Below are 72089 nucleotides of genomic sequence, written 5' to 3'. Positions count from 1 at the left end.
ATATTTTGTTAACTTTAAATATCCATTTATTTATAGGAAAAATCAAAGTTTTAATTATTTGTTTTTTGAGATTTCAGCAAAAGGGCATTACTAATCTTTGTTTATAAACAAAAACTTGCACATTTTTTTAAAAAATTGGCTTTCGCGTACTTTTTTGGATATTTTTTTGATTGAGAGTAAATTAAAAATTACTCTCTATCATAAAGTTACTGGATATTTCTTACAGGAAAGTACGCATAAAGACATATTATTGCGAGCGATAGTCAATTTCTTTACGTACAGCTTACGTACTTATGATTTTTAAAATTTAAAACTTCTAAAATGGAGCTTTTTCACATCTTTTGCTTTTAAAAACTAAGTTAACAAAGTGATCGGGGAAAACTAAAAATATATTCGTACTATATGGACTATAAAAAACGGAATTGGTATATGAGAACCCCTGCATTTTTTTGGTGTATCACTGTGAAATTATTTACACAAAACCAAAATTAACATTTTCTCGGTATTTTTTGTGTCCAGCTTTTTTTGTTTTGTCCAGCTTTTTAAAACCCGATGTCCAGCTTTTTGCGAATCGGAATCTGGTAACCCTAGTATTGATACACAAGGTATAAATAGGAAATCGGTCATAAATCGATTTAATATATATATATATATATATATATATCTATATATATATAGATATATATATATATATCCAACTAATTTTTGGACAATGTATAGAAAACATTACTCTGAAAGTATAGTCCAAATTTCAAGCCGATACAATATATACCAAGATATATTAATTATAAGGTAGTGTTATCAGAACAGCTGATCGTTTTTTGCTATTATGTTCATTTTTCGCCGTGGTGTATAATTAATGTCAAACTTTGTTTACATTTTGTAAATGTCAAACTTTGTTTTCATTTTGTTAATGTCAAGCTGGTTTCATTTTGTATATTAAATTTTGTGATTAAAGTGAAATTGTGTGATTAGGGTATATTTTTGTGTTTTTAATCTTTAAAAGTTAAAACATCAAAATAAATTATAAACAGATTCAAATTTATAAACATTTTTTGTTTAATTTAAATTCGCTTTGATTTATTTGTCAGCTGTTTTTGAAATTTTTCCCTTACAGCCAATTCGCCTTCAAGTGCAGGCACAATGTCAAACTACATATAAAAAAAATATAACCAATTCGCTTGGTATTCTGAATTCGCCGATGACACTACCTTATAAAATTAATATACCTTGATATATACAAAGTAAATTAATAAAGTAGCGACACGAGTTGTTGTACAACAAACGTCTACAAAAACCACAGGCAATTTGTTTTTGTTCGAAATACTCACTTGTCAAAATTTGTTCACAAAAGTGAACCAATAATTAATGGAAAATATGGCATTATTGTTGTACTTTCCAAAAATATGTTGTTATTTATATTAAAAGTCACAGAGTTTTCTTTATTTTTTAAAAATTAGAACATTTTTAAAAATATTATACACTTAAAATACACTTTTTCACATTAAATACAACAAATTACTCACAAAATTTGTACAAAAGCAAGCGTTAATATGAAAACAAATATGGCAACATAAACATTTTTGACAAGTAAGTTCACAAATAGCAAGTTTAAAAAAAATAATCAGTTGTTCAAATGAGTCTACTTTATAAATTTACTTTGAATATATAGATCTCTAGATAAAGCACTTCAAAAATGAAAAACATACCCGGGTATGTGCGTATTGACATAACGGTTAAGCAATTTATAGATAAAAATACAAAACAGGTGTTATATGGCGACTAGTTTCAAATATGGACCAATCCTCATACAATTTGGTGTGATTTATATTCATGTAAAACTTATTTATGAATTTTTATCATAATACTAGTGCTTATAAGTGAGTTGTGGACGTTTAAGTATTTTTCTGAAATTAAACTTTGTATAGAACTAGAGTCAGTTGCTATGAAAATGGTTTAGGCTTATATACATTTTATATCTGCTGAAAAGCGATACCTTTTGCATGGCATAATAATGAAGCGATTTTAAAAATTAACAGCCTTGGTCTTTGGTGAAAAATGTAAAAGTTATAAGGGTTTTATTTTTTCAGTCGTGGTTCACCTTTTTATGGAATTGCATACATATACAAAGTTTTCGTGCGAATTCCTTAAAATTTCAGGCATTCGTCGAAGTTAGATCCAAGTATCTTGGAAGTGATGTCATTCCGGAAATAACATTCCTGACTAACACTGATTGGAAGATTCTTAGGAATTACGTTCAGGAAACTGAGTTTATGAACACTGAAAAATAATTCATTTAGTTCCCTTTTTTTCATGATAAGGAGCGCACAACAGGCCCGATAGTGGCCTAGGTGTATTTCCTCGGATTTGATGTAATATACATCCTCTTATCAACCTACCTACCTAGAATATCATAAATTCAGAAATTTGGTAACTACATACATACTTCCTAAATAAAAACAAGTAGGAAAGTATAGTCGGACATGGCGGACTATATGTTACCCTACACCATGGGTATATTTTAAAATTATTTGTTTTTCATAAAAGATTTGTTGAATTTTACATTAATTCCGATGTATTTAAGCAATTTATTGATGAAAAACTAAATTTCAAAATAGTGGTGTAGGGTATAATAAATATAACGTTCAATCCTTCGAATATCAATTTAGATCATAAATGGACCTTTTCTTTGGAAAATTCAGAACAATTTAATTTACCTTTACCGTTATCACTCAGATTCGTAGAAAGCTTGAAATGCAAATCCTTCTAGATATCATTTAAAAAATGAATTTCTAGCGAGGAATGGTTTATTACTTTCTTGCAAAAAACTACGCAGACAACAAAATACTTTCCATTTAAGAGAATCGATTTAAAACAATTATATTTTTCAAAATTACAAACGGAATGACAAACTTATATATACCCTTCTCACGAAGGTGAAGGGTATAAAAATATGATAATTTGTATGAAAAGCCGCAGAAATGGTATGTATTATTTTTGTAGATTCAAATCGATTCTATTTTAAAAATGAATTTCATCAAATAGCTGATTGTAATGTATTGATATTAATATTGGCATCAAATTGATTTTTAGTGGAGGTCCTTTTAGGATTTCTTGTGTTAATTATGGTCCAAATTTTCGGCCTAAATAGAATGAGTCTACAATAGACAAAGAGTGTGTATACTTTTTGGGTCTACGACGAAATGAAAAAATAATAAATTTGTATGTACTATATATGGCATCATACCACTTTAAAAAATAAAAGGTTCAAAATGTACAAGATTAGCTGTGCTGAATTTTGTTCTGCATAAGTCAAAAATAAACTAAGTTCGTAATTTTCAATTATGGCTCAAAAAATAATTGAAAAAAAAATTTAGTAACAAATCCCGGGATTCATTTTGAAAAATCCCGGTATTCGGGTTATCCTAATCCCGAAAAAATCCCGGTATTTATTTTGCAAATCCCTCACACAAACGGGATTTCGGGATGGGCATCCCTAACATGTAGTGACACCAAAATTCTAAAAAAGGACTTAAATTTACATATTTTCAAACTTAAAATAACGCTTTGACATGGATTTATAAGCAAGGTCAAATTATGTATCAATTTAAGCAATTTTAAATAGGCTTTTGGCTAAATACATATCACTGAATTATATGAAAAAGTGCGACCTGTACATTACGCATAAGTTTTACAGCCAGCCGCACAGACGGTCCGACATGGCTTAATCGACTTTTAAAAACTTGATATGCATTTAGCACTTTTTTCAATGAATTTGCACTTTTTTGTCTGGAATTTTGCACTTTTTTCCGAAGGAGTTTTGGCAACACTGGTATATAGGCGAAACTGAAGGGGTTGTCAAACGAAATTTGTTATTCTCTTCACACAAACGAGATCTGAGAGAATGAAACACACTTGAGGGAACTAAACGCACTCACAAAACTTCAAATTTGAAAAAAGAAAAGTTGTAAATTTTCGTATTGAAAATTAAGAATGTATTTCACATATTTTCCATTCGTGCAGAAAAATAATAACAAAAAGTCGTGTTTATAATATGTTTAAAGATGAAATATCTTTTAAAAAAATTAATTAACTAATATTTTCATTCACCAGTAGATAAAATCCCAGTAATAACACATAAAAATTAAACGTATCAAAAATAAATTTATTATTTAGTACCTATTGAACAACTGTGTTTATTTTTGTGCTTCTACTAATACATTCTCACCAGTTATGTCTTTGACAGGGGACTTAGGTCTTTGACAATCCCTTTCACCTATACGCTACTATATGACATATAGTTTCATGATTGTAAAGAAAATTGTTTAATTTTGTGGAAATTTAGCAGACAGAAAATATATTTAAATTCCAATCCAATTAATTCCACTTTTTAAATAAAAACTTTTAGAATTTCATGATTTCTGAAAGAAAGAGCTTCTCAACTAATATCACTGTTTCGAACAACTGATATTTATTGTAACTTCCCAGCAAAAACTTACATTTGAAAGTAAGAGGTTAAATTGCTAAAATTTACTTATACAATATAACTTTAAGTCATTATTTTAACACGGGGATGACTTACCACGCTCGCTTACAAATTAGGTATGCACTTACTATGATCGCCTACAAATAGGGAGTTAAGTAAGTAGTTTTGTTTCTGAGAAAAAAATTATCTACGAGAATATGTCCTTTGCATCTATTTTAGTTTTCACAAAAAAGTATTTTTTCGTTTGATCAAAAACAATATGTCAAGGCTGAAAAGTAAGTTATTACATAATAAATTATTTTTAAGTTATTACTAGACTCACTCTAAGTAATGCAGACAGTATGTAGACATAAATAAGTTTTATATAAGCCAAAATCTCTCTACCAAATTTTGTGGGAATCGGTCCATAATTGACTCTACCCCCTATATAAGGTGCCCTTCAGAAAACAACCCAGCGGTAAATTAAACAAAGTACTTAGATAATATTCGATGACATCAGTATGACGTTCTAAGCGAGCAATCTAAGTACTTAGGGTGCAATGTATGCGTAATCCAACATATCATGCACTTTAATTATAACATAGATTACGATTTAAGCTACCTTTTTCATGTTGTTTTTATACCCACCATCAAAAAAGATGGGGGGTATATTGATTTTGTCATTCCGTTTGTAACACATCGAAATATTGGTCATAGACCCACAAAAGTATATATATTATGGGTCCTCATTAAATTCTAGGACGATCTAGCCATGTCTGTCCGTCCGTCTGTTGAAAGCACGATAGAGTCCGAGTGGAAAGAGCTAGAGGGTTGAAATTTCACATAAATATTTTTTATAGGTAAGGTTTGTTTGGTATTGAAAATGGGCAATATCGGTCCACGTTTTCGGAACGCCCCCATACAAGTGGCCCCTCAAAAAGCAGCTTTAACAGCCATATCTTGCTTAAAAATACAAATATAGCGAAGAAATTCGACATAAGTTCCTTATGATCCAAAATCACTATGGTCCATAATTGACCCTACCCCCCATATAAGGTCCCCTTCAGAAAATGACTTTAACGCTCATTACTGGCTTAAAAATACTAGTATATAGATGAAATTCAACATAAATAAGTTTCATACGAGTCAAAATCTATCTAAAAAAATTTATGAGGATCGGTCCATGATTGACCCTACCTCCCATATAAGGTCCCCTTCAGAAAATTACTGCAACGCTCATTAATGGTTTAAAAATACGAGTGTAGCGATGAAATTCGATACAAATAAATTTAATACGAACCAAATTCTGTCTACCAAATTTTATGAGGATCGACCCAGAAAATTACTTTAACGCTTATAAATGGCCTAAATATACGAGTATATAGATGAAATTCGACATAGTAAGTTTCATTCGAGTCAAACGAGGTGTGATGGTGGGTATATAAGATTCGGCATAGCCGCATATAACACTCTTACTTGTTTGTTTTTATTTCTTAAAAAAACAGAACTAAAGTACCGTTTTATTTTTCTTTTGTATAGTACACTAGCTATACCCAGTGTGCTTTGCTAACCAAAAATCAATGTGTAAAAAAAACACTTAACGATTTTGAAGATTCTAAATGTAATAGTTTTCCAGATATACATTTTCTACATTTTGGGGATGTCACGCAAATATTTGCAAGCTCGCCAATTTTTCCAAACGTTAATTTAGATTTTAATGTATCCTATGAAAAAATTAAATAATATAATAGTTTCCCACATGTACGAAATTTTGTATTTAATTCATATGGGAGATTGAAAATCCGCCCATTTTCCTCTAAATGTTCATATATTTTTTATTTAATTCATATGGGAGGTTCCAATTTGCAAGTCCGCCAATATATTACCCAAATGTTCACATTGACTTCAAAGGATCTTTGCTCTAATAGTTCCCCAGACATACGATTTTTTCTACTTATTTCATATGGGAGGTTCTAACCCCCCTAATGATAGTCAGACCATTTTCCCAAAAATTTAAAAAAAAATGTTAAAGGTCTATTAGTTTCTCAGACAAACGACAACGCCAATTTATTTACATGGATGTTAAAGTTGTTCTTGCAAAATTTGAGGACTTTAGCTCTAATAGTTTCTCAAATATACGAATTTTTCTATTTACTTTATATGGGGGTTTCCGATTCCCCCTGATAAAAGTCCGCCCTTTTTCCCCAAAATGTTCAGATGAATATTAAAATTCTTCTTGCAAAATGTTAAGAAGTTAGCTCTATTAGTATCCCAGATAAACGAATTTTTGTATATTTTATTCATATGGGAGGAGGAACGGCCCCTCCCATTGGTAGTCCGCCATTTTATTACACAAAATGTTTACATGGATGGTAAAGTTCTTCGTGCAAAATTTGAAGGTTCTAACTCTAATTGTTTTCCAGATAAGCGAATTTTTGGGTGCCACGCCCCCTACTGCTAGTATGCCTCCTTTCTCCTTAAATAATCATATTGATCCTAAAGTGGGTCCTACAAAATTTGGACTCTATCTGTTATATTTTCTCAGATATACTGATTTAAGATTTTCTTCATATGGAAGGTACCACGCCCTTCCCATTTCGCCCATTTTATCCAAAAATATTTTTAAGGATGTCAAAGCTGTCCATACAAAATTTGAGGACTCCAACTCTTGCAGTTTCTGAGATATGCGACTTTTAATACTTATTTTAAATGTGGGCATGGCACGTCGCCCACTTGGAATTTTGAAGTAAAAAGTAGCCTATAGTTTCTTCCAAGACATACAGGAAGACACTGAAAATTTCAGAAAAATCCGTCCAGCCGCACAGTAGGAAATGGTAGAATAGAAGCTGATCATAATTACTTTTTATAAAATGCTAAATTTTGACATATTTTTTTTTCAAAGTAAAGCTAAGACATTGTGTAATATAATATAAAAATATTGGAGAAATCCAACTGGCATAACTATCCTAAAATATTGATCAAATGTGAAGGATTTCAAATACAATATTTTTGTGCTTTAAAATAGCCACTTCTAAGGTCGTTATTTTCGATGATATAGCATTTGCCGGAAAATATTTTTATTAATATTAGATAGAGTATTTTGTTTAGATATTTATTAAGTCATAATCTTTAAATAAGATTATGAACTGCTCTCAATATTTGGATATTTTGTATTTAATGTTCTATTTATGAAGTATTAAGTTTTTGGTGCGTTTTAAGCTCCCCTTGCCTCCGTGTTAAAATTAACATAAGATGAAAGCTTAATGTATTGTGTATTAAATTTAATAAATTTAATTTGCGGCGGTCTGCGGCTGCAGTCAGGGGAAATAAAAACCAGCGTTTAAATATGCAGCACTAGCACCACCTCTCTTGTATATGACTATAAAATAAATATGAAAGTTTATCATTTTTGTATCACTTTGCTACTAAAAATTGCAGTCATATATATTCGTATTAATATAAAAATTGCAACTCGTGTTTGCAATTTCTAGTAGCAGGCTGACATAATTGCAGGTCAACACAAATATATTTTTGTGTTTTAGCAGCGCACACTCAAATTTGTTAAACTAATATGGCGAGTATTGATGTTATTTTTGTTTGCGTTTAGTTTTTCCTAGCAGCAATGTAACTTTTTAGTTTTGCTACTGCCAGTTGTAGTTTTATTTATTATTTTTTGGCAATATTGATGCTGCAATTTGTAAATAAACATATGTAGGTATATACAGTGTCTCTCATAATTATTCGAATTTGGGTAAACTATAAAAAGAAACCAAATTTAATAATATATTTTGTGTGCAAAATAAATAAATAAATTTGTTATATTGTCTAGATAGTCCTTATGTTTGATATCACGATTTTTAAAACTTGAAAAATTAGCATTGACTTAAATTAATTGTGCTTTTTTAAAAAAAGTCCATGAAATTGCCTCACAAAAGTATACGAATTTTTCCTGTATTTCATATTTGATCATATTATACGCAACACAAATTTTAGAATCAAATGGTTTTTATGCGTAATATTGTTTTAAGGGGTTACTATCCACGGAAAGGATATATTTTTGGCCCATTTGGTCCACAATTTTGAGGAATTTGTACCCTGTTTTCATGTAATATCATTAAAATGGCGATTTTTGGCCATAATTGTAAATTTTTCTCCTTTTTTCCAGAGATAAAATAAAAATTTGATATTGAAACTTAAAAGACCCCTTGGGGTATCTAAAAATAATATTTTTTGTTACAAGAATCTGTATTTAAACGTTCCAAGATAAATTATTCGGATCATTTTTCTGTCGCTAATTCAATATATTGGAACTTAAGTCCATTTTTATAATAATAGGATCAACTATTTTCCGGGAAAGTTTTCTGGTATATATTCTTTTAGATATCAGCTTTTATACATTTTAAGTTTTCAATGTGTTGTGGAAGTGTACAACTCCAAAACATGCCTTGAAGAAGCACCATTCCAAATAGTAAAATCATTATTTTTTTATATACTAATGGCCTCCATGCTGCATGGCACGATATCATTATGATCACATCAAAAATGTTGATATGTGTTTAAATATTATTTACTATGATCAAATTAAAACCAAAATTTAGGACTTACAGTGTTATTGTAACGGGCAACATAAGCGTGAAAGTTACGAGTAGTAAAAACTGAAATCTACTATATAGGATGACGTTTTGTTAAGGCATGTTTTGGGGTTGTATACCGCTATAATATATTGAAAATTTAAAATACATTAGTGCCAATATGTACATGAATATACACTAGACAACTTTGTCGGAAAATATCGTCCCTAGAGGTACGAAAAGGGACTTATGATCCAGATAATTCAATTAGAAACTGAAAAACGATACCAAAAATACATCTTGGAACTTTTAAGTTATAAGATCCTTATAACAAAAAATATTATTTTTAGATACCCTATGGGTTCTATTAAATTTTGGTTTTATCTCTGGAAAAAGGGTGAAAACATTACAAATATAGCCAAAAATCGCCATTTTAATGATATTACATGAAATGAGGGTACAAATACCCCAAAATTGTGGACCAAATGGGTCAAAAATATATCCATGCGGTTGATAGTTAAAACAATATTAAGCATAAAACCATGCGATTCTAAAATTTGTGTATCGTATAATATGATCAAATATGAAATACAGGAAAAATTCGCATACTTTTGTGAAGTAGATTCATGGACTTTTTAAAAAAAACACAACTAATTTAAGTAAATGTAAAGTTTTCAAGTTTTAAGGGGCGTGATATCAAAACTAAGGACTATCTATACAATATAACAAATTTATTTATTTATTTTGCACACAAAATATATTATTAAATTTGGTTTCTTTTCATAGTTTACCTAAATTCGAATACTTATGAGAGACACTGTATATGTAAGTACACTGACAGTTTTATGACATTTCATGAGCTTATATTCAGTATTTCACTTCACATTTGTACGCATGTTTGTATGTATGTATGTATGTACATATGTATGTATGTCGATATTAATATGTATATTTATTATCATCCATATATCGATGATATTCGACCTATAATATCCTGTACTGATTGACATATTAATTATTAAAATATAGTTTAAATATTATAAAATTGTTATAAGTATAAGCATATTATCTTACAACTACATTGCTCAAAAATTTTTATTCATTAGAACAAAATAATAAAAACATCTAAAGAACGCTTTTAAATTGAGTTGTGTTTTATGGGGTAGCCATATTTTCAATAACATATACATATTTATTTAATTCATATAGAGGTTCCAAGCCCCCTAATAAAAGTCTGCTCATTTTTTCCCAATGTTCATAATGAAGTTAAAGTTTTTCGTCAAAATTAGAAGATTCTGACTCTAATAGTTTCCGAGAAAAACGATTTCTGTATTTAATTCATATGGGAGGTGCCACTATGTATATTTTACAAACTATTTTTTATGTTGCGAAAAATAATTATCCTTAATTAGAGATTGTGGTAACACTGGTATAACTGTTTATTTATAAAATAAAATATAAAAAAAAAACAATAAATAAATTTGCAGCTAGCAGTTGCAAAACAAAATTTAATTGCTGCTAGGAAAAACTCAGCGCAAATAAAAATATCATCAATACTAGCCATATTAGTTTAACAGATGTGAGTGTGCGCTGCTATAGCACAAAAATATATTTTTTTCTTGTACAAAAACAAGAGATTAATACTGTTCATTCCTGCTGCTAGAGATTGCAGTGTAACGTCGCAATTTTTCTAGTTAAACATAAAAACAGAACGGCAATATTTAGTAGCAATGTTTTTTAAATCTGAAAAAGTTTAAATATTTTTAGTATGACTAGTGATAAAAATGTGTATTTTGCGGCAAATGCTGACTAATATATTAGTAAAAGTAAACACTGATAAAAACCCTTTAGAAGTCACAATTTTATTTTTAAAATTGAATATATATTGTATTTTATATATCGATATCTATGGTATTTTAGTCCCATTTAATAAAGCCAATTGAAGAGAATGTTTGTATAATATGCAAATGTGCAATTTCGGTCCACGTTTTCTCATAGCCCTCAAGCAAGTGCCTCCCCGGAAAACAGTTTTAACAGCCATAACTGGTTTAAAAATACCAGTTTAGCTTTGAAATTTCATATAAACAAGTTTTATATGAAGCAAAATCTCTCTACCAAATTTTACGAGGATCACACCATAATTGATCCTACCAGCATAAAAGTCCCCTTTGAAAAATGACTTTTACACTCATTATTGACTTTAAAATAGGAGTACAGCGACGAAATTCGACTTAAACAAGTCTTGTACAAGTTAAAATTTCTCTACAAATTTATGAAGGCCGGTCTATAATTGACCATACCCCCCATATAAGGCCTCCTTCAAAAAATGTGTAATTAGCGTTAAATTAAGGCTTTAAATTACGAGTATAGCGATGAAACTCGACATAAACAAGATTTGTATGAACCGAAATCGTTCTACAAAATTTTACGAGGATCACCACATAACTGGCCCTACCACCCATATAAGGTCTCCTACAAAAAAAAATGACTTTAAAGCTCATTATTATAATTACTTACATATGGTCAGATAAGTAAGTACTTTATTTTGAGTTTTTCACACACACACAGAAATCTTTTCCGTGAAAACGATTATTGGACACGCAATAAAATAAGTAAGCAGTGCTGTTGTGAGTAAGATAGCGAATTAAACAACAAGAAGCCCGGCCCTTATTCTGTGTGAACAATTTTTTTTGTTTAAAACAAAACAACTTTTTAACTCCTTATTTATAAGTACTTATATAAGTAGTGATTTGTAAGAGAGCGTGGTAAGTACTTGCCTCCAATGTCATGACCGTGTTAAAATAATGATAAAATGCTATTGAATAAGTAGTGAAAAGCTTTTAAGTCATTACTTTTCAATATAAGTTTTTGCTGGGTAATGGTAGGTTTTTATTTATTCACAATTCATTTATATGTATAAATTGTTTTTAGTTAAAACTTATTTCTATATAAGTGGTTAATAATATCAATTGTTCATTAATGCATTACATTCGAAAATAAATATTACCACAAAACTTTTGTTCAAACTGTTGCAATCAGTGTTTACTTTTACTAATATATTAGTCAGCATTTGCCGCAAAATACACATTTTTATCACTAGTCATACTAAAAATATTTAAACTTTTTCAGATTTAAAAAACATTGCTACTAAATATTGCCGTTCTGTTTTTATGTTTAACTAGAAAAATTGCGACGTTACACTGCAATCTCTAGCAGCAGGAATGAACAGTATTAATCTCTTGTTTTTGTACAAGAAAAAAATATATTTTTGTGCTATAGCAGCGCACACTCACATCTGTTAAACTAATATGGCTAGTATTGATGATATTTTTATTTGCGCCGAGTTTTTCCTAGCAGCAATTAAATTTTGTTTTGCAACTGCTAGCTGCAAATTTATTTATTGTTTTTTTTTATATTTTATTTTATAAATAAACAGTTATACCAGTGTTACCACAATCTCTAATTAAGGATAATTATTTTTCGCAACATAAAAAATAGTTTGTAAAATATACATAGTGGCACCTCCCATATGAATTAAATACAGAAATCGTTTTTCTCGGAAACTATTAGAGTCAGAATCTTCTAATTTTGACGAAAAACTTTAACTTCATTATGAACATTGGGAAAAAATGAGCAGACTTTTATTAGGGGGCTTGGAACCTCTATATGAATTAAATAAATATGTATATGTTATTGAAAATATGGCTACCCCATAAAACACAACTCAAATTAAAAGCGTTCTTTAGATGTTTTTACTATTTTGTTCTAATGAATAAACATTTTTGAGCAATGTAGTTGTAAGATAATATGCTTATACTTATAACAATTTTATAACCAAATGATAGTTTTAAATATTTTTTGTTGTAGAAATTAATAAATTTATAATCACCTTGTATAAAACAGGGTAAACACACATAATTAAAATATTTTTCGTTGAATTCTAATGAGCTTACTTTACAAATTATTCAAATCACACTGTTAAAATGTGGAAGATTATTATATAATTTTTTTTTTGAAGAAATGTAGTTAATATTATTGTGTAATACATTAAGGAAAAAAACAAACAAATATCAAGGTAGTATTTTCTCTATTATATCATACAGAAACTATGAGAATAATTAAACTATATTTTAATAATTAATATGTCAATCAGTACAGGATATTATAGGTCGAATATCATCGATATATGGATGATAATAAATATACATATTAATATCGACATACATACATATGTACATACATACATACATACATACATGCGTACAAATGTGAAGTGAAATACTGAATTTAAGCTCATGAAATGTCATAAAACTGTCAGTGTACTTACATATATATACCTACATATGTTTATTTACAAATTGCAGCATCAATATTGCCAAAAAATAATAAATAAAACTACAACTGGCAGTAGCAAAACTAAAAAGTTACATTGCTGCTAGGAAAAACTAAACGCAAACAAAAATAACATCAATACTCGCCATATTAGTTTAACAAATTTGAGTGTGCGCTGCTAAAGCACAAAAATATATTTGTGTTGGCCTGCAATTATGTCTGCCTGCTACTAGAAATTGCAAACACGAGTTGCAATTTTTATATTAATACGAATATATATGACTGCAATTTTTAGTAGCAAAGTGATACAAAAATGATAAACTTTCATATTTATTTTATAGTCATATACAAGAGAGGTGGTGCTAGTGCTGCATATTTAAACGCTGGTTGCAATAAAAATATTCAATTTCAAACATATATTACCAAGCAACAATTGAATTTTCGAAACTCACATTAATATATATGATCAGAAATGTTGTCGAAATTGTTAGTGTAAAATTTTATGCATTTATCTCTAACAGATAAAAAGTTACAGATTTATGATCAGAAAACGACAAAAATGTCCCACTGTGAGCCGTTTAGCTGTCTATAAAGTCCAAACAAACAAACACACATTCATTTTTATATATATAGATGAAAAGAAGAAATTTTTTTGTTTCAGTATAAAGTTGATCTTTTGTAACAAAGAATAAACAAGAAGTGAAACGCTGTCATTTTTTTACAACAATAACATTACGCTCTTCTCACAGACGAGTGCTGTGTAAATCCAACACATATGTAAAAATTTTATTCTCTCTCCAAACTTCAAAACTATTTCGCGAAAATTTGAGGATAATAGCACTTTGAAATATTTTTTATCACTTAACATTATATTTTATAATTTTTTTGCACAATTTAAACACATTTAATAGCCCGAAAATAATATATTTTTTACAAACGAAAAAAAAATATTTTTTGTTTTTTGACATTGAATTTTTGTTGTTTGTAATTAAAACTAAAAAAAACAATGTTGTAAATTTTCGTATGGTAAACGAAAAAGATATTTCAAATAAATAATTTATTTTTTCAATATTATAGATTAAAAAACAAATAGACGTGTTTATAAAATGTTTATAGATAAAATATGTGCAAAATATCTTAAGAAACCTTTCAAAGTATAAATTGAAATGTAATAATTTTTTTTCAATATTTTTCAATACTATTTTTTGCAACTATGTTGACTTGAGAATTCTACTAATACATTCTTAGAGTTAGGTACCGGATGACAGTAGACTTAGGTACTTTTGACCACAAAGTATACAGAGGTGTCACTTTTGACATTTAAAAAAGTCTAAAATCAGCTTTTGTTTGATTTTGAAATTGTTTGGTGAGAAGAGGTATATAAAATACAGCTAAAAAAAATTATTGAATTCGTTTTGTGCGAAAGAGAGGGAAATAGTTTTTTGCTCGTGACGCCTCTGTATACCCTGTGCTTTTGACATCAGTTTCATTTCTTATTTATTCTTTGTTTTGTAAGTTAAGTTGTGTTTTGTTAAAAAAGTTATTTTATTGTTAAAATTTAAAATAATTATGGTGATCTAAATGTAGGCTTGCCAGACGTACTGTTTTCAGCAGTACGCATACTTCTTTTTAGTAATTGTACTTTTAACTGCATAATCCCTAAAGAAGTACGCAAATGTACTTCTTTTTAGTATTAGTACTTCTTTTTTGAATTTTACCATAATTTTATAGATGTAATCCTGACCATAGACAAATAGTCTATAGAATTGCTATTTAAGGACTTCAAAGATAGTTTGAAAGTGGATTTACTAAGCTCAAAAAGGCAAATTCGACTATAAGATGTTTCGATGCATTTGTCATGCATAAAATAGTGCGTTTATTCAAAGTGCTTTATAGTTATTAAATTTTGATTAAGATATCACTGAAATGAAAGTTTTATTGAGACTGCAAATGTGAAGGACATGTTAAAAAATATATAAATTACTACCACACTAATATTTAAAAATGATTTGTAATTGGATTAATTTTATTATCATAAATTAGTTTTATGTAAGTTTTTTTGTGAAAAATCATAGCAACCAATGTCAATATAGCGTTTTTAGAACAATTTGATTATTTTTTTTTTTAATAATCAATTATACTTTTTTTATTCAATTGTACTGCTTTTTTAATTACGATGTTCGTTTTTTGTTGATTTCAAATCTGCCAAGTCTATCTAAATGGCATAAACGGATTTAAAAATTGGGGTAAATTTACTTCATATATTCTAGTTTTAATACTGACAATTTCCTCTTGATTGTTTAGAGGATCTGTAAAGGAAGATGGCCGAAAGTTTCAAAAGAAAATTAAGATTAATTTCATTTATCTTCGTTAAAATTGTTTAACTATAATACATGTTTATTATTTGATGATCATTTTTAAATAAACTTGCATAATTTTAAAATAAATATAAAAAAAATATATTTTTTTTTCTATAACAAAATCGGAAGACATGGTACTTTGACTTACAAATGCAAATAGGATTGTAATCTACATACATTACATTCTTATTTGCAAGCGTTTATAGGCGTCTCCTTAACTTCGCTTAGAACTCCACACATTATGTAAGTGAAATTTTAATTTGTCTTGATATTGATATTGTCGCTTACATTCTAAGCGAGAGCACATCGATGAGGCAGCCTAGAACACTTTTATGTTAAATCTAAATGGAAGAATAAGTGAAAGCATCAACACTGACTGCCACGAAATATCACTTAGATAAGCGAGTACATAATGTGTATTTTTACCGCTGGGAACTTCAACGTTCATTGCTGGCTTAAAAATACGAGTACAGCGATAAAATTAAACATAAATAAGTTTTATATAAGCCAAAATCTCTCTAACAAATTTTATCAGGATCGGTCCATAATTGACCCTGCCCCCATATAAGATCCCCTTCAGATAATGACTTTTACGCTCATTACTGACTTAAAAATACGAGTACAGCGATGAAATTCGACATAATTAAGTTTTATAAGCATCAAAATTTCTCTGCCAAATTTTACGTGGGCGGTCCATAATTGAAACTAAGGTGCCTATTAAAAAATGATTTAAACACTCATTGCTGTCTTAAAAATACGAGTGTATGCGGAGAAATTCGACATAAACATCTTTTATAGAAACGTAATCATCTTGTCGAATTTAATGCGTAATGGGTCGGTAACTCACCCTACCTCCTATTAGGGTCCCCTTAAAAATATGAGTACAGCGATGAAATTTGACAAAAAAATAGGTTTCATACCAGCTAAAATGTCTCTACCATTTTTTTTGGAGAATTGCTCCATAATTAATCCTACCCCCACATAAGGTCCCATTCAAATGATTTTAACGCTCATTACTGGCTTAAAATATGACTGGGTCAGTTACTCACCCAACCCCCCATTTAAGGTCCCCTACAGAAAACTACTCTTATTACTGGTTTAAAAATACGACTATAATAATGAAACTCTACATAAATATGTTTTATATAAGCCAATATCTCTCCACCAAATTTGTAAGGATCGGTCCATAATTGATCCTACCCCCATATAAGGTTCCCTTGAGAAATTTACTTTAGCGCTAATTACTGGCTTAAAAAAACAAAAAATTTTGACATAAACAAGTTTTGTATTAATGAAAATCCCATTTCTAAATTTTATGAGGATCGGTCCACAATTGAACCTACCCCTCATATATAAAGCCAACATGAGAAAATTACGAGTACTTCATCGCACAGTGGTATAGGAAAAAAAAAGAGGGAAATAATTCGGTAACTTCTAAACGGTTAATCCGATTTTAATGAAATTTGGTGTGCACAAAGAGGAGGTGTTGTCGAGTTTAGGTTTTGAATTTGGACCTTATAGGCCAACCAGGGGCCCGGCGGGGCGTCATCAAATTAGGACACCTCGGCTATGTAAAATTTTTAAAACGATCCTATTTCTTCATTTGAGTTCCGATTTAAAAAAAATTTCGTATATAGAATCTCCTCATCGAGCACTATAAAAAATGTTGTCATAGCAGTAAATTATCTCTTATAGTTTAGGAGATATTCGCATTTGAAAATTAAAATTTTAAAATTTTTACCGTCCTTACTTTAGTTTTTTTTGATAATAGCAGGTCCAAATATTCCCGATTTTCGCCATTTTGTTTTATTCGCTTAACAACAAGTTTATATATCAAGCAGTGAAAGAATTATGTAAAAATCATGACTGAGTCCAAAGTTATAGGCATTTTAATTTAAAAAATTAAAAAAAGGCGATTTTTTGTCATTTTTTTGGGAAAAAAGTATCTTTTTCTTTTTAAGTTATCTAAAAAGTTTCTAAGAAGATGTATATAGAATTTATACTTTTTGGAAAGCTGACTTTACATAAAGTACGATAAATGAAACAAAACCTAAAAATTTTTGATACCGAGGGGACCAGGTCCATCCAAAAAAACCCTATTTTTTATGGAAAATTAAATTTTGAGCAAAAATTCTCAAATCGCATAGTCGATATCAAATTATAGTGACCTGTTTTATATGACCCAATATGTTCTTAATCATTTTGTAACGGGTTTCGATAACCCCGCCCCTGGTATGGATATAATAGGCAAAAAACTAAAAAATCCCATTTTTGGGATTTTTTAAAACTTTTTTGGGAATTCCGGGATTTCTAATAAGAAAATTCGAAATTTTGATTTAATTTTGGATTTTAAGTAAAAAAATCTACCTAACTGTAAAATTTCATCAAAAAATATTCATAAATAAAATTTTTATTGCAATTAGAAAAATTTGTATCTTCGCAAAAACTGAATAAAAAACATTTTTTAATTTTTTTTAAAAAAAGTATTCCGCGAATTTTTTAATTTTCAAAAATTATATACAGTTTTGAAAAATAGACAAAATTACCTTTCCATTGATATATAACATGCCTACCTAATGTTTTTTAAGTGACAAATTAATTAGGGAAAACTCAACATCTTTTAGAAAATTTGCCTAGCACTATTATTTTCATCCATAAGGTTAACTCTTAAATTTGTTACATATATGGATGAAAATAATAGTGCTAGGTAAAATTTCTAAAAGATGTTGAGTTTTCCCTAATTAATTTGTCACTTAAAAAACATTAGGTAGGCATGTTATATATCAATGGAAAGGTAATTTTGTCTATTTTTCAAAACTGTATATAATTTTTGAAAATTAAAAAATTCGCGGAATACTTTTTTTTAAAAAAAATTAAAAAATGTTTTTTATTCAGTTTTTGCGAAGATACAAATTTTTCAAATTGCAATAAAAATTTTATTTATGAATATTTTTTGATGAAATTTTACAGTTAGGTAGATTTTTTTACTCAAAATCCAAAATTAAATAAAAATTTCGAATTTTCTTATTAGAAATCCCGGAATTCCCAAAAAAGTTTTAAAAAATCCCAAAAATGGGATTTTTTGGTTTTTTGCCTATTATATCCATACCAGGGGCGGGGTTATCGAAACCCGTTACAAAATGATTAAGAACTTATTGGGTCATATAAAACAGGTCACTATAATTTGATATCGACTATGCGATTTGAGAATTTTTGCTCAAAATTTAATTTTCCATAAAAAATAGGGTTTTTTTGGATGGACCTGGTGCCCTCGGTATCAAAAATTTTTAGGTTTTGTTTCATTTATCGTATTTTATGTAAAGTCAGCTTTCCAAAAAGTATAAATTCTATATACATCTTCTTAGAAACTTTTTAGATAACTTAAAAAGAAAAAGATACTTTTTTCCCAAAAAAATGACAAAAAATCGCCTTTTTTTAATTTTTTAAATTTAAATGCCTATAACTTTGGACTCAGTCATGATTTTTACATAATTCTTTCACTGCTTGGTATATAAACTTGTTGTTAAGCAAATAAAAAAAAAATGGCGAAAATCGGAAATATTTGGACCTGCTATTATCAAAAAAACTAAAGTAAGGACGGTAAAAATTTTAAAATTTTAATATTCAAATGCGAATATCTCCTAAACTATAAGAGATAATTTACTGCTACGACGACATTTTTTATAGTGCTCGATGAGGAGATTCTATATACGAAATTTTTTTTAAATCGGAACTCAAATGAAGAAATAGGATCGTTTTAAAAATTTAACATAGCCGAGGTGTCCTAATTTGAGGACCCCCCGCCGGGCCCCTGGTTGGCCTATAAGGTCCAAATTCAAAACCTAAACTCGACAACACCTCCTCTTTGTGCATACCAAATTTCATTAAAATCGGATTAACCGTTTAGAAGTTACCGAATTATTTCCCTCTTTTTTTTTTTCCTATACCACTGTGCATTGTTAGCATAAGAAATCAAAATAAAATATTTAAAAAAACTAAAATAGAAAAGTTGGCCAGAAAATTTTTTTCAATCAATTAGAAAACTAATTGAATCAATTAAAAATTTAATCAAATTTGTAAACTTAAGTTTTAAACAACGAGATAATTAAGACAAATAAAAAATTGCTTAAATTAAAATGAAAGAAAGAGAAAAACATGTTAATTGAAAATAAACTACTGATAATTTTTTCTGTGCATAATTTTATGGGTATCGATTCAGATAATTACTTTTACGCTACTGAATTAAGAATACGAGAACAGGAATGGAATTCGAAACGAATAAGTGTTATACGACACGAAATCTTTCTTTCTTTTTTTACGACAAACAGTCCATAATTGACCCTACGGGGGGTCCCCCTACCGGGGACCCCCCGCCGGGCCCCTGGTTGGCCTATAAGGTCCAAATTCAAAACCTAAACTCGACAACACCTCCTCTTTGTGCATACCAAATTTCATTAAAATCGGATTAACCGTTTAGAAGTTACCGAATTATTTCCCTCTTTTTTTTTTTCCTATACCACTGTGCATTGTTAGCATAAGAAATCAAAATAAAATATTTAAAAAAACTAAAATAGAAAAGTTGGCCAGAAAATTTTTTTCAATCAATTAGAAAACTAATTGAATCAATTAAAAATTTAATCAAATTTGTAAACTTAAGTTTTAAACAACGAGATAATTAAGACAAATAAAAAATTGCTTAAATTAAAATGAAAGAAAGAGAAAAACATGTTAATTGAAAATAAACTACTGATAATTTTTTCTGTGCATAATTTTATGGGTATCGATTCAGATAATTACTTTTACGCTACTGAATTAAGAATACGAGAACAGGAATGGAATTCGAAACGAATAAGTGTTATACGACACGAAATCTTTCTTTCTTTTTTTACGACAAACAGTCCATAATTGACCCTACCTCCCATTTATGTTCATAGTATTCATAGTATTTTTAAAAATTAATTCTTTGTTAATTCGAAGATCACGTACATACATAATTGACTTAAGCCTGATCTTCCTGATGCTTACCGAGGAGCATTCTTTTTACGGCATACGATTTGATGGTGAGTATACAAGATTCGGCATAGCCGAATATAACACTCTTAGGGCCAATCTTTAGGTGAAAAATTAGCGATTAAATTAAAATTCATCCTTGAAAGATGTGTACTCAATTAGTTAATTTTATTTGCAAGTTTAAGGACCAAACGGAGGTGGTTTAAACTTAAGCACGAAATGAAAAAGTGTAAACAGCTACTCACTACACCATTGATTAGCTATTGTATTGAGGTTTTCACATACAAATTTAATTTTGTTTTCTCTTTTGTAAAACACAATTCTTAACACGCAATTTAATAAAATGTGCAAACAAAACGACAAAGCCAAAAGTAAAGTACTCCTATATCAGATTAAAAGAAAGTCGTTACAAGAGTACTTCCAAATTGTTTTTAGTTGTTTTTTTTAATAATAAAAAGAGCCTGTGAGAAAATGAACCAAAGACTTCAGTTTGTTCTGCAAATTTTCTACTCACTGCAACATCCCAGCAAAATCTTTACATACCCGGTAAGCCAGAAAGTAATATTGGAAACAAGTAGAAACTACTTATTTTTGGGGGGAATAACTACTTATTTTTGTTCGACGTTGACCAAGAAATAAGTAGTTACCTAAAACAACTAAATATGTGGTTACCAATTTACTTACAGAAACTCTGCGAATATTGGGTTATTTAGTTTGTTACAAATTGTAAACCAATAACTATTTATAAATCTACATACTAAAAATGAAGAAATAATAATACTCATATTCTGATCGTAATTACAAAAATAAAAATAAATTTTCCTGGGATTTGAACCAAGGCGTTCAGTTATTATCCGTGTTTCTTACTCCAGCTGTTTACTCAATGCTCCATTAACTACTTGTTTTATTGTAACATTGTGAACAGTTATACAAAAAATATAAATCAATGTCATTTCGCAAAAAAATAATTGGAATCAACCAGGGCTCGAACCACCGACCTCTTGTTTGTTAAATAGACGCACTAGACAGTTGGGCTATAACATTTCCAAATTACTTTGCTCTATATCCGTAAGTACATATTCAGGTAAATAAAATAATATGCTTTTGATAATGACTACTCATTACCACTCATTACCAAGTAATATATGAAATAACTACTTTTCTTTACCAAAAATTTTAGTTATTTCGCTGGGAATGAATGAAGAATATAAGATTTATCATATCAGGAAAGAATAACAAAATAAGATTAATTCATTAAATTTTCTATTTTCACAAATAAAATACGAATATGTATGTACTTATGTACATTAGAGGTGGTTAAAAATATCGATTTTGTTTGGATGGGTCTTATTTTATTTATTAGTACCAAAAAAAATTAGCCCAATCAGATAACGGGAACCCGTGCCGGAAATCGATTGGAAAGTGTAAAATTCGGTAAATGCCATTAAAATTATATTTTCTAAAAATGTCTACTAAATCTTATCTTCTAAAGACATAATAATACCTCTTTGGATAATTTTCTCTAGAAGATAAGGTTTGGTCTAAATGTTAAGAAAGAAAAAATCAAAAAAGTCTTATTTTTAACAAAATTTTATACGTTACAATCAATTTCCGGCACGGGTTTCTGTTATTCGATTGGACTAAAATTTTACACCAGTTAGTTTTAGACACTAATGAACAATATTAAAACCATTCAAGCAAAATCCATTTTGGACACCTCAATAACGGAAAGAAATATTTAACAAATTCATTAAATAATGCTAAAAGTTGGTTGTTTGATCGCACGTACATTATAAAAACAAACCAATTATATTTAGGGAACTGTAAAAGCTGAATATAAATATTTAAAACCTAAATATATTAAATCTTTACCATTAACGTACATATTAAAAAATAGCGGTTCAACACTATATATATCTGGAATCAGCAATTTATATCTGGGAAACTATAAATTTTGTTAATTGTTAATTGAAAATAAACTACTGATAATTTTTTCTGTGCATAATTTTATGGGTATCGATTCAGATAATTACTTTTACGCTACTGAATTAAGAATACGAGAACAGGAATGGAATTCGAAACGAATAAGTGTTATACGACACGAAATCTTTCTTTCTTTTTTTACGACAAACAGTCCATAATTGACCCTACGGGGGGTCCCCCTACCGGGGACCCCCCGCCGGGCCCCTGGTTGGCCTATAAGGTCCAAATTCAAAACCTAAACTCGACAACACCTCCTCTTTGTGCATACCAAATTTCATTAAAATCGGATTAACCGTTTAGAAGTTACCGAATTATTTCCCTCTTTTTTTTTTCCTATACCACTGTGCATTGTTAGCATAAGAAATCAAAATAAAATATTTAAAAAAACTAAAATAGAAAAGTTGGCCAGAAAATTTTTTTCAATCAATTAGAAAACTAATTGAATCAATTAAAAATTTAATCAAATTTGTAAACTTAAGTTTTAAACAACGAGATAATTAAGACAAATAAAAAATTGCTTAAATTAAAATGAAAGAAAGAGAAAAACATGTTAATTGAAAATAAACTACTGATAATTTTTTCTGTGCATAATTTTATGGGTATCGATTCAGATAATTACTTTTACGCTACTGAATTAAGAATACGAGAACAGGAATGGAATTCGAAACGAATAAGTGTTATACGACACGAAATCTTTCTTTCTTTTTTTACGACAAACAGTCCATAATTGACCCTACCTCCCATTTATGTTCATAGTATTCATAGTATTTTTAAAAATTAATTCTTTGTTAATTCGAAGATCACGTACATACATAATTGACTTAAGCCTGATCTTCCTGATGCTTACCGAGGAGCATTCTTTTTACGGCATACGATTTGATGGTGAGTATACAAGATTCGGCATAGCCGAATATAACACTCTTAGGGCCAATCTTTAGGTGAAAAATTAGCGATTAAATTAAAATTCATCCTTGAAAGATGTGTACTCAATTAGTTAATTTTATTTGCAAGTTTAAGGACCAAACGGAGGTGGTTTAAACTTAAGCACGAAATGAAAAAGTGTAAACAGCTACTCACTACACCATTGATTAGCTATTGTATTGAGGTTTTCACATACAAATTTAATTTTGTTTTCTCTTTTGTAAAACACAATTCTTAACACGCAATTTAATAAAATGTGCAAACAAAACGACAAAGCCAAAAGTAAAGTACTCCTATATCAGATTAAAAGAAAGTCGTTACAAGAGTACTTCCAAATTGTTTTTAGTTGTTTTTTTTAATAATAAAAAGAGCCTGTGAGAAAATGAACCAAAGACTTCAGTTTGTTCTGCAAATTTTCTACTCACTGCAACATCCCAGCAAAATCTTTACATACCCGGTAAGCCAGAAAGTAATATTGGAAACAAGTAGAAACTACTTATTTTTGGGGGGAATAACTACTTATTTTTGTTCGACGTTGACCAAGAAATAAGTAGTTACCTAAAACAACTAAATATGTGGTTACCAATTTACTTACAGAAACTCTGCGAATATTGGGTTATTTAGTTTGTTACAAATTGTAAACCAATAACTATTTATAAATCTACATACTAAAAATGAAGAAATAATAATACTCATATTCTGATCGTAATTACAAAAATAAAAATAAATTTTCCTGGGATTTGAACCAAGGCGTTCAGTTATTATCCGTGTTTCTTACTCCAGCTGTTTACTCAATGCTCCATTAACTACTTGTTTTATTGTAACATTGTGAACAGTTATACAAAAAATATAAATCAATGTCATTTCGCAAAAAAATAATTGGAATCAACCAGGGCTCGAACCACCGACCTCTTGTTTGTTAAATAGACGCACTAGACAGTTGGGCTATAACATTTCCAAATTACTTTGCTCTATATCCGTAAGTACATATTCAGGTAAATAAAATAATATGCTTTTGATAATGACTACTCATTACCACTCATTACCAAGTAATATATGAAATAACTACTTTTCTTTACCAAAAATTTTAGTTATTTCGCTGGGAATGAATGAAGAATATAAGATTTATCATATCAGGAAAGAATAACAAAATAAGATTAATTCATTAAATTTTCTATTTTCACAAATAAAATACGAATATGTATGTACTTATGTACATTAGAGGTGGTTAAAAATATCGATTTTGTTTGGATGGGTCTTATTTTATTTATTAGTACCAAAAAAAATTAGCCCAATCAGATAACGGGAACCCGTGCCGGAAATCGATTGGAAAGTGTAAAATTCGGTAAATGCCATTAAAATTATATTTTCTAAAAATGTCTACTAAATCTTATCTTCTAAAGACATAATAATACCTCTTTGGATAATTTTCTCTAGAAGATAAGGTTTGGTCTAAATGTTAAGAAAGAAAAAATCAAAAAAGTCTTATTTTTAACAAAATTTTATACGTTACAATCAATTTCCGGCACGGGTTTCTGTTATTCGATTGGACTAAAATTTTACACCAGTTAGTTTTAGACACTAATGAACAATATTAAAACCATTCAAGCAAAATCCATTTTGGACACCTCAATAACGGAAAGAAATATTTAACAAATTCATTAAATAATGCTAAAAGTTGGTTGTTTGATCGCACGTACATTATAAAAACAAACCAATTATATTTAGGGAACTGTAAAAGCTGAATATAAATATTTAAAACCTAAATATATTAAATCTTTACCATTAACGTACATATTAAAAAATAGCGGTTCAACACTATATATATCTGGAATCAGCAATTTATATCTGGGAAACTATAAATTTTAGGCTCAAATGTATTTAAAGTATGTAGTTTAATTACTAAAATAAGTGGTTATAACACGTATTACATGCAAGTACTTATTTGACCCTTGTAGGTAACTATATATATAAGTACATATTTAGATCATTACAAGCAACTTATTATTATTGTATTTTGTAACCTAGGAAATAACTACTACCCATTACCGAAATTCAAGAAAATTTAGCTGGGATTGATCAGCTATTTTATTGCGGTTTTCACATACAAATTTAATTTTATTTTTTCTTTTGTAAAACACAATCCTTAACACGCAATTTAATAAAATGTGCAAACAAAACGACAAAGCCTAAAATAATGTACTTTTATATCAGATTAATAGAAAGTCATTACAAGAGTACTTCTAAATAATGGAGAAGTAGTATAAGTATAAGAATTGTAGATTTTAAGGTGGAAGTAATAGTCGTACAGGTGGAAGAACAGTAATAGTCTTAAAAAACATTAAAAGAAAGATCAAAATGACGCGTGGTGTGTAACTTGCTTGTAAAGTGCGAAAAATGTGACGTCTCAACGCGTGTTGTGTACATCCACTTTTAAGCTGGGAGCATTGTTTACTTTTACTACTATATTAGTCAGCATTTGCCGCAAAATACACATTTTTATCACTCGTCATACTAAAAATATTTAAACTTTTTCAGATTTAAATAACATTGCTACTAAATATTGCCGTTCTGTTTTTATGTTTAACTAGAAAAATTGCGACGTTACACTGCAATCTCTAGCAGCACGAATGAACAGTATTAATCTCTTGTTTGTTGTACAAGAAAAAAAAATATATTTTTGTGCTATAGCAGCGTACACTCAAATCTGTTAAACTAATATGGCTAATATTGATGATATTTTTATTTGCGCTGAGTTTTTCCTAGCAGCAATTTAATTTTGTTTTGCAACTGCTAGCTGCAAATTTATTTATTGTTTTTTGAAAATATTGATGTTACAATTTGAAAATATTTTAATATGATATATATGCATACATGTTATTGGGGTAAAATGTAGAGATATATATTAGTAAAATATGTCATTATTGTCATAAAATGTTAAAGTTTTATAATAGTTTTAAAAAATTTTTGTTGTGCTTCAAAGAAAAAATTCTAAAATAATAAAACGTTTTATGGAGTGTTTATTGTTTTGTCATAACTAAACAGTATAATTTTAAGTCGAAAGGGAAAAACTCTTCAGCGAGCCGGCGATAATATTTAGAATTGCCGCCTGAATATTCGCAATATTTACATAAGCATGCTATATATTTGTGTATAGTTCTATAATTTAAAGATTAATTACATTTTATTAGTATATTTATGAAAGTTATTAAATTTTATAAAGTTAAATAAAAAAACTATACATTAAAAAATATCGAGGGACTATATTCAATAGTCTCTATCTAAAATAACACAAGTTTTCAGGAGAGCAAAAAAAACTGTTTATTTCACTAGTTTGTAAAATATACATAGTGGCACCTCCCATATGAATTAAATACAGAAATCGTTTTTCTCGGAAACTATTAGAGTCAGAATCTTCTAATTTTGACGAAAAACTTTCATTCAACTTCATTATGAACATTGGGAAAAAATGGGCAGACTTTTATTAGGGGGCTTGGAACCTCCATATGAATTAAATAAATATGTATATGTTATTGAAAATATGGCTACCCCATACACACAACTCAAATTAAAAGCGTTCTTTAGATGTTTTTATTATTTTGTTCTAATGAATAAACATTTTTGAGCAAAGATAATATGCTGATTTTTAGCAAAGATAATATGCTTATACTTATAAAAATTTTATAACCAAATGATAGTGTAGAAATTAATAAATTTATAATCACCTTGTATAAAACAGGGTGAACACACATAATTAAAGTATTTTTTGTTGGATTCTAATGAGCTTACTTTACAAATTATTCAAATCACACTGTTAAAATGTGGAAGATTATTATATAATTTTTTTTTGAAGAAATGTAGTTAATATTATTTTGTGATACATTAAGGAAAAAAAAACAAAAAAATATCAAGGTAGTATTTTCTGTATTATATCATACAGAAACTATGAGAATATTTAAACTATATTTTAATAATTAATATGTCAATCAGTACAGGATATCATAGGTCGAATATCGTCGATATATTTATTGTTTGTGATAATAAATATACATATTAATATCGACATACATACATATGTACATACATACATACATACATACATACATGCATACATACATACATACATACATACATACATACATACATACATACATACATACATACATACATACATACATACATACATACATACATACATACATTACATACATACATACATACATGCATACATACATACATACATACATCATACATACATACATACATACATACATACATACATACATACATACATACATACATACATACATACATACATACATACCATACATACATACATACATACATACATACATACATACATACATACATACATACATACATACATACATACATACATACATACATACATACATACATACATACATACATACATACATACATACATACATACATACATACATACATACATACAAACATACATGCGTACAAATGTGAAGTGTAATACTGAATTTAAGATCATGAAATGTCATAAAACTGTCAGTGTATGTACTTACATACATACCTACATATGTTTATTTACAAATTGCAGCATCAATATTGCCAAAAAAAATAATAAATAAAACTACAACTGGCAGTAGCAAAACCAAAATAAAGTTACATTGTTGCTAGGAAAAACTAAACGCAAACAAAAATAACATCAATACTCGCCATATTAGTTTAACAAATTTGAGTGTGCGCTGCTAAAGCACAAAAATATATTTGTGTTGGCCTACAATTATGTCTGCCTGCTATTAGAAATTGCAAACACGAGTTGCAATTTTTATAATAATACGAATATATATGACAGCTATTTTTAGTAGCAAAGTGATACAAAAATGATAAAGTTTCGTATTTATTTTATAGTCATATACAAGAGAGGTGGTGCTAGTGCTGCATATTTAAGCACTGGCTGGGAGTCTTTGAATCCTACGCATCAAGTTATATGCAACGCTTCTTAAGCGTCAACTTTTTGCTTTATTTATAAAGAACTTCGCGTTTTTTAAGTTTTTTATTTATATTATATACATAAAAATGAATGTGTGTTTGAATGTATGTATGTTTGCTTGGGCTTTATAGAAGGCTAAACGGCTGAACCGATTTTCTTGAAATTTTCAGTGTCTTCCTATCTGTCTGGAAGGAACTACAGGCTATTTTTTATTTCGAAATTTCAAGTGGGAGGGGTGCCGCGCCCACATACAAACTTAGTATTAAAAGTCGCATATCTCAGAAAGTACAACAGTTAGAGTCTTCAAATTTTGTATGGACATTTTTGACATCCATAAGATTGTTTTCGGATAAAATGGGCGGAATGGCTATAGTGGGCGTGGTACCTTCCATATGAAGAAAATATAAAATAAGTATATCTGAGAAAATACAACAGATAGTGTCCTCAAATTTTGTCTGAACCATTTTAGTGTCAATATGATTATTTAAGGAAAAAGGAGGCGGACTAGAAGTAGGGGGCGTGGCACCACCCATTGAACTAAATACAAAAACTCGCTTATCTGGGAAACTATTAGCGTTAAAATCTCAAAATTTTGCACGAAGAACTTTAACATTCATGTAAACATTTTGGGTAATCAATTGGCGGACTACCAAGGGGGGGGGGGGCGTTTCTCCTCCCATATGAATAAAATATACAAAAATTCGTTTATCTGGGAAACTAATAGAGCTAGCTTCTTAAAATTTTGCACGAAGAACATTAATATTTATCGGAACATTTTGGGGAAAAAGGGCGGACTTTTATTAGGGGGACCTTGGAACCCCAACCCCCACCCCCCATTATGAATTAAGTAGAAAATTTCGTATATTTGAGAAACTATTAGAGCTAAAATCCTCAAATTTTACAATAACAAGTTTGACATCCATGTGAATATTTGAGTAATAAATTGGAGTTGTCGTTTTTCTGGGAAACTAATAGACTTCAAATCTTCAAATTTTGCACGAAGAAATTAAACATTTATTTCAACATTTTGGGGAAAATGGGCGGACTTTCATTAGGGGTGGTTTGGGTAATAAATTGACGGATTAGCAAATTGGAACCTCCCATATGAATTAAATACAAAAATTCGTATATCTGAGAAACTATTAGAGCTAGAGAATTAAAATTTTACATGAAAAACTGTGACATTCATGCGAACATTTAGAGAAAAATTGTCGGGCTTTCAATGGGACCTTGGCATCTCCCATATGAATTAAATACAAAATTTCGTATATCTATATATACGAAACCTATATACATATATAGGTTTCATTAAAATCTTAATTAACATTTGGATAAATTGGCGAACTTGCAATAATTTGCGTGGCATCCCCAATATGTATAAAAATGTATATCTAAAAACTATTATAGTTAGAAAAAATCGTAATGTGTTGTTTTATTTACATTGTTTTTAGGGTAGCAAAGCACACTGGGTTTAGCTAGTATTATATATTTTCACAATTTAACTTATTTTAGTTTATTAAAATTGATAAATACACATTAAAATAGAACATAAATTGTCAAAATCAGCTGACATGTTCGTTCGCTTACAAAAGTAGGAAGTAGATCTAGCAGAATGCGAAGAACGCGTGGTGTGGACCTCCGGCTTTAATGCTGATTAGATGGAACTGTAACATGTTATTTTTTTGTTTCTTATGCCATCTGTTATATTTATAATTTTTGGTTTACAACTAATATTAAAAAATATTTTTTAAATTAAATCTTGACAGAAAATGCCAAACTTTTTTTTAATATTTTCTTAATAGTTTATTAATATTTATTTGCTTATTGCAAATTTATAAAATAAATAATATAACATACATTTTTTAATTAAGAACTAATTTGTATTTATATAAAAGCTCAGTGTATTTAAAAACTGCAATAAATCAAAAAAAAAAAAAAAAAATAGTGAATATGTCTTCTAAATAAACCTGATTTTTATTTTCTAGAAGTTGTTTAGTTTCTTCGTCTAATTCAATATAGGTACGATTTTTTCCGAATATTGGACATGTATGGATCTTCATTAGTGTTAAATCAATATTGTTTCTCGTACTGTCGACTTTAGCGGTTATAATTTCAAGGCATAAGTATTTTTATACGTTTTTTTTTAAGGAGCAGCTGCCATACCCCTTTGCTAGTCCATATACATATCAACTAGGATGATCGATTATTCGACATTTACCAAAAACTGGTATTCGAATAGTTGACATTTGAAAAGACGAGTTGTCATTTTTGGAATGTATTTTAGTGCCTGGGACCAACATTTGTCAAACTTTTTCTGTACACACAAAAAAATATATTGTGACATTTGATTATTTTGCTATTGGGATAAATAAAAACTAGTTGAAGAAAATGAAAATCTTTTGTCGCAAGAAAATTTCCAACAATATTTTTTTTACCGCAACGACATGAAAGTATTTGAAGTTTTTAATAGCAAAATTATTTGTTGCAAATAGAATGACTTTTGTAGTTAAAGGTTTTCCTCTGATATAACGGCACATTGAAAATTGCTGTTGACGTAAATGATTTGCATAAAATAAAAATGTTTGTTGCCACAAAATATTTATTTTATGAATCAAATAATATTACTGTTGTCGTAAAAAAATTGTGCATTTGTCAATGACATGATTGGTAGAGTTGTGCCTCTCTCAACTAAAACGCTCGTTTTATACACTCCACCACCATCAGTGGTGATAGAGGTTATTTATAAGTTTGTCATTCCGTGGGTAACACCAAGAAATATTCATCTGAGACCCAACAAAGTATATATATTCCGGATCCTTATCAAATTCTGAGTCGATTTAGCTATGTCCGTCTGTCTGTCCGTCAGTCTGTCTGCCTAAAACACGCTCACTTTAAAACTAAGCAAAATAAATCAACCAAATTCACCAAAAATATTCATTGTTATCCTAAGCAGTTTGGTATTGAAAATCAGCAAAATCGGTTCACAACATTAAAAGTTATGAATAAAAATTTCAGACTACATCGAAAAAATTACTTGTTTTTTCGTAATTTTTAAGTCGTTTTCGTTTTCGATGAATTTTGTCACACATTATTTTTTTACCCAGGGATTAATTATGTTGAAAATCAAAATAATTGATCCAAAATTTCCCATAGCCCCCATATAAAGGCATATATTCCCAGATATTAGTTTTTCATTAATAACTCCCTCAAATATATCCGTATCAACACAAAATTTTGTAGATACAAATATAATATGAACAGAAATCATACTACCAACGTAGATCTCAGTCGGTCCACAATTGGTCATAGCTCCCATATAAGGTCCACTTCCGCATATTATTAAAAGCATATATTTCATTGAATTCTAAAGCTATAGGGATAAATTTCGACTTGAATGTTTTGTGTACATATAAATCATTTTTTTCCCGGATCGGTCCATTATTCGTCATATCTCCCATATAAGGCCCACTTCCGAAAATCAGTTAAACGTACATATTTCATTGTCAAATAATGTTATCTTGATAAAATTCGACACAAATATGTTTTGTCTTTATATGAATCACTGTACGAAATTTTTTCTGGATAGGCTCCCGTATAAGGTCCACTTAAGAAAATCACTTAGACGCATATATTTCTTTGAATAATGAAGCTATCGGGATAAAGTACGACTTGAATATGTTTTGTGAGCATATAAATATTTCTACCAAATTCTTTCCGGATCGGTCCATATTTTGAAACAGCTCCTACATAAGGTCCACTTCCGACCTCACTTAAACGCACATATTTCATTATCAAATAAAGACATTTTGATAAAATTCTACACAAATATGTTTCGTGTACATATATATTACCGGATAGGCCAGTAATTGGCCATACCTCCTATATAAAGTCCACTTCCGAAAATCACCTAAACGCACATATTTCATTAATTAGTTCGACATATGCATAAATGTTAGTATCCTCAATACGGAAACAAAATTATATAATTAAATGAGTTTTAATAGAAAGTAACTGCTGGTGGAGGGTATTTAAGATTCGGCATAGCCGAATATAGCACTCTAACTTGTTTAGTGATTGAGTTAAAAGGTTATACTATGACTACAAAACAATTACAAAAACAACAAGTAGTTTCTTATTTTGTGATACACTAAAACAATGCGTCAATGTAGTGTTTGTAATTGAATTTAGACGTAGTATAACCTTTTTAATAAATCACTAAAAAAGAGCGTTTTTGATCTGTTTTGATTTTGTTGGTGAAATTTATTTCATTTTAGTTTATTCCTATTCTACACAAAACAAAATACAACCCTGATCAGCTGCCGACGTGTCAAAAGTTGTAAATTGCTGAACTTTTGGCGGCAGACGCGTTACAAACTACAGTGTGTAACTAGTTAAATGAGAATACACTATTTCAACTTTTTTTTGACAGAAGCCTATAACGCGTTGAGGCGGCAACGCGTTCCACTCGTTTCACGCTTCTCAAAGTTTTCGCGCTTTATAAGCGGCAAGTTACAACACGCGTCTTTTTAATCTCTCTTTTAATGTTTTTAATACTATAACTATAAAATCAAAATTTTAAGTTTTTGAATATTTTTCAATATTTTTCTTCCATTGTTGAAGAAATTTATTTAATTTTAGTTTATTCTTATTCTACACAAAACAAAATACAACCCTGTTCAGCTGCTGACGCGTTAAAAGTTGCTGAACTTTTCGCGGCAGACGCGTTACAAACTACAATGTGTAACTTGTTAAATGAAAAAACACTATTTCAACTTGTTTGACAGCAGCATATAACGCGTTGACGCGTACAACGCGTGTTGTGTACTTCCACCTTAATCATTGCGATCAGTATTGCGTAGTTTGTCGGTGTGAAACAAATGAAAAAATAATTAAAATAAAAATTTAAGTGTTTCAAATAAACAAACAACAATGTCGGAAGATATTTTTCAGGAAACAATTTGTACGGTGGATTTATCCAAGGAAGTGCTTGCATTGCATTTAACATTATTCTATTTTACTCTTCATTTTGTGGTGACCACAGAACAAGTAACATCGTGTGTGCGTACACACAAAAAAATTACCGTAATGTCAAGAAAGTTTGAGTTTGATTAAAATAGAATTTACATTCGGATTGTGCACAACAACTTTTGATTTTGATTCAAATATAATTTACATTCTCAATGTGTCCAACAACAATTTCTGCATTTGCGACAAAAGTATATTGAACCACAATTTCTGCATTTGCGACAAAGGTATATTGAACTGTTGAGGCAACAATTTTTGCAGTTGCGACAACAGCAACTTAACCGTTGGGGCAACAAATGTGACATTTTAGGCAACATTTTTAACTTTGCCACTATAATGAATTTACACCTTGGAACAACAGAAACAGACTTGTTTCTGAAATGTTGTGCCCAGCAAAATGTTGCTGGGCACAATCCGAAAGTAAATTTTATTTGAATCAAAATCAAATTATCTTAACATTTGTCTTTTTTTGTGTGAATGTATTTTACTTCAAAATTTAATTTAAGTGTCCGTTGAATGCAAAGCAAAAATAAAAGTATTTGAACCGATTTTTTAAAGAAAAAATTCCGGGTTATTCGATATTTGAAAAATCAATATTTAGAAAAAGCCGACAGTAGGAAAACTGGGTTTAAAAACCCGTGCCGAGCACCCTATATCTACTCCTAAATATTTATATGGATATCAATGTTCATCATGCAAAATTTGAGGATTGTGGATTGTTATAATTTTTTAGATATACAAATTTTAGTCATAAACTAAAGTTAATCGTACAAAATTTGGTGACTCTAGCTTTTATAGTTTTTCAGATATACGAATTTTAGTACTTAATTCGTATGGGAAGTGCCACGACCACTATTGCTATTTCGCCAATTTTATAATTATATAATAAATAAAGACTTATCTTTTTTCTAAAAGTAATAGTTTGGAAGTCAAATAATTTTTAAAAACTTATTTCACTTTAAAATCTTTAAAAAAAGTTAAAATCATTTAAAAAATAAAAATTTACTAAGAAAATTAAGCAAAATGCTGTGATAGTTCACGTTTGATCACTCAGTTCGCTGTGATAAAGTTGAAATACAGTTGTAATTTTTGGCTCCTGAGGTTTACGAGTGTTTACTTTGAAATAAGTAACATAACTTTAAAATCGGTAACCATAAAAAAATTATTTTTTGTCGTAATTTCAAAAAAATGGTCCACTGTGCGTCGACTTAATGTAGACAACTTATATAATAGGGTGTATTATTCTAAGTTGACACTACATTCTTTACATTTTAACATTTTCTTTTTTATCTTCGTATAATAAAATAGTGCTAACAGTACGGTACGTTACAGTATGTGGACAGCAACCTTCGGGTAATTCTACCTTTTAACGTAGCATACTTTTGGCCTTTAATATTTTTTTCATATAAAAAATTTAATTGAATTTATTTTTTTCCATCATATTTTGCAAATTTTAATATGGCAACTTCAAATGGCTAAAGATTACGTTAAAAGTTAAAGTAAGGTAGGATTCTGTAGTTGAAAAAATGTCGATTTTTCGACTTTTTGCGTATTATAAAAAGTAGACTTTATGATTTTTTTCTTTAGAATTTTGCCTAAATTATTCATAATATTAAAATGAAGAACACGTACAGAACTGTTACTTTGTTTTTCAAACATAGTTCTAAATTTTATTGTTATTGAATTATAGTTGTTAATTATTTAAATTTTAAAGGTTATTGGAAAATTTTCGACTTGTATTTAAAAAGTCGAAAGACTTTTTTTCTGCTAGGTCGATTATTTTTAAGTCGATTTAGCTCAAAGTAAGTATATTGTTACGTTTTATCTTTTAAAACGTTTGTTTATTTCCCTTTGAAATAAACCGGGTTCTTTTTATTGCAAATAAAAGCGTCAATTCAGTTTAAATTATAACAAATCTTTATTCACACAGTTTAAACACAAACACTTTTATAAATAACACAACATATATGGTGAACCGTAAGGCGGTCCATTTCTCTTTAGCAGACAAAAGCCCATTTAACTTTATTATCTTTACTCATCACCGTTTTACCATAGACTAATCCATTTAGTTTCTTGCCTGTGCTATTTATAAAAACTAGAGTTCGCCCAGCGGTCGAAATTCGACCAGAACCAATGCTGGAAAAATTCAATAATTAGCTAAAATAAAACCCTATTTTTGTAGTTCAAATCTGTGGTAAAAAATTAACTTTATTGATATTATCAAAGTGTATAATTTGCTTTGAATAATGTTTTCTTTTAGAAAATGTGATGGGTTTTAGTAAAACTTCCATCAGAAGTTTAAAACCTCAATTGTCAAAATTAGTTATACAACTTGTTTTACAAAAGTATTTCAACTATTTTAAAAATAATAAAAAATAACGAACATTTCTTCTATCGATTTATTATCCCCTACATATTTACGCATCGTTCACAATGCTGGAGTACTCTACTGTACAGTGTACACACCAGTAAAGAAATGTTAGCTGTTCAAAATACAGAGTTGAAATGTTCTAAATAATTTGTGAAAACAGTAAAAATATTTAAAATAAATAATGTCTTATCTAATTATAAATAAATTTTATTTGGATGTCATTAGTAGTCCATCCAACAGGTATATGCTTTATAAATTTTCCCTTATAACACTCGACAAAGACTTCAGCAGACATACATTTATTCAATTTTAATGTCTTCTAATAGAATTTAATAGTAGATATTCTATGAGGCCTTCTAATGGGCCTTTTATTAGCCTTCATATAGAAACGCATAAGGATATGCATTGGCTTCCAATTACACACTGATTTTGTATATGCATAATAAGACCTTCATTTCTCAAGTACTGTTTTTAGTACTTTTTGAAAGAAAACATTAATAAACTATAAATTTCAGTCTTTTGTTAATATATGCAAGTTTAATAGCAAGTAAATGAATAATAAACGATAAATTGCTAAGTACAGTTAAACACTCTTCATCCCAAAAGACATGATTTATATTTAGCAGTTTCAACTTGTATCTATTTTTATATAACAAATAACCATCACATATTCAACTTAGTTTTCACTTTACACTACTATTTCCTAATTGGTTAGAATAGCCCAAAAAAGAAGAATATCATCAAGTCCTCGCTGTGCTAAACCTGCATATAAGCGATATACATATCCATTTATTGCGGTGTATCATATACCGGCATGACCAACTAAACTTTACTTATATTTTTTACAGGCTATTTTTATTTCTTACTGACACTGAATCAATTCGTTAATCCATCATTTAAATCTTCCAAATCAATCAAAACTAATAATTATGTACCGCAATTCAGTATTTTTTTAACTACAACATTTTGTTGTTATGTGGTATGTATTCTGAACTTCATTTCACCGATTTTTTTCGTTAAACATAATCGAAAAAATAAATTAAAAGTTCACGTTAATAATTTTATATTTTAAAAATATTTCAATACATAACTTTTGACATTCTTATATTTTTCCGACATTTGTCTTTAAAATATTCTGCGGTTGTTAAAAAGTTAGGGAAATTCGTTAATGTAACTGATATTTGTCATTACTTTTAGATATTAAAAAAAAAAATTACTGAATTCCGGTACTGATGTCCTACCAATAATTTTCCAGTTCAAACACCAATATCAGTACATTGTTTGGCATTTCTTTAGGTGTCCCCAAGCATTATTTACGCATGTTTTTATATTCCCAGTTCGTTGTTTCCTCGGGAATGTCCTTCAATTTAACTATTTTGAAAAGTTTAAATAACGAAAAACTTCCAATCGAAAACTCTGAATATAAAACTGAAGTCCTACTTCTTATAAAAATATTCCTTTCGATTTGGTAACAATCGTAACGATATTATAACAAAATAGATCATTATCTCATTCACAATTTAGCACTTTACAAAAATATAAAACAATAAAATCCTATTTTCGCATTGCCTAAGGATATCATTCCACAGTTTGATTGTGTATAACGGAATTCAGGAATTTATACTAAAAAAAACAAAATTTCCCACATTGCACTCAAAGGCACAGACCGATAAATGAACCATTGGCTTTTGGTACAAGTGATTTTTAAATTAATTATAAAAATTAAAATTCTTTAGCTGATTTTTATTCTTTGTTTTGAAAACAATTTCTATATTTTGTTTGAATAAATAAAAATAAGAGTTTATTGAAGAAATCAATTAAAAATGGTATGGGAAATATTTTGGTATATTCAAAACATTTCTAAGACGGACGATTCTTTCATACTGATTTTTTTTTTTAAATTTCATGGATAATAATTATTTTCTGTCTCTGAAATATAATATATCCCAACCTACAAAATTATACAAACAAGTTATAAAATATAAAAAAATCCCTAAAATATTTTTTAATCCTTCTTAAATATTGGTGTTCAAAGTCAATTTGAACATAACCATATATGTACATATTTATGTTTCTGCATTTATGTATATTATTTTTTAATTTATAAAATGTAACTTTTTATCTAATGTAATTTACATATGAACAGTCAAACTCGTTTATAAAGAACTCGGTTATAACGAATTCTCGGTTATTAGGTACATATTTTCAAGTCCCGACGTTATGATAAACATTTTCATATAAAAAACATCTTCGATTTCGAACTCGCTTATAACGAATTCTAGGTTAAAACGGACTACTTTAAATGGTCCCAATAATGAAATTTAATACATTTTACTTTTTTTATAACTAACCATCAAAAACTTTATGGTAGAGAGTAGTTTTTAATTACCCTCAATCAAAAAAATATCCAAAAAAGTACGAGAACCCCAATTTTGTTTATAAACAAAAATTAGTAATGCCCTTTTGCTGAAATGTCAATCGGCAACAAAACACCAAAAAACAAACAATGTACGACTTTTCTTACAAATAAAAAAATATTTAAAGTTAACAAAACATGTAATGTCATTAAAAATAGATTTTTGTTTTAAAACTAAATGTTACAAACATTTTATTAAAATAAAAATTTACACAAAATCGCTAAGAGAAAGACACACTAAATTATTTTATAAACGCTAGATAGACAATATTTGTTATGACTGCACAACAAACAAACTCTTTTAAAAGCTAATTTATGATAAACAAAATTAAAATAAATATAAATACAACTATTTTTTAATATTCGTGTGTTATTAATTTATATTTTTCTTTCAAATAATGTAAAATTTACCCACATTTCGTTTTCTTTGGTTTGTTTATATATTCATATACCAATCATATGTTCTGAACATATATTTGATATTTTTTACTGGAGAAAAATATCCAGTAAAATAAAAAATTCTGTATCAACGAACTGTCATTTTTATCGCTCTCTTACTCCCTCGTTGCAAGTTTTCGAAAGTACGCAAACGGAATCCAGTAAAAATTGTTACAAATTATCGAGTACGCGAACAGACCTAATATACCAAAGTCAACATTATCTACAATTTTTAAAAACAGAACAAAAATTGAAAGTTTTTATAAAAAAATTAAAGTCTGGAGGCTTAATGATGCAGAAAGCCAACAAATTGGCAAAAGACCTTAATATCGAGTTTAAGGCAACAAATGGCTGGTTGGACCGCATCAAAGCTAGAAATTAAATTGTTTTAAAAAAAAATTGTGGGAGTCTACAAGTGTACAACCAAAAATGACAGTACATTGGACAACCAATACACTACCTTCCCTTCTTAAAAAATACGCAACAAGTGACATTTGGCTTATTTTATATGTAAATGTTTGCCTGACAAAACATTGACATTTAAAGGAGACAAATGCTTTGGTTCAAAAACCTAGTTGGATGTAACGCAGATGGCTCCGACAAACTTCCATTATTTGTGATAGGAAAATTTAAAAAGCCGTTTTAAAAACTTTTATGAGCTTTCTTTGAAATATGAAGCAATTAAAACATCAGAATTATTTTTGATGTGGTTAAAGAATATGGATCAGTGTTTTCAAAAACGAAATAAAACGATTGCTTTAATTCCGTCCGACACGAAATAAAAACAAGTTAGAGTGCTATATTCTGCTATGCCGAATCATCAATACTCTCCACCAGCAAGCTACTTTATTAAACAATGTATCTAGTTTTTAGATAACTTTTCATATGTTTTGTTTCCGTAGTGAGGGTACCATTTCGATTAGGTCGAAAAAATTTCTATTAAGTGATTTTCGGATATGGACTTTTTGCGGATGCTATGACCTATTATGGGCTGATTTTGCCGATGTCAAAAAAGTTTGGAGAATGATTTGTATATTTACAAACCATTTTTCTGTTGAGTTTTAATCCGACGTCGATATTTTTAATGAAATATATTCGTTTTAGTATCTTTTTGTTTTTTTTCCTTATATGGGACCTACGACCAATGGGAGGTAATGGACCAATCATTTCGCAAAATGATTTATCTATACACAGAACATGCTCATGTTGAATTTTATCCGGATATTATCATTTAATAATGAATTAAATTATTATTAAGTGATTTTCAGAAGTGAACCTTATATGGGAGCAATGACTAATTATGGACCGATCTGGAAAAAGTTCCGTATACTAATTTGTATACATATACACAAAACATATTGAAGTTGAATTTTATACCGATAACTTTTATTGTCAATGAAATTGTGCATTTAAGTTATTTTCGGAAATGATCCTTATATGGGAGTTGTGATTAATTATCGACCGATTCGGGAAAATTTTCGCATAATCGTTTATATATGTATACACAAAACATATTCACGTTGAATTTTACCCCGATAGCTTTATTAGTTAATGAAATATGTGCGTTTATGTGATTTTCGGAAGTTGACCTTACATATATGGGAGCTATGACCAATTAGGGGCTATCCTGAAAAAAATCGTAGAGTGATTGATACATACACAAAACATATTCATATCGAATTTTATCTCGATAGCTTTATTTATCAATGATATATGCGCGTTTAAGTTACTTTTGGAAGTGGGCCTTATATGGGAGCCATGACCAATAGTGGACCGATAACAATAGACATTAATGGTACGATTTCTGTTCATGTGCAAAATTCCGAGTTGATAACGATATATTTGAGGAAGTTATTAACGATAAATCCATTTCCGGAAATATGTACCTTTATATAGGGACTATGGGAAATTCTGGATCGGTTATTATGATTTTGAACATAATAGACCCTGGGTAAAAAAGTGACGTGTTGCAAAATTCATCAAATTATCTTTTGCAGTTGCAGAGAAATACTAAATTGCTTAGAACAATAATGAATATTTTAGGTGAATTTGGTTTATTTCTTTTGCTTAGTCTCCCATATGAATTAAATACAAAATTTCGTATATCTATATATACGAAACCTATATACAGTAGTTTTCCGATTTAACGAACCCATATGTTGTCAGGCCTGTTCGTAAAATTGAAAAGTTCGTTATATGCAGTACTAACTAAAACGTGGGTTTTTGGTAGGAAAATAATTAAAAATAGGTACATAAAATATTTTTTAAATGTATTTTTTAAAAATTAATTCTTTTTTTTATAAAAATAAACACAAAATTCCGAATCTTATATACCCACCTTCAAACCATATTTGTGTCGAATTTCATCGCTGTATTTTTAATTCAGTCATGAGCGTTAAAGTTATTTCTCGAAGTTCATCGCTATACTCGTATTTTTAAGCGAGTAATGAGCGTTGAAGTAATTTTCTTAAGGGGGCCTGATATGGAGGGTAAGGTCAATTATGGACCGATTCCCATAAAATTTGTTAGAGATTTCGGTTAGTATAGAACATGTTTGAATCGAATTTCATCGGCGTACTCGTATTGTTAAGCGAGTAATGAGCGTTAAAGTCATTATCTGAAGTACGGACGGACATAGCTACATCGAACTAAAATTTAATAAGAACCCAGAATGTGTTACAGTTTTGGGTATAAAAGCACCGCTACAACTTAGGTTATTTGTTATTTTTGATAAATGTCATTTTATCTTCATTTAAATAATAATATTTTCATTAGTTCGTTAAACAGAGTACAAAAAACAAGTTTTGTTCGTTATTTAAGGTAGTCAATAGGAAAAATTAGCTTGTTCGTTAAATGCGATGTTCGTAGAATTGAATGGTCGTTAAATCGGAAAACTACTGTACATATATAGGTTTCATTAAAATCTTAATTAACATTTGGATAAATTGGCGAACTTGCAATAATTTGCGTGGCATCCCCAATATGTATAAAAATGTATATCTAAAAACTATTATAGTTAGAAAAAATCGTAATGTGTTGTTTTATTTACATTGTTTTTAGGGTAGCAAAGCACACTGGGTTTAGCTAGTATTATATATTTTCACAATTTAACTTATTTTAGTTTATTAAAATTGATAAATACACATTAAAATAGAACATAAATTGTCAAAATCAGCTGACATGTTCGTTCGCTTACAAAAGTAGGAAGTAGATCTAGCAGAATGCGAAGAACGCGTTGTGTGGACCTCCGGCTTTAATGCTGATTAGATGGAACTGTAACATGTTATTTTTTTGTTTCTTATGCCATCTGTTATATTTATAATTTTTGGTTTACAACTAATATTAAAAAATATTTTTTAAATTAAATCTTGACAGAAAATGCCAAACTTTTTTTTAATATTTTCTTAATAGTTTATTAATATTTATTTGCTTATTGCAAATTTATAAAATAAATAATATAACATACATTTTTTAATTAAGAACTAATTTGTATTTATATAAAAGCTCAGTGTATTTAAAAACTGCAATAAATCAAAAAAAAAAAAAAAAAAAAAATAGTGAATATGTCTTCTAAATAAACCTGATTTTTATTTTCTAGAAGTTGTTTAGTTTCTTCGTCTAATTCATTATAGGTACGATTTTTTCCGAATATTGGACATGCATTAGTGTTAAATCAATATTGTTTCTCGTACTGTCGACTTTAGCGGTTATAATTTCAAGGCATAAGTATTTTTATACGTTTTTTTTTAAGGAGCAGCTGCCATACCCCTTTGCTAGTCCATATACATATCAACTAGGATGATCGATTATTCGACATTTACCAAAAACTGGTATTCGAATAGTTGACATTTGAAAAGACGAGTTGTCATTTTTCGAATGTATTTTAGTGCCTGGGACCAACATTTGTCAAACTTTTTCTGTACACACAAAAAAATATATTGTGACATTTGATTATTTTGCTATTGGGATAAATAAAAACTAGTTGAAGAAAATGAAAATCTTTTGTCGCAAGAAAATTTCCAACAATATTTTTTTTTACCGCAACGACATGAAAGTATTTGAAGTTTTTAATAGCAAAATTATTTGTTGCAAATAGAATGACTTTTGTAGTTAAAGGTTTTCCTCTGATATAACGGCACATTGAAAATTGCTGTTGACGTAAATGATTTGCATAAAATAAAAATGTTTGTTGCCACAAAATATTTATTTTATGAATCAAATAATATTACTGTTGTCGTAAAAAAATTGTGCATTTGTCAATGACATGATTGGTAGAGTTGTGCCTCTCTCAACTAAAACGCTCGTTTTATACACTCCACCACCATCAGTGGTGATAGAGGTTATTTATAAGTTTGTCATTCCGTGGGTAACACCAAGAAATATTCATCTGAGACCCAACAAAGTATATATATTCCGGATCCTTATCAAATTCTGAGTCGATTTAGCTATGTCCGTCTGTCTGTCCGTCAGTCTGTCTGCCTAAAACACGCTCACTTTAAAACTAAGCAAAATAAATCAACCAAATTCACCAAAAATATTCATTGTTATCCTAAGCAGTTTGGTATTGAAAATCAGCAAAATCGGTTCACAACATTAAAAGTTATGAATAAAAATTTCAGACTACATCGAAAAAATTACTTGTTTTTTCGTAATTTTTAAGTCGTTTTCGTTTTCGATGAATTTTGTCACACATTATTTTTTTACCCAGGGATTAATTATGTTGAAAATCAAAATAATTGATCCAAAATTTCCCATAGCCCCCATATAAAGGCATATATTCCCAGATATTAGTTTATCATTAATAACTCCCTCAAATATATCCGTATCAACACAAAATTTTGTAGATACAAATATAATATGAACAGAAGTCATACTACCAACGTAGATCTCAGTCGGTCCACAATTGGTCATAGCTCCCATATAAGGTCCACTTCCGCATATTATTAAAAGCATATATTTCATTGAATTCTAAAGCTATAGGGATAAATTTCGACTTGAATGTTTTGTGTACATATAAATCATTTTTTTCCCGGATCGGTCCATTATTCGTCATATCTCCCATATAAGGCCCACTTCCGAAAATCAGTTAAACGTACATATTTCATTGTCAAATAATGTTATCTTGATAAAATTCGACACAAATATGTTTTGTCTTTATATGAATCACTGTACGAAATTTTTTCTGGATAGGCTCCCGTATAAGGTCCACTTAAGAAAATCACTTAGACGCATATATTTCTTTGAATAATGAAGCTATCGGGATAAAGTACGACTTGAATATGTTTTGTGAGCATATAAATATTTCTACCAAATTCTTTCCGGATCGGTCCATATTTTGAAACAGCTCCTACATAAGGTCCACTTCCGACCTCACTTAAACGCACATATTTCATTATCAAATAAAGACATTTTGATAAAATTCTACACAAATATGTTTCGTGTACATATATATTACCGGATAGGCCAGTAATTGGCCATACCTCCTATATAAAGTCCACTTCCGAAAATCACCTAAACGCACATATTTCATTAATTAATAAATCTATTGGAGTAAAGTAAAGTACTAAATTTTTTCCTTATCGGTCCTTAATTGGTCACAACTCCCATATAAGGACCATTTCCGAAAACTACTTTGCACATTAATAATCAAAGTTATCGGGATAAAATTCGACATAAATGTGTACTTTGTATATATAAATCATTCTACGAAAATTTTTCCAGATCTTTCCTTAAGTTGTCTTAACTCCCATAAAAGGTTAACTTCTGAAAATCACTTAATATCACTTAATTCGTTATTAGATGATTATATCCTTATAAAATTCGACATGATTATGTTCTGTGTATAGATAAATCATTCTTTTAAAATGGATCTAATCAAAATTAGTTCGACATATGCATAAATGTTAGTATCCTCAATACGGAAACAAAATTATATAATTAAATGAGTTTTAATAGAAAGTAACTGCTGGTGGAGGGTATTTAAGATTCGGCATAGCCGAATATAGCACTCTAACTTGTTTAGTGATTGAGTTAAAAGGTTATACTATGACTACAAAACAATTACAAAAACAACAAGTAGTTTCTTATTTTGTGATACACTAAAACAATGCGTCAATGTAGTGTTTGCAATTGAATTTAGACGTAGTATAACCTTTTTAATAAATCACTAAAAAAGAGCGTTTTTGATCTGTTTTGATTTTGTTGGTGAAATTTATTTCATTTTAGTTTATTCTTATTCTACACAAAACAAAATACAACCCTGATCAGCTGCCGACATGTCAAAAGTTGTAAATTGCTGAACTTTTGGCGGCAGACGCGTTACAAACTACAGTGTGTAACTAGTTAAATGAGAATACACTATTTCAACTTTTTTTTGACAGAAGCCTATAACGCGTTGAGGCGGCAACGCGTTCCACTCGTTTCACGCTTCTCAAAGTTTTCGCGCTTTATAAGCGGCAAGTTACAACACGCGTCTTTTTAATCTCTCTTTTAATGTTTTTAATACTATAACTATAAAATCAAAATTTTAAGTTTTTGAATATTTTTCAATATTTTTCTTCCATTGTTGAAGAAATTTATTTAATTTTAGTTTATTCTTATTCTACACAAAACAAAATACAACCCTGTTCAGCTGCTGACGCGTTAAAAGTTGCTGAACTTTTCGCGGCAGACGCGTTACAAACTACAATGTGTAACTTGTTAAATGAAAAAACACTATTTCAACTTGTTTGACAGCAGCATATAACGCGTTGACGCGTACAACGCGTGTTGTGTACTTCCACCTTAATCATTGCGATCAGTATTGCGTAGTTTGTCGGTGTGAAACAAATGAAAAAATAATTAAAATAAAAATTTAAGTGTTTCAAATAAACAAACAACAATGTCGGAAGATATTTTTCAGGAAACAATTTGTACGGTGGATTTATCCAAGGAAGTGCTTGCATTGCATTTAACATTATTCTATTTTACTCTTCATTTTGTGGTGACCACAGAACAAGTAACATCGTGTGTGCGTACACACAAAAAAATTACCGTAATGTCAAGAAAGTTTGAGTTTGATTAAAATAGAATTTACATTCGGATTGTGCACAACAACTTTTGATTTTGATTCAAATATAATTTACATTCTCAATGTGTCCAACAACAATTTCTGCATTTGCGACAAAAGTATATTGAACCACAATTTCTGCATTTCCGACAAAGGTATATTGAACTGTTGAGGCAACAATTTTTGCAGTTGCGACAACAGCAACTTAACCGTTGGGGCAACAAATGTGACATTTTAGGCAACATTTTTAACTTTGCCACTATAATGAATTTACACCTTGGAACAACAGAAACAGACTTGTTTCTGAAATGTTGTGCCCAGCAAAATGTTGCTGGGCACAATCCGAATGTAAATTTTATTTGAATCAAAATCAAATTATCTTAACATTTGTCTTTTTTTGTGTGTATATATTTTACTTCAAAATTTAATTTAAGTGTCCGTTGAATGCAAAGCAAAAATAAAAGTATTTGAACCGATTTTTTAAAGAAAAAATTCCGGGTTATTCGATATTTGAAAAATCAATATTTAGAAAAAGCCGACAGTAGGAAAACTGGGTTTTAAAACCCGTGCCGAGCACCCTATATCTACTCCTAAATATTTATATGGATATCAATGTTCATTATGCAAAATTTGAGGATTGTGGATTGTTATAATTTTTTAGATATACAAATTTTAGTCATAAACTAAAGTTAATCGTACAAAATTTGGTGACTCTAGCTTTTATAGTTTTTCAGATATACGAATTTTAGTACTTAATTCGTATGGGAAGTGCCACGACCACTATTGCTATTTCGCCAATTTTATAATTATATAATAAATAAAGACTTATCTTTTTTCTAAAAGTAATAGTTTGGAAGTCAAATAATTTTTAAAAACTTATTTCACTTTTAAATCTTTAAAAAAAGTTAAAATCATTTAAAAAATAAAAATTTACTAAGAAAATTAAGCAAAATGCTGTGATAGTTCACGTTTGATCACTCAGTTCGCTGTGATAAAGTTGAAATACAGTTTTAATTTTTGGCTCTTGAGGTTTACGAGTGTTTACTTTGAAATAAGTAACATAACTTTAAAATCGGTAACCATAAAAAAATTATTTTTTGTCGTAATTTCAAAAAAATGGTCCACTGTGCGTCGACTTAATGTAGACAACTTATATAATAGGGTGTATTATTCTAAGTTGACACTACATTCTTTACATTTTAACATTTTCTTTTTTATCTTCGTATAATAAAATAGTGCTAACAGTACGGTACGTTACAGTATGTGGACAGCAACCTTCGGGTAATTCTACCTTTTAACGTAGCATACTTTTGGCCTTTAATATTTTTTTCATATAAAAAATTTAATTGAATTTATTTTTTTCCATCATATTTTGCAAATTTTAATATGGCAACTTCAAATGGCTAAAGATTACGTTAAAAGTTAAAGTAAGGTAGGATTCTGTAGTTGAAAAAATTTCGATTTTTCGACTTTTTGCGTATTATAAAAAGTAGACTTTATGATTTTTTTCTTTAGAATTTTGCCTAAATTATTCATAATATTAAAATGAAGAACACGTACAGAACTGTTACTTTGTTTTTCAAACATAGTTCTAAATTTTATTGTTATTGAATTATAGTTGTTAATTATTTAAATTTTAAAGGTTATTGGAAAATTTTCGACTTGTATTTAAAAAGTCGAAAGACTTTTTTTCTGCTAGGTCGATTATTTTTAAGTCGATTTAGCTCAAAGTAAGTATATTGTTACGTTTTATCTTTTAAAACGTTTGTTTATTTCCCTTTGAAATAAACCGGGTTCTTTTTATTGCAAATAAAAGCGTCAATTCAGTTTAAATTATAACAAATCTTTATTCACACAGTTTAAACACAAACACTTTTATAAATAACACAACATATATGGTGAACCGTAAGGCGGTCCATTTCTCTTTAGCAGACAAAAGCCCATTTAACTTTATTATCTTTACTCATCACCGTTTTACCATAGACTAATCCATTTAGTTTCTTGCCTGTGCTATTTATAAAAACTAGAGTTCGCCCAGCGGTCGAAATTCGACCAGAACCAATGCTGGAAAAATTCAATAATTAGCTAAAATAAAACCCTATTTTTGTAGTTCAAATCTGTGGTAAAAAATTAACTTTATTGATATTATCAAAGTGTATAATTTGCTTTGAATAATGTTTTCTTTTAGAAAATGTGATGGGTTTTAGTAAAACTTCCATCAGAAGTTTAAAACCTCAATTGTCAAAATTAGTTATACAACTTGTTTTACAAAAGTATTTCAACTATTTTAAAAATAATAAAAAATAACGAACATTTCTTCTATCGATTTATTATCCCCTACATATTTACGCATCGTTCACAATGCTGGAGTACTCTACTGTACAGTGTACACACCAGTAAAGAAATGTTAGCTGTTCAAAATACAGAGTTGAAATGTTCTAAATAATTTGTGAAAACAGTAAAAATATTTAAAATAAACAATGTCTTATCTAATTATAAATAAATTTTATTTGGATGTCATTAGTAGTCCATCCAACAGGTATATGCTTTATAAATTTTCCCTTATAACACTCGACAAAGACTTCAGCAGACATACATTTATTCAATTTTAATGTCTTCTAATAGAATTTAATAGTAGATATTCTATGAGGCCTTCTAATGGGCCTTTTATTAGCCTTCATATAGAAACGCATAAGGATATGCATTGGCTTCCAATTACACACTGATTTTGTATATGCATAATAAGACCTTCATTTCTCAAGTACTGTTTTTAGTACTTTTTGAAAGAAAACATTAATAAACTATAAATTTCAGTCTTTTGTTAATATATGCAAGTTTAATAGCAAGTAAATGAATAATAAACGATAAATTGCTAAGTACGGTTAAACACTCTTCATCCCAAAAGACATGATTTATATTTAGCAATTTCAACTTGTATCTATTTTTATATAACAAATAACCATCACATATTCAACTCAGTTTTCACTTTACACTACTATTTCCTAATTGGTTAGAATAGCCCAAAAAAGAAGAATATCATCAAGTCCTCGCTGTGCTAAACCTGCATATAAGCGATATACATATCCATTTATTGCGGTGTATCATATACCGGCATGACCAACTAAACTTTACTTATATTTTTTACAGGCTATTTTTATTTCTTACTGACACTGAATCAATTCGTTAATCCATCATTTAAATCTTCCAAATCAATCAAAACTAATAATTATGTACCGCAATTCAGTATTTTTTTAACTACAACATTTTGTTGTTATGTGGTATGTATTCTGAACTTCATTTCACCGATTTTTTTCGTTAAACATAATCGAAAAAATAAATTAAAAGTTCACGTTAATAATTTTATATTTTAAAAATATTTCAATACATAACTTTTGACATTCTTATATTTTTCCGACATTTGTCTTTAAAATATTCTGCGGTTGTTAAAAAGTTAGGGAAATTCGTTAATGTAACTGATATTTGTCATTACTTTTAGATATTAAAAAAAAAAATTACTGAATTCCGGTACTGATGTCCTACCAATAATTTTCCAGTTCAAACACCAATATCAGTACATTGTTTGGCATTTCTTTAGGTGTCCCCAAGCATTATTTACGCATGTTTTTATATTCCCAGTTCGTTGTTTCCTCGGGAATGTCCTTCAATTTAACTATTTTGAAAAGTTTAAATAACGAAAAACTTCCAATCGAAAACTGAATATAAAACTGAAGTCCTACTTCTTATAAAAATATTCCTTTCGATTTGGTAACAATCGTAACGATATTATAACAAAATAGATCATTATCTCATTCACAATTTAGCACTTTACAAAAATATAAAACAATAAAATCCTATTTTCGCATTGCCTAAGGATATCATTCCACAGTTTGATTGTGTATAACGGAATTCAGGAATTTATACTAAAAAAACAAAATTTCCCACATTGCACTCAAAGGCACAGACCGATAAATGAACCATTGGCTTTTGGTACAAGTGATTTTTAAATTAATTATAAAAATTAAAATTCTTTAGCTGATTTTTATTCTTTGTTTTGAAAACAATTTCTATATTTTGTTTGAATAAATAAAAATAAGAGTTTATTGAAGAAATCAATTAAAAATGGTATGGGAAATATTTTGGTATATTCAAAACATTTCTAAGACGGACGATTCTTTCATACTGATTTTTTTTTTTTTAAATTTCATGGATAATAATTATTTTCTGTCTCTGAAATATAATATATCCCAACCTACAAAATTATACAAACAAGTTATAAAATATAAAAAAATCCCTAAAATATTTTTTAATCCTTCTTAAATATTGGTGTTCAAAGTCAATTTGAACATAACCATATATGTACATATTTATGTTTCTGCATTTATGTATATTATTTTTTAATTTATAAAATGTAACTTTTTATCTAATGTAATTTACATATGAACAGTCAAACTCGTTTATAAAGAACTCGGTTATAACGAATTCTCGGTTATTAGGTACATATTTTCAAGTCCCGACGTTATGATAAACATTTTCATATAAAAAACATCTTCGATTTCGAACTCGCTTATAACGAATTCTAGGTTAAAACGGACTACTTTAAATGGTCCCAATAATGAAATTTAATACATTTTACTTTTTTTATAACTAACCATCAAAAACTTTATGGTAGAGAGTAGTTTTTAATTACCCTCAATCAAAAAAATATCCAAAAAAGTACGAGAACCCCAATTTTGTTTATAAACAAAAATTAGTAATGCCCTTTTGCTGAAATGTCAATCGGCAACAAAACACCAAAAAACAAACAATGTACGACTTTTCTTACAAATAAAAAAATATTTAAAGTTAACAAAACATGTAATGTCATTAAAAATAGATTTTTGTTTTAAAACTAAATGTTACAAACATTTTATTAAAATAAAAATTTACACAAAATCGCTAAGAGAAAGACACACTAAATTATTTTATAAACGCTAGATAGACAATATTTGTTATGACTGCACAACAAACAAACTCTTTTAAAAGCTAATTTATGATAAACAAAATTAAAATAAATATAAATACAACTATTTTTTAATATTCGTGTGTTATTAATTTATATTTTTCTTTCAAATAATGTAAAATTTACCCACATTTCGTTTTCTTTGGTTTGTTTATATATTCATATACCAATCATATGTTCTGAACATATATTTGATATTTTTTTACTGGAGAAAAATATCCAGTAAAATAAAAAATTCTGTATCAACGAACTGTCATTTTTATCGCTCTCTTACTCCCTCGTTGCAAGTTTTCGAAAGTACGCAAACGGAATCCAGTAAAAATTGTTACAAATTATCGAGTACGCGAACAGACCTAATATACCAAAGTCAACATTATCTACAATTTTTAAAAACAGAACAAAAATTGAAAGTTTTTATAAAAAAATTAAAGTCTGGAGGCTTAATGATGCAGAAAGCCAACAAATTGGCAAAAGACCTTAATATCGAGTTTAAGGCAACAAATGGCTGGTTGGACCGCATCAAAGCTAAAAATTAAATTGTTTTAAAAAAAATTTGTGGGAGTCTACAAGTGTACAACCAAAAATGACAGTACATTGGACAACCAATACACTACCTTCCCTTCTTAAAAAATACGCAACAAGTGACATTTATAATTGAGATGAATTTGGCTTATTTTATATGTAAATGTTTGCCTGACAAAACATTGACATTTAAAGGAGACAAATGCTTTGGTTCAAAAACCTAGTTGGATGTAACGCAGATGGCTCCGACAAACTTCCATTATTTGTGATAGGAAAATTTAAAAAGCCGTTTTAAAAACTTTTATGAGCTTTCTTTGAAATATGAAGCAATTAAAACATCAGAATTATTTTTGATGTGGTTAAAGAATATGGATCAGTGTTTTCAAAAACGAAATAAAAAGATTGCTTTAATTCCGTCCGACACGAAATAAAAACAAGTTAGAGTGCTATATTCTGCTATGCCGAATCATCAATCTCTCCACCAGCAAGCTACTTTATTAAACAATGTATCTAGTTTTTAGATAACTTTTCATATGTTTTGTTTCCGTAGTGAGGGTACCATTTCGATTAGGTCGAAAAAATTTATATTAAGTGATTTTCGGATATGGACTTTTTGCGGATGCTATGACCTATTATGGGCTGATTTTGCCGATGTCAAAAAAGTTTGGAGAATGATTTGTATATTTACAAACCATTTTTCTGTTGAGTTTTAATCCGACGTCGATATTTTTAATGAAATATATTCGTTTTAGTATCTTTTTGTTTTTTTTCCTTATATGGGACCTACGACCAATGGGAGGTAATGGACCAATCATTTCGCAAAATGATTTATCTATACACAGAACATGCTCATGTTGAATTTTATCCGGATATTATCATTTAATAATGAATTAAATTATTATTAAGTGATTTTCAGAAGTGAACCTTATATGGGAGCAATGACTAATTATGGACCGATCTGGAAAAAGTTCCGTATACTAATTTGTATACATATACACAAAACATATTGAAGTTGAATTTTATACCGATAACTTTTATTGTCAATGAAATTGTGCATTTAAGTTATTTTCGGAAATTATCCTTATATGGGAGTTGTGATTAATTATCGACCGATTCGGGAAAATTTTCGCATAATCGTTTATATATGTATACACAAAACATATTCACGTTGAATTTTACCCCGATAGCTTTATTAGTTGACCTCACATATATGGGAGCTATGACCAATTAGGGGCTATCCTGAAAAAAATCGTAGAGTGATTGATACATACACAAAACATATTCATATCGAATTTTATCTCGATAGCTTTATTTATCAATGATATATGCGCGTTTAAGTTACTTTTGGAAGTGGGCCTTATATGGGAGCCATGACCAATAGTGGACCGATAACAATAGACATTAATGGTACGATTTCTGTTCATGTGCAAAATTCCGAGTTGATAACGATATATTTGAGGAAGTTATTAACGATAAATCCATTTCCGGAAATATGTACCTTTATATAGGGACTATGGGAAATTCTGGATCGGTTATTATGATTTTGAACATAATAGACCCTGGGTAAAAAAGTGACGTGTTGCAAAATTCATCAAATTATCTTTTGCAGTTGCTGAGAAATACTAAATTGCTTAGAACAATAATGAATATTTTAGGTGAATTTGGTTTATTTCTTTTGCTTAGTTTTAAAGTGAGCGTGTTTTAAGCAGGCAGACAGACGGACATAGCTAAATTAACTCAGAATTTGATAAAGACGCGGAATATATATACTTTGTGGGGTCTCAGATGAATATTTCTTGGTGTTACACACGGATTGACAAGCTTATATATACCTTCTATCACCACTGATGGTGGTGGAGGGTATTATACAAAATATTTCCCAACTCTTCTAGTTTGCTTGACATCAAATTTGACATTGTTTGATTAATAGAAGTATTTTAATTTTTTTTTTAAATTTACTTTTATAAAACTTTGAAGTCCTTTAAAAAGGACACAGAATCACGAAATGAAAAATAAAAAACGCAGTTATTCTCTATTATATTTATAGTTTTAGACGTATAATATCCGGTTCGTGTCTAAAATTGTTTTCTCTTTTTGTCGTACGATGTAATTGTACCGCACATCCATCTGTATACTTAGAAAGTATTGAACTCATATTTTGCCGCCGAATACTACAAGTGTGTTGCACCCGTGCGACCAAAGAATTATTAAAAATCTGAAGTATAATAGTAATGCTTTAACCAAATTTCTTGCCGCAATTGAAATTAAACAAAAATTATATGTTAATGTTTTAGAAGCGTGGATAAAAATAGCTTCAACTAATGTGAGGCAAAGTACAATTGGCAATTGTTTTCGTCATTGTGGTATTTGCCAGATTTTTTGATTTTGGATGACAAATGTGGAAGTGTTGTCTTTGGAAAAATGTATGTACAAACATATATAAAAATATTTTAACGTCGGCGCCCTTATCTTATAGTGAAATTATAAATCTTCCATCTAATAATAACCTGAGTGAAGAAGAAGATGAGATGGAAATAGAGGATGATATACCTAAAATTGAAAATGTGCATATTTTTTGCAAAAAATAAAAAAATATGTTCAATCAAAGCCTTATGCAGAGGAGGCAAATGACCAATTATATGCCTTAGAAAAATATATATCAGCAGATATTATTAGTGCTCAAAATCGCAAAATCATGTTATTTATTTTTATTTTGTTATTTAATACTACATACATACATATTATATTCAACTTTTCTATTAAAGTATTTTTGGTTTTTTAAATGAAGTATTTTTTGTTTTTAATAAATGACGAAAAAAATTGATTTGTATGTGCGTATGTATGTATTTAATTTCTTTTTCTATGACGGGGTGACCGTTTATTACGAACTTTGCCTATAAAGAACTATTTTCTCTGATCCTCTGATCCCGAAGATGTAAATATCAGGATAGCGTTTTCCGGTCTCTTACATCGCAACCGCTATCAGGTTAACTTTAGATTTATTTAAATTGTGGTCCACAAAATGATTTTTAGTGGGTTGGAGAGATATATTATTTTTGCTTTTTATCGAAACAGGTGTCAAAATTTTCGTAATTTTTAGTTTATACAGAAAGGTATTTAAAAACTAGTTTGGCATTCGGTTTGGTTAATTTTAGATTTGTTTGAAAATTATAATACACTTAAAGTTGATCTGCAGACGAGGAATAGTCTAACAAAAATTTTAATTACTTTTGCCGCGATAAGCTCAAAATTACGGAATTTTTGAGACCAATTTCGAAAAAATTGCAGAAAATGTTTTTGAACATATTGTACTGAGATCAAGTTTTTCAATCGCTGGTAGGGAACTGAGGATCTTTTCAAAAAAATTGTTTTTTATTTTTCTCGTATTTAGTACATTAAAACGTATAGTTTGAGAGGTATTCCTCCACCCTAATGTACGTATATAAAATAGGGTTAAAACTTTTACACTCACAAATTGTTCAAAACAATTTAAAAAATCCTAGTAAAATATCTTCAAATTTTGGTAATGAGTATTGTAGGTAATGTAGTTATGTCATGCATTACTTGGTAATGAGTGGTTGTTATTAATAACATGAATTATTTTTTTTTTTAATAGGATTAGTAGCCAATTGTCTATAGCGTATGTCTAAGAGCAATTAGTTAGTGGTTCTAAGTCTAGTCGATGTTAGAAGTTTTTTTAAGAAATATTTATTTTTACATTTGTGTAAAAAACATTCCAGATAGCATGATAAAGTAACTTCTTACTGGAGCATTGAGTAAGGGAATAAATAATAATAATAAATAATAAACATAGAAAATAACTGTAAACCCGGTTTTAAGTCCGCAAAAGTCGGGTAACCAGTAATTTTTTGGTCATCGTCTGACAAAAATAAGTAGTTATTCACCCAAAAAGAAAGTACTCCAATAGTACTTGCCTACTTACCGAGTAAGTAAAGATTTTGCTGGGATAGTAACAAAATTGTCAAATAGAAACAGACTTTTTTATATTAACAAATTCACGATCTATGTATGTATGTATGTAGTTCTTGTATTTTTTTCATAAAAAACGCAAATCAATCACTTTTTGTGCATTTCATTCAGAGTTTAATATATTAGTAACCACTTGCAGTAAAATACACATTTCTATCAATATAATACTAAAAATATTTTAACATCTTCACATTTTAATATTATTGGCTTACTAAAAATTGCAAACATTACTTTGAAATTTATAAGCAGCAAACATTCAAAGTATTCGTTTTCCTGCCTGTTATCATCGTTGGGCTGCAGTAATATTGTTTTGGTTCTGATACTGCCAGTAGCAAAATGAGCAACTGTCAGTCGCAATTTATTTACTTTTGTAAACAATTATACTGATACTACTTTTTGAAGGAATTTTTAATGCAATGTATGCAGTGTAAAAACTTGTTAGTAAACAGGTTAGTAAACATATAACTACAGGGAAAAACAACAGGAGGAAACAAAGAAGGAGCAGCCAGAACAGAGGAACAACGACAGACAGACAACAACAGGACGACAACAGCATACAGACAGACATACAGACAACAGACAGACATACAACAGACAACAGACAGACAGACAGACAGAGACAGACAGACAGACAGACAGACAGAAAGACAGACAGACAGACAGACAGACAGACAGACAGACAGACAGACAGACAGACAGACAGACAGACAGACAGACAGACAGACAGACAGACAGACAGACAGACATACAGACAGACAGACATACAGACAGACAGACAGACAGACATAGACAGACAGACAGACAGACATACAGACAGACAGACAGACAGACAGACAGACAGACATACAGACATACATACAGACATACATACATACATACAGACATACATACACAGACTACATACATACAACATACAACATACATACATACATACATATATACATAAAATCATTTTACAAAAACACGGTTAAAAACAGTTTGTTTTTTTCAACATTCTAGAACAATGGTGCCCAAAATCACTATTCCCTATCACGCGAGATAGGGCAAGAATATTCTGCTGACGTTGCGTTGACTCACCTACACTATAAGCTTACTTGTGTATTTTCTTATTTGAGCATGTGCTAGTTGATTATCTCTCAACTTGCAAAACAAAATCAACTCAGTTGCTGATCAGCATTTGTCGAAGTAAGATCTGCACGCAACTTTTTTAAAATCCACACAGAAATACAACAACAAAATTTTGAGAAAGCCGAATTTATGTAGGTGAATGAGAGAGCACAGCTGATAGTTTTTTATATATGAACTTTAATGTACGCTGTCTGTCAAAATCCATAATATCAATTTGACAGTTAGAATATACTTTTTAGTATGCAGTCATTTTATTAGTACAGTTTTATTTTTTGTTACATTTTGTTCTCTGCTGCTTTACCAATACAAATGAATGTGTAACAGTGTGTGTATGGGCAAAACTGTTCTAGAATAACAAATACAATACAACATACCAAAGAGAAGCGTGAAAACATTGGGTTAATACTGGCAGTAGTAGATCCAATACAATTTATTGCACAATTTTTCCATGGCAATAGTAGTTCGACTGTTGTGTGCTTGCGCTGCTAAAAAAGAAAAATATATTTTGATTGTTTTGAAATATTTTGCGTCTGCTAAAAGAAATTGCAAACAGAAAAAATATTTCTAGTAGTAAAGTGATGGAAAATTTTGAATGTTTTATATTTATAGTCGTACAAAAGAAATCTTGTGCTATTGCTGCGTATGATTTCATTTAATCCTCATTCGTTAAAAAAAATTCTCTCAAATACTCTTATTTAAATTGGCTCTTGTTCAAATCAAATTTAAGTAAGGCCTGTTTCAGACTATGCCTTTTGAGTCAGGGACACCCGTCAAGCCTTATGAGCTTGTAGGCAAAGGGGGTAAAGAAGAAAAGAGTGTTGCAAAACAGGCACGAAACGTAATTTGAAGGATTTTTTCGACATTGCTTTTAATATGAAATAATTTCTTAAAAAAATAAATTACTACAACTTACAGCTAAAGCCTGGTACTCTGTTCAAAGTTGCGAAAAATTAGGGTTTTTTCATGCGAAAAATTTGATGTGCAACAAATGTAGTCTATCTCACGATTTTGGAAAGTTTGTCGCTTTATTGCTATAAAGTATGCATCATTACTTTAAATACGTAAACAAAAACCATATGTTTTTTGAAAGCTGAAAATAAAATAAATCTTAATAATATAAACTATTCAGTGTTTCTTTTATTTAAAATGAATGAAAATATATTATTGACCGCTTGTGCAGTAAATTTATTGTTTTGTTTATAATTTTTTAATGATTTTGTAATTTTCTCATTTTTTCGGCCTTGTTTGAAAGTTTGTTTGAAAGCATTTCGTACGAAATTTTGAACAGAGTACCTAGCTTATTGGTGAACAAATATGTAATTTAAAGTATTTTAGTAATGTTTTTTGTAAGATAACAAAATAACTACTTAAAAAATTAACACAATATTTAATTTAACACAATATTTAATTTAACAAATATTTAAAAAATAAAGATATTAATTCGTTTATAATTCGTGTTGATATTTGGGAATCAGTACAAAAGATAAAATTGCAAGAATTGCTCTGGAGTTCCAACGAGCATTACTAAGTGGTGGAATAGCTTTAAATTTAATATATGGAAAATAGTTATTTTTTTTCAAAGTATTTGAAAGCTTGGATCAATTCAAACAAATACTGCATATCGTCTCTCCATTTGATGTTTTTAATTTCTATGTAATTTTTGTTGAGATTGATTTGATGTATGAAGTTTTCAGGAGGATAGTCTTGGTATCGCATCTGGTTGGTGGTTCGTGGACAATACACGGTTTCTTCCGGGGAGTTTGTTTTGTTGTTATTTCTGAATGCTGATTGTAGTATTGTTTTATTGCACTGTTGCATGCTTTTTTTTATTGTAGTTTGTTTTAATTATCACTTGTCTTGGTTTTGTTCGAGGATTGTTTATTAAATAATTAAAATAAATTTGAATTTATAATTTATATTGTTTTAGTTGATTGTTTTGTTTATGTTGTCTGATTTAATGTTTGTGATCATAGGTATTTAGTTGTCAAAATAGAAACGTCAAAATGTGGATCGTGGGATAATGCATTGTTGCATGTGATGACAGTATGGTTTAATACGACAACAACAAAAACAGGGTTTCCAGCATTAAAGAGAAAATTAATTGAAAATTCGTGAAAATTTCTCTTTAAAATTCACGAAAGTTTTTCTTATATGTGTCGGATAGGAAAGTACGTTGAACCTTAACGTTAATACAGCAATTTAGTTGTAATGTATGTACATTTCTTTATTGTTTTAGAAATAGGTCTTATTAAACAAGTATTTTTTTGCACAGTTTTTTGTTTGTTTAAATTGCAGTTAGGGTAACGATTTTTATACCCTACACCACTTTAGTGGGGAGGGTATATTGGATTTGTGCTGATGTTTGTAACATACAAAAATATTCGTCCTAGACCCACCTTAAAGTATACCAATCGGCTTAGAATCGTTTTCTGAGTCGATTAAGCTATGTCCGTCCGTCCGTCTGGTTGGCTGGCTGGCTGTCCATGTAAACCTTGTGCGCAAGGTACAGGTCGCAATTTTCAAGATAATTGGATGAAATTTGGCACGCACGTTTTATTTGACCTAAGGACGAAGCCTATTGAAAATGGTTAAAATCGGTCCATTATTTCACCTAGCCCCCATACAACAGAACCCCCCGAAAAGGGCTTCTGAGCTCATAATTATGTTAAATATACAGATATATCGATAAAATACGGCACAACTAAGTTTTATAGAAGTCTTGATGACCCTGCCAAATTTCATAAAGATCGGGCCACATTTGACCCTAGCTCCCATACAAAGTCCCCTTCAGAAAATTACTTGAATGTCCCAAATTAGCTTATAAACACAAATATCGCGATGAAATTCAGCACAATAAAATATTATGTCAATATAAATATATTCACAAAATTTTATCGGGCTTGGTCCATATTTGCCCCTAGCCCCCATATAAAGCCTCTTTCAGAAAATTAGTTTTTCATCCATAAATTGCTTAAATGTATCGGAACAAGGGAATATTGAAGATAAATGCTTTATTATGAAAAATAAATCACATTTAATATTCATAACTGGTGTAGGGTATCATATGGTCGGCCACGCCCGACTATAATTTCTTACTTGTTTTTAATTAGTTTTGTTAGTAGAGTTTTTCAGTTAGGTTTTGTGTTAAAAGAAGTTAATTTTGAAAACTTAAAAAAGAAAAGTTAAAGGTAGTCGAGATTTGGCGGTTGACAATAAAGGAAGCGTAAAACTGAAAGTTAATAAAACGTTAATAAAATAAAGAAACAAAAAGATATAGAATAAAAAGAAAGTTTGAACAAATGTATAAGACAAGAAAGTTGAGCCTAGTGAAGTGAATGGGAACTGTGGCCGAGACGTTCCAAAGGACTATAAGAAGCCCAAAGGACAATAAGAAGCCCCAAGGAATCCTTACAAGCCTGAAGGGATTTGGTTATCATTTGAGTCATATTGGAAGAATCTTATTTAAAAGAATAAAAACTGGTAACAAACAACTTAAAATCAGGTAACACAGTGGATATAAGACAATAAGCAGTGTTTGTCGATGAAGTCACGAAACAAAAAGATTAGGATCATCAGGGACACCTATGTGTCAAAAACAGAAAAACTTGATTACATTTATTAAATATTGTCCAAGACGAATTTAAGTTCATCAGTGTCATCTATATTTCAAAAATGAAAACTTAATTACGGTCAATTAGTGTGTCCAGGATAAATTATAAAAAAACCGCCAGAGGGCCATCTTTGAAGGGAAAACTGAAACTTTAATATACTCCACTACACAATAGAATTAATACAGTACCAAAATATATAAATTATAGCATCCAAGATTTAAACCTGTTAAAAAGACAATAATAAAATCAAATTATAGTAAAGTGGCATTAGGGTAGTATTAAGTTATATAGGCTAATTAGTTTAATAAAATAATTGTTTTAGTTTCCTGTTAAGGTATATTCGTTAATTGTAAAAGGATCGAACTAGTAGAAAATTGGTAAATATAGTTTAAAAAACCGTAAAGGGTATAGAAATAGATAAATTCCTTAAATCCTTTAGAGAGCTCTTTCAGGGAATAGCTGGGAAATTTTATCTTAGATTTAAAGTCGGAGCAGATTTAGGGCTCCAAACCTAAGATATTAGCTGGTCCTTAGTAATTTGTCAAATTGTGTGTGATTTTGATTTATGTTAATAGATAAGTTTTAGCATAAGATTAGTTTTAAAATTACAAAATAGAGATTTGATAAAAAATATATAAATAGAAAAGAAGATTAAAAACTTTGTATAAAAAAAGAGACAATAATATTTGAATTCTTCCAGGGAATTATAAATAATTGTTGATTTTTTTTTTTTTTAACCCTGGAGTATGGAAAATTAAGGTTATAGAAAACCATTCAGATAGATATTGATGAAATTCAGAAGAATTAATGAAAAGGAAAAGTTTATGGCAACTTAAATGTTTGCTTTCGCATAAAAAAAGATAAGAAACGGAAATGAGATTAAAACTTCAGAGGAAGTGAATATAAAGAATAATATATTTGTAAATTTTTTTTAAACCCAAAATAGATAATGATAAATTGATAATTGTTGTTAAAATATTAAGCCACTTATTAGTTAATAAGTTATTTATTTTGTTTATGTTTAGTATATTTGTAATAAATTTGTTTAGAAAAGAAATGAACATTATGTGTTGGTAAATTGAAGAAGAAGGTTAGGTACAGTGGGCCGTCTTGGATAATGAGCTGGGTGAGTACCTGATGTAGTAAAAAAGGGGTCATTTAAGATTGGAAGAAGATGACCAAGGTCGGGAGGGTGGCGTAATGGGAAGGACATCTTTTACCCATGTTTATTTCGGTGTTATATTAAGGTTATAGTATTGTTTTGTTTAGGTTGTGTTTAGGATTTAGATTTTTTTGTTGATGCGAACCAGTGTGTGTCTGCGGGTTGGGAATCCACGCCTCAAATGAGCTAGTCGAGGTGGCAACACACCCAAGAGGAGAAAAGGGTTTCGTAACAATAAATGGCGCCCAATGGTAGAAAAACAAGGAATTAATTTGAGTATTAAAACACTTTGTAACCGTCCTAATGTTTTGATTATGTTAGTTTGTGTGTTTCATACGTGTTACTTCCGTGCAAAACAAAAGTTCGTCCTAATACATTCTTTTTATGTTAGTTTGCGTGCTTAAATAGACGGATATTAGGAGCCAATAGTAGAAAAAGTAGGAATTATTTGAAATGTTAATAACGATTTTGTAACCGTCCTAATGTTTTAAGTATATTAGTTGCATGTTACATAAGTTTTCTTTTCGTCCATGGATAAAAGTTCGTCCTAATACGTGTTATGATGTTAGTTTGCAATTTTTAATTGGCGGAAAACAGGAGGCAATAGTAGTATTAAATTAATTTGAGAAAAGTTTTGAATAATACAAATTTAATTGTCCTAGTTATTCAAATTATAACTAGTTTGCAATTGGAGTAGTTGTTAGATGAAATCGTTGATCTAGTTAGGGAATATAACACCAAAATTAGAATGCGTCAGAAAATATATAAATTATTAATGATACTCACCAATAAAATATCCAATGATCGGAAATACCCACTGTACCAAAAACCTTCATCGTATAGTTATTGTAGTAAAGAAACAGAATATTTGGTATTGTGAATTTATATGTTTTATGTTTTTATTTGTTTAGTGTTTATATTAGTGTCTTCTTATAGGTTTGATGTTATTTATTTGTACGTTTTAATATTTATATTAGTGTCTATTTGTATGTTTTATGTTCTTATTTGTTTGTATTTTAATCTATATATTAATATTGTTTTAGAGATTTTATGTTTTTAGTATATGTATGTCTCTAGTTTAAGTTATGTTTTATGTTTTAACTATAGGTTTAATTGTATAAGTAGTTTATGTTGTATTACGTTAATTGTTTAAAATTTAAAGCGTTAGTTATTTTGATTATAAGTTGTTTTCAGCACTATTTAATTTGAGTATCACAGATATATATGAATAATTAAGAACAATAAAAATGCCGATACAGAGAACTCCACCTAGGGAAGAAAGTAGGTTGTTAGATAACATCATTGATATTTCAGGATCAATAAACGTACCAACAGCGCGACCACCAATTCCAAATCAAAATCCAACGGGTACCATACTGAAAAGAGTAAATCCTTTACCAGGCTTCGATGCCAATATTCCACCACCTGCAATTCCTAGAGGTATATCAATCGGTCAAAGTCCTAGGGCTTATGCAACATTAATTAATAGGAATGAACTGGAAAGTAGGTTAGATGATCGCATCCAGAAGAGTTTGCAAAGTGGATTTTCTCAAATGTTAAAGGAAATTAGAAAAGTTTGTATTTCCGAAAAGCGGTCAGATGGAGGGAATTCACTAACTAGCGAGGAGGATGTACAGTTGGAGGATATTACTCGAGCACCTGAAAAGAGAAGAAATATCGTAAATAATGAAGCACAAAGAAAATTAGATTTTGATAATATATATATAAATAATTCAAACGAGTCAGTGAATTTACAGAACGAGAATATAGTTAGAAATGGAACTCAAGATATACACATAAATCATGGAAATCATCAGAATAGTGCCTTATTCCGAATAGATAAATGGAATATTAGTTTCGACGGAAATACATTGAAGATTTTATATTCCGGTTAGAATATTTAATGAAATACCACCGTTGTTCTTGGAATGATATACAGGGAGAGTTTCATAGACTACTCAAAGGAGATGCCAAAGACTGGTACTGGCTAGTGGTACAAATCAGTGGAATCTTGGGAAGAAATGAAAAAAGCATTGAGAGTACAATATAGTTCAAATCGTAGCGAATACGAACTAATGCGCGATTTTGAAGAAAGGCGACAGAAAGCTGGAGAGTCCATCGATGATTATTTCCAAACAATGAGAAAACTTCGTGCTAGATTAAGAATCGCATCCGATTAAGAAAGGATAGAGATAGATTTAAACGAAAAAAGCTAATATATAGGAATCTAAGTGACTCAGTAAAAATTTGTAGCGAAATAGAAAAAAGACAAACTGATCCCAGGGCATTTGCGAAAATTAAAATAGGTGAATTAGAAATATTTGGACTTTTGGACAGTGGAGCATCAATTAGTTTATTAGGAAAGGATGCATTAGAGTTAATTGAGAACATAGGAGCTGAATTAGAGCCAATATTAACAAAAGTTTTCACGGCCGGAGGAAAAGGATATGACATTTTAGGTAGAGTTAGTATTAGAGTAGCTTATAAAAACAGAAAAGAAACAATAGATTTTTATGTATGTCCTGAACTTGCTAGGAAACTATATTTAGGAATAGACTTTTGGAAGAAATTTAATATAGCACCGGATATTTTTGAAATAGATGAAATGAATCCAGAGAATCTATCGGAAAAATTCCCTCTAGACTTAAATAATGTAGAAGAGCACAGCCTTACCATGGACCAAAAAGTGAAATTAGATAAAGTAAAACAATTATTTAGAACATTTGAAAAGGATGGATTAGGACGCACAAACCTTGAACTTCATACCATAGAATTAAAAGATGGGACTGAACCAATTAAGGATAGACACTACCCAGTATCTCCCGCGGTTCAGGAACTTATATATAAAGAAGTGGACAAAATGCTAGAACTAGGAGTAATAGAAGAAAGCAAAAGTCCATGGAATAATCGTTGTACACTAGTTAGGAAACCTGAAAAGAATCACCTGTGTTTGGACGCGAGGAAATTAAACGAGAGGACTGTGAAAGATGCGTATCCTATCCAAAATATTGAAGGAATTTTGAGCAGATTGGAAGAAACATTCTTCATAAGCAGTGTAGACCTTAAATACGCCTTCTGGCAAATAGAATTGGAAGAAAAATCTCGAGCTTACACTGCTTTTACAATTCCCGGAAGACCCCTATACCAATACGTGGTGATGCCCTTTGGATTATGCAATGCGGCCCAAGGACTTTGCAGGCTTATGGACAAAGTCATCCCACAATAATTGAAAGCAAACGTGTTTATATATCTGGACGATTTGCTTGTTATATCATCGACTTTTGAAAGCCACTTAAAACTATTGAGCAAAGTTGCAGATTGCCTAAGAAAAGCGAATCTGACTATAGGAATTGGGAAATCAAAATTTTGCTTTAAAGAACTACCATATTTGGGTTTTATTATAGGAAACGGATGTATGAAAACAGACCCCAGAAAAATTGAAGCCATTAGAACGATACCATTGCCAAAATTAGTGAGGGAAGTCAGAAGTTTCTTGGGAACAGCGGGATGGTATCGTCGCTTTATAAAAAACTTTTCATCCTTGACCGCACCGCTCACAGATCTAATCAAAAAGGGAACCAAATTCACTGTTACCGAAGAAGCTATTACAAGTTTTAATCAACTGAAACAGGCATTAACAACAGCTCCAGTACTGGCTCATCCGAACTTTAGAAAAAGGTTCTACATTCAATGTGATGCCTCTAGCTATGGAATAGGTGCTGTTCTGTTCCAGAAAGATGATGAGGACAATGAGAGACCAATCGCCTTCTATTCTCAAAAACTTAATCAGGCACAAAGAAAGTACAGCGTGACGGAGAAAGAGTGTTTAGCGGCTGTAATGGCGATAAAAAGATTCCGACCGTATGATGAACTGATGCCATTCACGGTCATAACAGACCACGCAAGCCTGAAGTGGATTATGTCCTTAAAAGATCTGGACGGAAGATTGGCAAGATGGGCATTAAAACTACAATCATTCGATTTCGAAATCGAACATCGAAAGGGTTCGGAAAATGTAGTTGCAGACACATTGTCAAGACTAGTGGAGGAAATAGAATTGGATGTAGGAAATATATTAGGATTCGAAACAATAGAATTTGAGTCAGGAGAATATAAAGAATTAGTCGAAACCATAACAAAAAACCAAGAAAAATTGCCAGATATAAAAGTTGTAAACGGAATAGTGTATAAAAGAAATAAATTAAGTTCCGAAATGGAAGATTTAGAAGAATTTAAGTGGAAGTTATGGGTTCCCAGTAGTCTTACTGAAATATTGATAAATGAAGCCCATAATCCGGCAAATAAAGCTCATGGTGGAATAAACAAAACACTTTCTCATCTCCGAAATAAATATTATTGGCCTAATATGCTAATTCAAGTTAGGAATTACGTACAAAATTGCATAATATGTAAGGAAACTAAATCGGTAAATAGGAATCTAATGCCGGAAATAGGTGCTGAAGTGGTGACATTAAGACCATTTCAGAAACTATATATAGATTTCCTTGGGAAATATCCTCGCTCAAAAAAAGGAAATACATATATTTTTATAGTCATGGATCACATGACGAAATTCGTATTCTTAAAAGCGATGAAGGAGGCCACGGCATCTAATGTGATTAAATTTCTCGTTGAAAATGTTTTTCACGAATTCGGTGTCCCGGAAATCATTCACTCCGACAATGGACAACAATTTGTATCGAAAGAATTCAAAAAAATGATACAATTATACGAAATTAATCACATGAGGACTGCAGTTCATGCTCCTCAATTGAATGCATCAGAGAGAGTTAACCAAAGTGAATTATCGGCTATCAGAGCGTATATGACAAATGACCATAGCGATTGGGACGTTAACTTACCGTCCATTGAAATCGCATTACGCACAGCGGTACATACTGCAACCGGAATCAGTCCTTTCTTTGCGCTTTATGGATACAATATGTTCACATGTGGTTCAGACTATAAATTGGCAAAAAAACTTAAAGCTCTAGACGATAATGAAATAACAATGAAAAGATCGGACAAACTAAGGTTAATTAGGGACAAAATAAAGGAAAATATGCACAAGGCATACGAACGGAGCGCGTTACGTTTCAATCGAGGTGCAACTCGAGCACCTCGTTTTGTTCCAGGATAAGAAGTCTTTAAAAGAAACTTTATTTTAAGTAGCTTTAAAGATAACATAAATGCAAAATTTTGCAAAAAGTTTACTAAATGTCGAATACGAAAAGTAATTGGGAACAATATGTACGAACTCGAAAGCCTGACGGGTTCTCCATTAAAAATATACCATGCCAAAGATATCAAACAATAATGACATTGACAATACAATATAAGTTAATTTTAATACATTTCGACCTTTAGGATAGATACGATCATTTTGACTTGCTAATATAGCATATTATATATGTATATATGTGCAATAGTAGATTAAGATGTGTTTCGTTTGTCCGGAGTGTTAATTATATTTTTTTTAATTATACCAATATTAATGTTGTCAATTATAATAGTAAGGATTGGGAAATAGTGCAATATATATTATAATAGAAGATAAATTTAACTTACTGTGCAATAACGAAAATGTGCAATATTAGGTTAAGTTATTCTTCTGTGATATATGCTGGGGTATTATTCCAATTCTTATACAAAACCAACTGGGCAGATTTGTTCGTAATGGGACCTGCACGCGTAATATAGTACCGGAAATATAGTAAAATTTTGAACAAAGTAACATTCAAGATATTTTGATAAATATCTCTAATATTGATGGTTGAAGTTGCCCGGCTAGCTAGACGGAGAGTTGCGTCGGTGTGACCTACGTTGGGCGATGGAATTGCCAAAATTGAAACACACTTCCATAATATAAATCGAAATACTTACATAGTACTACCTCCATAATCTCACACTATCATTCCTGCATCTGGTCTGGGAATGAAAGAGTTTTGTTGAGATTGATTTGATGTATGAAGTTTTCAGGAGGATAGTCTTGGTATCGCATCTGGTTGGTGGTTCGTGGACAATACACGGTTTCTTCCGGGGAGTTTGTTTTCTTGTTATTTCTGAATGCTGATTGTATTGTTTTATTGTTTTATTGCACTGTTGCATGTTTTTTTTTATTGTAGTTTGTTTTAATTATCACTTGTCTTGGTTTTGTTCGATGATTGTTTATTAAATAATTAAAATAAATTTGAATTTATAATTTGTTTTAGTTGATTGTTTTGTTTATGTTGTCTGATTTAATGTTTGTGATCATAGGTATTTAGTTGTCAAAATAGAAACGTCAAAATGTGGATCGTGGGATAATGCAGTGTTGCATGTGATGACAGTATGGTTTAATACGACAACAACAAAAACAGGGTTTCCAGCATTAAAGAGAAAATTCGTGAAAATTTCTCTTTAAAATTCACGAAAGTTTTTCTTATATGTGTCGGATAGGAAAGTACGTTGAACCTTAACGTTAATACAGCAATTTAGTTGTAATGTATGTACATTTCTTTATTGTTTTTGAAATAGGTCTTATTAAACAAGTATTTTTTTTGCACAGTTTTTTGTTTGTTTAAATTGCAGTTAGGGTAACGATTTTTTTAATTAGTTTTGTTAGTAGAGTTTTTCAGTTAGGTTTTGTGTTAAAAGAAGTTAATTTTGAAAACTTAAAAAAGAAAAGACAAAGGTAGTCGAGATTTGGCGGTTGCCAATAAAGGAAGCGTAAAACTGAAAGTTAATAAAACGTTAATAAAATAAAGAAACAAAAAGATATAGAATAAAAAGAAAGTTTAAACAAATGTATAAGACAAGAAAGTTGAGCCTAGTGAAGTGAATGGGAACTGTGGTCGAGACGTTCCAAAGGAATATAAGAAGCCCAAAGGACAATAAGAAGCCCCAAGGAATCCTTACAAGCCTGAAGGGATTTGGTTATCATTTGAGTCATATTGGAAGAATCTTATTTAAAAGAATAAAAACTGGTAACAAACAACTTAAAATCAGGTAACACAGTGGATATAAGACAATAAGCAGTGTTTGTCGATGAAGTCACGAAACAAAAAGATTAGGATCATCAGGGACACCTATGTGTCAAAAACAGAAAAACTTGATTACATTTATTAAATATTGTCCAAGACGAATTTAAGTTCATCAGTGTCATCTATATTTCAAAAATGAAAACTTAATTACGGTCAATTAGTGTGTCCAGGATAAATTATAAAAAAACCGCCAGAGGGCCATCTTTGAAGGGAAAACTGAAACTTTAATATACTCCACTACACAATAGAATTAATACAGTACCAAAATATATAAATTATAGCATCCAAGATTTAAACCTGTTAAAAAGACAATAATAAAATCAAATTATAGTAAAGTGGCATTAGGGTAGTATTAAGTTATATAGGCTAATTAGTTTAATAAAATAATTGTTTTAGTTTCCTGTTAAGGTATATTCGTTAATTGTAAAAGGATCGAACTAGTAGAAAATTGGTAAATATAGTTTAAAAAACCGTAAAGGGTATAGAAATAGATAAATTCCTTAAATCCTTTAGAGAGCTCTTTCAGGGAATAGCTGGGAAATTTTATCTTAGATTTAAAGTCGGAGCAGATTTAGGGCTCCAAACCTAAGATATTAGCTGGTCCTTAGTAATTTGTCAAATTGTGTGTGATTTTGATTTATGTTAATAGATAAGTTTTAGCATAAGATTAGTTTTAAAATTACAAAATAGAGATTTGATAAAAAATATATAAATAGAAAAGAAGATTAAAAACTTTGTATAAAAAAGAGACAATAATATTTGAATTCTTCCAGGGAATTATAAATAATTGTTGTTGATTTTTTTTTAAACCCTGGAGTATGGAAAATTAAGATTATAGAAAACCATTCAGATAGATATTGATGAAATTCAGAAGAATTAATGAAAAGAAAAAGTTTATAGCAACTTAAATGTTTGCTTTCGCATAAAAAAAAGATAATAAACGGAAATGAGATTAAAACTTCAGAGGAAGTGAATATAAAGAATAATATATTTGTAAATTTTTTTTTAAACCCAAAATAGATAATGATAAATTGGTAATTGTTGTTAAAATATTAAGCCACTTATTAGTTAATAAGTTATTTATTTTGTTTATGTTTAGTATAAGTATATTTGTAATAAATTTGTTTAGAAAAGAAATGAACATTATGTGTTGGTAAATTGAAGAAGAAGGTTAGGTACAGTGGGCCGTCTTGGATGATGAGCTGGGTGATTACCTGATGTAGTAGGTTAGGTTAGGTTAGGTAGGCAGGTCGTCCTCGCGATGTCATCACTGGGGACACACTTGGGTCCAGTATTTTGATCCCTTTGTGATACCTGAAACGAGAGAGAACGGTCGGCGTATTAGTACACTTCAACCTAATCACTCTGGTTTCCACTGAACCAGTTTGTCGCACGAATATAGGAATCTATCTTTCGGATATCAACCTCCGATAGATCCGCTATGTCATGCAGAAAATAGCTACCTAGCAGACCCATTCTGTGATCAGCTAGGGCAGGACAATGACAGAGGAAGTGAGTTATACTCTCTTCTTCCTCTTCATCCTGGCAGCTCCTGCAGAAGTCGTTACTGGGTAAGTTCAGTCTTCTTGCATGGAGTCCGAAAGGCCAGTGGCCAGTTACCACTGCCGTTAAGTTCCGTAGATTAACTCTCGGAATGTAGAAAAGGGCTTGGGATCTTTGTGGGTCGTAAGATGGCCACATGATCCTTGCCTGTCTACAGGTGGCTTCAGTCGACCATCTGCATTGCGCAAGCTCATATAGTTTTTCACGTATCGAGCGTTTGCAGGTTGAAAGCGGTATACCGACAAAAGGGTCGGTATACTCTCTTGCAAGGAGCCTAACTTGGCAAGAGAGTCCGCGATGGTATTACGAGGAATTTGCTGATGTCCTGGAATCCAATACAGTCCTATTGTGGAATGTTTCGCCACCTCGTTATGGGATGCCCGGCATTCTAGGACTAAGTTTGACGTCGTGTAGACACCACTTAGAACCTTAAGGGCTGCCTGGCTGTCGGTATAAATTCGAATATTAGCACCGTATATTCGATAAAACCTGAGCCAGTTTGCAGCCCGTTTAATGGCTGATAGTTCAGCCTGAAGGACGCTACATTGGTCAGGAAGCTTGAATGATACTTCCGTTCCCGAATGTGCTATGTAAAAGCCACCGCCTACACCATGGTTTGATTTTGAGCCATCAGTGAAAACCTTATACGATCCGTCATGGAGGATTGTTTCCATCACATTTGGATCGTGTCGGATATTCACCGAAAAGCTTCTATCAAAAGACGGTTTGGCGATGCAATAGTCGATATTGTCAGGAATCTCTCCTAGACAATTGAGAATGGTGGAGTGACCTGACTGAATCATATGCCACATACCAATTGTATTGAGTCTAATAGCCGCGTTGAGGGCAACCTCTTGGGCCATTATATCAATAGGTAGCCATCCCATCATGACAAAGAGAGCCTTTGATGGGGTGGTGCGGAGAGCCCCCGTTATCAACAGAGCTGATGTACGAAGGATTCCCTCAAAACGTTTGCGGTGTGAGTCCTTTTGTACAGACTTCCACCATACAAGTGCACCGTACAATAGTATGGGCTTGACTACCATGTCGAAGAGCCATTTGGTATTCTTGGGGTTTATGCCCCATGATTTGCCAATTGCTCTCTTACACGAGTATAAGGCCGCAGCCGCTTTTGATACTCTAGATTGAGTGTTCAAATGCCATGATAATTTTGAATCTAGGATTACTCCCAGATATTTAGCACTATCCGATAACTTCAATTCTATCCCATTCAGTCGTGGGAGAGTGAAGGTGGGTATCTTGTACTTCTTAGTGAAGAGAACAAGTTCCGTTTTCGATGGATTTACACCAAGGCCACTGACGTTGCTCCACGTACTGAGTGTCTTGAGTGCAATCTCCATCCTTTTCGATAAAGTATCCAGATATTTGCCAGATACTACTACAGACACATCGTCTGCATATGCTATTACCTTAAATCCCATAGATCTAAGATCCATAAGAAGTGGGTTCAACGCTAGGTTCCACAGAAGTGGAGATAGAACTCCACCTTGTGGTGTACCGCGATTTGCCACTTTTGTGACATTTGCTGCTCCCATTTCGGAGATAATGATTCGTTGAGTCAGTAATCTCTTGATGAAAGCTGTTATTGGTTGGTTTATACCCAGGCCAGTTAGGGCCGTTGTTATCGACCCAGGGTGAACATTGTTGAAAGCCCCCTCGATGTCCAAGAAGGCAACAAGTGTATATTCCCCTTGCGCTATTGTCTTTTCAATGTGACAAACTAGCGAATGTAATGCAGTCTCAACAGATTTTCCCTTCATGTAGGCATGTTGAGATGCTGATAGATGGTCAGGTTTGATATGTATTCTGAGATGCAGATCAATTATCCTTTCCAAAGTTTTGAGAAGAAAGGAGGATAGACTAATTGGTCTAAAATCCTTTGGCTTCGTGTGAGAGGTCTTTCCTCCTTTCGGAATGAAGACCACTGTGCATTTGGTCCAGGGTTCGGGTATATAAGACCATTTTAAACAGGCATCATATATCCGCGTTAGCCAAGGCATAAGATGGACAGCATTGTATTGCAAATCCGCAGGTATTATACCGTCAGGACCCGGTGATTTGTAGGGGTCGAAGCTATTTATCGCCCAGTTGATCTTATCTTCATTTATGGATATTCCTGTATCAGCTGGGAGATCTGTAAACTG

At 30.1% G+C, this 72089-nt stretch overlaps 1 long non-coding RNA gene across 1 annotated transcript; it reads right to left on the bottom strand.

Annotated features, from left to right (window-relative positions):
• Positions 1 to 62355: 62355 nt before the first annotated feature.
• On the bottom strand, positions 62356 to 68396 carry LOC119602563. The gene is made up of 4 exons (XR_005231353.1): positions 67223 to 68396; positions 66908 to 67157; positions 62669 to 62998; positions 62356 to 62608 (listed from the first exon to the last, which is right to left on the bottom strand). It is a non-coding gene; the product is annotated as an uncharacterized LOC119602563 (long non-coding RNA).
• Between the last annotated feature and the right edge of the window lie 3693 nt (positions 68397 to 72089).

The sequence above is a fragment of the Lucilia sericata genome, unplaced genomic scaffold, assembly GCF_015586225.1.
Source record: "Lucilia sericata isolate MDLA Ls3-8-SP2 unplaced genomic scaffold, ASM1558622v1 Contig000241F_arrow, whole genome shotgun sequence".
NCBI classification, from domain to species: domain Eukaryota; kingdom Metazoa; phylum Arthropoda; class Insecta; order Diptera; family Calliphoridae; genus Lucilia; species Lucilia sericata.
This window is presented reverse-complemented; position numbering and strand designations above follow the sequence as displayed.